Source organism: Bidens hawaiensis, unplaced genomic scaffold (assembly GCF_021521415.1).
Source record: "Bidens hawaiensis isolate Kalapana, Puna unplaced genomic scaffold, B.hawaiensis_p1.1 tig00002772_1, whole genome shotgun sequence".
Taxonomy (NCBI): domain Eukaryota; kingdom Viridiplantae; phylum Streptophyta; class Magnoliopsida; order Asterales; family Asteraceae; genus Bidens; species Bidens hawaiensis.
In genome coordinates, this window is record NW_027491150.1 from 1,849,458 (window position 1) to 1,921,546 (window position 72,089).

The 72,089-nt window shown below is 35.6% G+C and overlaps 5 protein-coding genes and 1 pseudogene across 6 annotated transcripts in view; 3 read left to right on the forward strand and 3 right to left on the reverse strand.

Moving 5' to 3' along the window:
* LOC143621230 (uncharacterized) overlaps nt 1-236 on the reverse strand; it is an 879-nt gene extending 643 nt beyond the window's left edge. The window contains exon 1 of the mRNA XM_077092728.1: nt 1-236. This exon is cut by the window's left edge and continues 643 nt beyond it. Within this exon, the coding sequence (XP_076948843.1) occupies nt 1-236 (236 nt within the window).
* A 10,508-nt stretch (nt 237-10,744) lies between these two features.
* On the forward strand, nt 10,745-13,446 carry LOC143621082 (uncharacterized). Its single transcript, XM_077092608.1, has 4 exons — nt 10,745-11,202; nt 12,183-12,341; nt 12,434-12,542; nt 13,082-13,446. The coding sequence occupies exons 1-4, from the start codon at nt 10,876-10,878 to the stop codon at nt 13,306-13,308; spliced, it is 822 nt and encodes a 273-aa protein (XP_076948723.1). The 5' UTR covers nt 10,745-10,875; the 3' UTR covers nt 13,309-13,446.
* A 15,143-nt stretch (nt 13,447-28,589) lies between these two features.
* On the forward strand, nt 28,590-31,274 carry LOC143621083 (benzoate carboxyl methyltransferase-like; annotated as a pseudogene). The gene is made up of 5 exons (XR_013151451.1): nt 28,590-28,622; nt 29,093-29,195; nt 29,893-30,299; nt 30,402-30,656; nt 30,897-31,274. The product of XR_013151451.1 is annotated as a benzoate carboxyl methyltransferase-like (transcript).
* A 6,803-nt stretch (nt 31,275-38,077) lies between these two features.
* LOC143621084 (replication factor C subunit 3-like) lies at nt 38,078-47,304 on the forward strand. Its single transcript, XM_077092609.1, has 11 exons — nt 38,078-39,224; nt 39,908-40,018; nt 40,136-40,168; nt 44,112-44,277; nt 44,373-44,551; nt 44,705-44,841; nt 45,308-45,403; nt 45,576-45,645; nt 45,735-45,812; nt 45,894-45,963; nt 47,147-47,304. Exons 1-11 carry the CDS (start codon nt 38,361-38,363, stop codon nt 47,230-47,232), a joined length of 1,890 nt encoding a protein of 629 aa, XP_076948724.1. The 5' UTR covers nt 38,078-38,360; the 3' UTR covers nt 47,233-47,304.
* A 1,962-nt stretch (nt 47,305-49,266) lies between these two features.
* LOC143621085 (putative jasmonic acid carboxyl methyltransferase 1) lies at nt 49,267-52,161 on the reverse strand. The gene is made up of 4 exons (XM_077092610.1): nt 52,087-52,161; nt 51,525-51,941; nt 51,156-51,410; nt 49,267-49,633 (listed from the first exon to the last, which is right to left on the reverse strand). The coding sequence occupies exons 1-4, from the start codon at nt 52,159-52,161 to the stop codon at nt 49,268-49,270; spliced, it is 1,113 nt and encodes a 370-aa protein (XP_076948725.1). The 3' UTR covers nt 49,267.
* Nucleotides 52,162-61,836: 9,675 nt separating this feature from the next.
* LOC143621231 (ATP-dependent DNA helicase PIF1-like) lies at nt 61,837-62,478 on the reverse strand. The gene has a single exon (XM_077092729.1). The coding sequence runs from the start codon at nt 62,476-62,478 to the stop codon at nt 61,837-61,839; it is 642 nt and encodes a 213-aa protein (XP_076948844.1).
* Between the last annotated feature and the right edge of the window lie 9,611 nt (nt 62,479-72,089).

Here is a 72,089-nt window from a genome sequence, read left to right on the forward strand (position 1 = left end):
TGAGTTCTTTTCCAACTCTTTTTAGGTTTGCTTTCATTTTCACCACATGTTATGCTGGGTGTGGTTGATCTGGATGAGGCGGAGGTGGATGAGTTAACCGATGAACAAATGGTAGCGGTGGCGGTGGAAGTAGAGGAGGAAGAAGATGGACAATGATTGACTTGGGATTCACTCTCCATGTTGATCACTTGCTCCACTTCTATGAGCAAAGAGATATATTTATGGTATTTAGGCATTGATACCTACAAGAAAACAACATGACTCAATGATACATATAAATAGAAAAATATTAGGTTTAATTTGTTTTCTTGTAATTTTCATATTTATTATTTAATAATATTCTATATTAAAAGATGTTGTAGTCTTATTGGCTGAATAAAGAAAAAGAAAAGGCCAAAAAAAAAGAAAGGGAATATGGGGGCCATGATATAGAAGGAAGGGACTGCCAAACATTGCATCAAATTCGTTATTATGCATATGACATCTTTTTCTTTATACATATGCTTTTAATATTATAAATATATTTCTTGTATTAAAGTTTTAATTCCACTTTAGGCTTGATACTTTAATTTTTAATTTGTTTTTTATTTGTTGTTTAAAGTTATGTTTTTATTTAAAGAATATAATCTATTTTTCACAAATTGTATAATAGTTATTTATTTCGTTCTATTTTGATAATTGGAGGATCTTATACAACTCCAATTATATGAGTATTTTGCCTACACATTACAAGTCAACCAAGGAAAATAAATGATCTTATGATTTTAAAGACCTGATATTTTTGGATTAGCTACATATGATCCATATATAATGACCTCTCTTTTAATGTGATTAACTGTATGAAAAGTAAAGGGTACATGAATATTATTTATGTGGTTGTAAATATTAAATACCACTTTGTAACTTTAAAAGGGTAATTGATTTCACCATTATATTTGTATAATTTATGTTATGACCTATAAATAGTGGTCTCTTGTATGATAGAATACATCAATAAGAATGAACTCTTCCACTCTTTCCTTCTCTCCATAATTCATGTTCTTATATTCATATACTTTGCATAGAAGATGATGTTGTTAGGTCATTGTTTTACTAACAGGTATGAGTTAATAACAATTATTTTTTAACATTCATGCTTTAAAAAGAAAAAAACCAAATATCATGTTGTAGTTTCTTTCTTAAAACACAAAGAAAACAATAACGAGTATGCAATTCCATTGCGCATATTATTGAATTTGATCGGTCATTCGGTTGATGGTGACACGTTAGCCAGGGATATAGAACCGAAGTCGAATGCATGATAGTGCATTATCTCATAAATGTATTAGAAGTTTACAACATTAATTTGTTATTTGCTATTGTATTTGAACATTAATTTATATTAGAATTTAGAACAGATTATTACATCTATTATTTGCTATAGTATTACAAGTTTAGAACATTAGTTTGCTATTTGCTACTACATTATAACATTAATAATTACTTTATGTAAGAACCTTACAAATCACTGTTTTAGACCTTTAAAGGTCTATAAGAAGGCCTCAAATATTTTGTTGGCTTGAGGTCTCCGAAAACATTAGGCCGCCCCTGCATTGACGAGATATAGTTAGACACACTATTGCAGAACTAGATCCATGTCCTAAATCACTTCTAACCAGCTGATTATATGCATAGTTAATGTTCCTCTTAATGTCTACATATGTTTAATTAATGCTCTAGAAAAGAAATTGTTATCGTGATAACGCTAACATCTTTCGGTTTGAACCAAGTGTAAAACTAGCTAGTTTACTAAGTGTGTTAGTATTATTGTAGATATATACCTAAACAATGTATACAAATTTTAACTTTACTCATTTTAGTTAAACAACAAATTTATACATTTTATAACAAAACGTATTACTTTTCTTAGCTTGAAAAATACTAGGTATGACCTAGGTGTTTATTAATTCAAATTATCTATCATTGAAAACAAATCAAGAATTGTAGATTATTATCAGTCTATGATGATTACTAGTAGGTGAATATGCATTTCAAAATCAAAATATTTCTTGATAGGTGATAATTATGCTGAATCGTTGTGCATGAAAAAGTCTAGACACGTAGAAAAAGAAGAAAAAACTTCACAAATCCTAAAAATTATTTTAAAAGAAATAAGAATATATTGTCGTATATGACGGCATAAAATAACTCTAATCACCAAGTCATATCACCTATTGATCATGTGAAAAAAAATGTCACAAATTTGTAAAGGTTTCAAAGTGTCACTTGATATATACTCACAATTTCATTAAATGATACCGTAAATTCGATTCAGAGTTAGCCTTTTAAAGAAATTAGACTATATGAATCTATAACTTGAATAAAAATCTATAAAATATGACATGTAAGGCTGAGGGGTGTGGGGGGCTCTAATGGCGCGAGTGGGGGCTCCAGCCAATAATATTGTGACGTGTGGCAGAGAGAGAAACTGGATAAGGGGGGTGTTGGAGCCCCCGTTGGAGCCCCTGGCCCTGGTGTGGAGGGGCTCCAGCGGATTTTTTTTTTATTTTTTTATAAATATATTCAAAAAACGTATTATTAAAAAAACCTATAAATTATTAAAAAAAACACACATTTTTTTAAAAATTCAAATTACAAAAAAAAACATACTAAAAATTAAACAAACAATAATACTTAATAATAACACTAATCTAATACAAGATCATCGGGTCGCCTCGCCCACAAATGTTCAACCAACTCATGTCGAAGATCCCCGTGTATCTCACGGCTCTTGATATTTGCTATGTTATGAAGTCTTTGTTGATCACTGATTGTGGACGGTTGTGGCGGAATGTCACCTTGGTAGTTTTGGCAGATAGCTTTGCCCTCGTCTTCTAACGTCATGTTGTGTAGGATCAGACACGTGTAGACGACGTCCGTTATCCTCTCCCGAGTCCAATAACGTATCGGGTTCGCCAGAACATAATATTGTTTTTTTATAGCTCCAAAAGCTCTTTCAATATCTTTTCTAGCAGACTCTTGCTTCTTCGTAAAATACTTCCGTTTGTCGGCGATTGGATCTGTAAAAGCTTGAACTAACAAAGCCCATTCGTTGTAAATACCATCGACCAGATAGTACCCGTACTTGAAGAGTTCTCCATTTGCAACAAAAGATTGAGGTGGTTCAACCCCGTCGATAAGGTCGTTGATCAAATGTGACTGATCGATAACATTAAGGTCGTTATTTGACCCAGCAACACCAAAAAAAGCATGCCAAAACCAAAGATCCTGTGACACCGCCGCCTCAAGTATAAGGGTCGGCCCTTCATGATCACCACGGTGGAACTGACCTCGCCAGGCCGTTGGACACATAGCCCATCCAACATGCGTACAATCGATGCTACCTAGCATCCCAGAAAAACCATGTTTTTCTGCGTGCACCTCATATATGCGTTGGATGTCATACATTGTAGGTTTACGCAGATATCTCCGAGCGTAAGTCGATATGACTCCTACGTATAATATATATTACAAAATGTAATAAATATTTAATAAAAAGTAAAATAAATGTTTTTTACCTTGGCAGAAAAAATGAAGGGATTCACGTGCAACCCTTTTCGACATCTGTAAATACTCATCCAAAGAGTCCGACGAGATGCCGTACGCTAATTGACGGATAGCAGCCGTGCATTTTTGAAGAGGGGTAAAACCGGGGAGACCCCTAGCATCCTCCCTTTGTTGAAAAAAGGGATACCGTGCCTCTAAATCACTTGCTATACGCATGAACAATTGTCTGCTCATTCGGAAACGAGTTCGAAAATCCGACTCCTCATATACCGGTTGAGGGCTAAAATAATGCCTAAACAAAGTATCGTTAGCACCCGATCGATCACGATCACGAGGTGGTGCTCTAACCCTCGGGAGTCGAGGTTGATGGGCTTGATTTTGCAAGAGATCGACCACGGTTGCGGTCAAAACTCCCCCTACATGAAGAAGCAAATCATCCTCTTCGGAGGAGTCGGAATCAGACGAGTACGACGACATTATTTTAAAAAAAAAAATTAGAAGATGGGTTGATTTTGGGTTTTATTTTGAAGTTGTGGTGATTGATATGAGTGAAATGGGGTATTTTATAGATGAAATGGGGTATTATTTAGGTAAAAAATATATATTTTTTTTAATTTAAGATGTTCCCAACGGCTCTTTTCCTTCCAACGTTCACTTTTCTCTCTCTTCTCCCGCGACCACACTCACGCCTGCCTGGGGGCTCGCGCTCGCGCCCCGTTCGCGCCCCGGTTCGCGCCCCAGTGGTGTGGGGTTAGCGCCTAGGGGCGCGAGCGGAGGGGCTCTCGCGCCCAGGTTAGCGCCCCACACCCCTCAGCCTAATATGGTAAAGTCATGTTAGTATGGCACCGTGGATCATTGGATTATTTCATAGGATAAAGACAAATGATGCAACCTCTCACACTTGATTATTCATTTGTTGTCCCAATGCTTATTTTTTATCATGTCATTTTCTGAATATTTAAAAAGTTCCTCAAAATTTCTAAATTCATAATTATTTATTTGAAATACTCATTTATATCATTTAATTAAAATATTTGTTTCAGTGAACCATAATAGTAAGGGATATATAATATGCATAAAGCATTTTTTATTAATTAGTTGATATTAATAGAATCCATTATTTGTTCCATAAAAAAAAGTCTTGTTAAATATTCAAAAAGGAAGTATGAATGTAGTATTTTTTTAAGGTTTAACAAATACGTATCTCTTCCTGAAATCGGTCTTTATATACATTCGCAAATAATTTTTGTTACTCTATGGTTTTTCCACTTCTTACAAATCACCATTGGATTTTTCCAATCTCGGATATCTAGTGCCAAATAATCACTCATAATAAGTTCTTTCTATCAAGATTAATTTATCATAGTTAGATACTAACTACACTTTTCTAATTATTATTATTATTATTATTATTATTATTAGGCAAAACTAGCAATCAACATTAAACAAGCAAAGGTTTTCTTATTTTTAAATGATGTTCTAAAAGAAAATACTTGTTGTAAGAAATTAAAACCATAGAATTAAGCCTTAATATAAGGGATATTCTTGAGCTTCATAAATACTCAAAGTTCCCTAAAAGGAAAGCGAAGTCTTTTTACGCGGTTTGCCTAGTCCCTTTGTGGTGTTTATGGAAGGCGCGAAATGACATGGTATTTAATGGTATGGCGATTACGGTGGATAGTGTAGTAATTGAAATTAAAGGGCTTAGTTTTCTTTGGGTTAAAAATAGGTCGGGAGTGTCTCAATTGTCTTGGGAGGATTGATGTAAATTTAAAGTGTAGTGGTTTTTTTGTTTTTGGTGTTTGCTTCGATTGTGGTGTCGGGCTAGTTTCTTGCTAGTGCGTTTTATTTTAATAAAATTTGCTTTTATTGGCCTTTCAAAAAAAAGAATTAAGCCTTAATAAATATATAGGTATATAATTTGGGAATTATGTACACTGAATCTGTTAATTAAGAATTTAAGAGGTTTGCGAGGATGATTCAGGAAACATGGTCACATGTATGTGGGACCCAATAAACTACTAACACGTGGCTTCTATTGGCAATCTTGCTGGCCAACAAGTCCATTGGATCCATTTTTTAGTGTTTTTCATTTTTAATATTTTTCATAAATTGGCAGACAACGGAGACTTCAAGAAAAGGAACTTCGCTATGTTTCTATACATGTCATGATGAAGTCATTGTTCATAAAATAAGGTGATATAAATGTATTTATTTTTAACATATATAGAGTTAAGAAAAATACATATCGTAAGTTCGTAACTAGTTAAGAGCATCCACAACAACAAACATGCACAAACTGACACATCATCGTCACATCAGATTCTAAATTTTTCTTAAAAACTCAAACTTTCTTTCACAACAACAAACTTCCATCTAACTATCCACATCATCACATACTTTTACAATTATCTAACAAAGCATTTTTTTAATTAATGAATAATCAAAACATTTTTTTTATCTTCTCGTTGCTAATTTTTGTTCTTCTAAAATTGTGTAGTTTGTGTGTATACAAATTGTTTTTAATAAATAAATGAAAAAAATCATTATGAAAAATGTACGTTTTTTAAAAACAAACTAAATCTTTTTTATATATATTTATCATCATGGCCTAGTGGGCTCCAGCAACATTAAATTATAATTATTAATATATACAAATGGTTTTGTTTTGGTACATACCAAAGCAATAAGCAACTGCGGGTGTGTTCTTCGTCGAAAAAAAGCATTAAATTATTATTTGGGTTGCAGGTGTGTTCTTCTGAAATTACAAACATCGCAAATTTAAGAATCTGGTCAGATCTGATTATACAACACCCGATCTATCCGTTTTTTACCTTCGCCGGAAAGCTGTATTGCTTCCGGAATTTCCCATCGGTAAATCGACCTTGAAGGTAACTCGGATCTGACTGTAAATCGACCTTCCGGAATTTTTCTTCAGGGATGATAAAATATAAAAAGAATATTAATTGCCACGTGGAGTCCGTCTCTAGTTTGTGTCTGCAAACTTACTTTCCACACTGCAATCAAGAACCAACTCTACAGCGGTAAAGTCCGTCAACCTTCTGTCCACTCGTTTCCAGCTAGATTCGGACGGTGCCAATCTAAGAATACAAATTCGTTAATTTTCAATAGATTCATATATAAAAGATGAATACTGATAGTATTGTAATCATATAATAATATTCATTAAAAAAGATGATGTTTACATCGATACAAAAGGCAAACGGTCAAAATGTCGTGTCGCTAGCTCAAGTTGTCTAAAAATAACATTCATAGTTCGTGAAGTCATAACATTATTATTCATGTGGTTTAATAATAACATCATAAATCGTGGACTTATAACATATTACTATTTATGACCCGTTAGACATGACTAAATAACTCCACAACCTCAGACGCTAACAAACCAATGTATCAAATGCGAAAGGGTATAAAAAACGTTTTGATTGTCAATTACACTTTATATGCTGTATTTATTTATGAATAGTTGAAAGGTCTACAAAATATTCAAATGGCTTTTTAATTTCATGTTATTAGTTTATATATAAAGGGCCAAGTGGATAAAAAAATGCAAAAGTAGATTTAGAAAAGAAATAAATTGACTGATCAAAATTTGTCTTAATTTTTTTTTTGAAAGGCTCAAATCAAAAGGAAAAGGGAACCACCCTCAAGTCGTAAGAGGCCTAAAACATATAAGAAAATAAAAATGACAAAAACGTCAAACAAAAAACCTTTTGCAACCGCTTAAATAGGAAATAACAAAATTAAAGAAGCACGAATCTCCCACTCCAAGACCACATATTTACTCCTATGCTTGATTGAAAGAAACGAAGTTGTCTTGATGTCATACACCTCATCGAGAATTGTTAATTATTAACAATCTTATCATTTCGAGGGCTTCAAATCATCCAACATGTGACCAATAAAATTACTTGGGTCGCTTCATGTTCCGCCACATTATTTTTATGCTTATTAGTTATTAGGATACTCCAAAAGATCCCTCACGGTATCAAAACTAGTGGACTTTGGTAATTTTCAACCCAACCCAATTACAACATACTGATTTTTACATATTAATATATATATAAAAGAGGACTGAATCATCCTCACAAACTTACTATTCATTTTACTATTCAATTTTTAAAATTCTATTAGTTATTTTAACCACTAAATCACTAATCATAATTCCATAAATAATAATGTTTTTTATTTTCTTCATTTTACTTTTTTTTTCAACTAATTTAAATCTAGAGCAAACTATATTTTTAAACACTAAACTTGGACAATTGTCAGTTTTACATGTTTATTTCGGTTAAACGATTTTCTTAAACTTTGCTTTCATATTTTTTATAGCTCGTCTTTACAATGACCGAAACTTTTTTCATGATTTAAAAATATTCCATCATCGCATGGTTTTATATCGTGTTTCAACGTTTAATACCTCACCTTTAAAATATATTTTTTTGGCTTACTAATTCATGTTTACAAATTTGTGTTGGGACCGCTGTACTAACCGAATTTGTGTTGGTTTGCATATGTAACGTGACGGTTTTTTTTGTTCTACATATGATAATTTGTTGTATTTTGGCATCGACGGTTTAATTTATTTTTTTAGTTTTGATGTCATAACTTGATACAGATTGACTTTGCGTCGACTTGCAATGAGTTTATAGTTTAACGTTTTTACTTGTGTTTTTTTTGTCAATTTAACGGTCCCGCCGCGAAGCGCGGGATCCTAATCCTAGTTAGAATAGAAAAAGAAAGAATATTGATTATTGACAAGACTCGTATAATGAACAAAAATATATGAATCTGGAAACGTTTGTATTTATAAAATTGTTTAGTTGGTTATGTTTTGGGCTTTTCGTTAATAATAGTAAGTGTGTTGACTGTAGTCTGCAGAGAAAGGAAAGATAACTTGGTTATGTTTTGGGCCTTTACTTTGAGATTTTAGCATTTAAAAGACATGTTTTGGAACAAATCCAGATCAAATGAGAGTTATGAGGAATAGGGCCTCGGTGATTAATTATTAATGCCTCAACTTGCAAGTTGCAATGATCATTTTTAGCTTTAAAATTTAGAAGAACCAAGAAATCAGTGTGCCAATTAGCAGCAAACATAACACAAAATGGAAGAATTTTTATAGAAAAATTTATTAAATAAAAAAGTTAGAAAAATTTTATCAACCATTGATGATGCTTGATCAGATATTCAAAACAAAGACTATAGGCATGCGTTGTGGAACCACACCCATAGCATTTTGCAAGCCACATAAGTTTCATAACGTCGTTCCACACATCATGTTGGGGATTTAAAAGGGGCGTTATGGAGGAGCGGTGTCACCACGTTAATGCTACTTTGATAGAATTTAAGTGGGATCCACTCACTAACAATCAAACATTTTTTTCTTTATTTTCTTCACTTCATAACTAGATGCTCAATGCTAGTTAACCCACGCCATCCAAGTTAATGGATAGCCTAGTTAAAACCCTATTGTCCGCGTGGCAAACTGGCAATGACATTACATTTTAATTAGCATATGCTAGCTAACTTAAAACACATAGTCTAAGTATCATCCATGAGTTAATTGGTATTTACAACACAAATATTATTTTTTTTATATTTTATTTTGGCAAAAAAATTATTCAAATTAAAGATAAAAAAAATACACGATATTATGGTTTTACTTCTATTAAACAGTAACGTATGGAAACGTTAGGAAGGTTTTTAAAAAAATGAGGGAAAATTGATAAAGTAAATAAAATAATAAGGTTAGTAAGACATTACGTGATTGGTCCAATGAGTTTTTAAGTTTATGCATTTAGGTGGAGTTTTTATGCATATTTGTTTTTGTGAAAAAATTCTTCAAAAACATATAACTATTGAACACGTTTAATTAGAAAACTTTTTCAACGTCATAATCATAAGCAAAACTAATTAAAATTCAATTTTCTTTTCTAATCTTATTTTCCAAAGGAAAATTACACTTATTATTAAAATAATTATAAATATTCAAAGTTTTAATTCCAAAACCCTATTCCAATGCATATTTTCAAAAGAATCATATCATCAGGAGGTGTTTGGTAGCGGCAGTTGTTTAGCAACACATTAGTCTTTGGTGTAAAATCTCATTATTTTCTGGTTTTCTGAGATTGGAGCTTTATAAGACCATCGAGTTTGGAGAGACTGAGAAAAAGACGTTACATGGGATAGTTATCATAGCTTGCTGGATAATCTAGAAAGAGAGAAATGAAAATGTGTTCAATATCAAGAAGGTTAATATGAAGGAGATCATACGAAAAATTAAATCTCTTGGATTTATTTGGTTTAAAAACAGGTCAAAGAATCAATGTTTTCAGACCCGGACCGGACATCGACCCGGATGTCTTACTGGGTCACAGGTCAGACCGGACATTGATCCGGATGACGTCATAAATAAAATAAAAAATATTATATATACATATATGATTTATGTCAAATAATATACATATATATAAATTATGCAGGTATCAATTAATTTAGACGATTTTAAAGTTATAAAAAACCCCACCCGTTGCGTTTTTGAAATAACGCGAATTCAGTCGGAATCGACGTTGTCGAGACTAAATCGTACATAGAAAACCCATGTGTTGTGGTGGTGAACCGACACGGATTCGGTTGGTATCAGGTTAGAACTTCGAAATTAAAGCAATCAGTTAATTCGTCCACATTCAAAGTACAACAAATCAACATATTTACATAAAAAAGACCATGGCAAAAACCAAATATTTAGGCGCGTTGTGGCGTTGACCTGACGCGGATTCGTCCAGAATCGATGGACTAAAAATAACTCACGGGGAAAAAAATATTGGGTTGAGACCGCGAGCTGACGCGAATTTGACCGGAATCATTTGACGGTATCAACGATAAAAAACCACGCATTTTCCGGTAACGAACCGACACGAATTTGAAAAATATAAAACAGAATAAAAACAAATAAAAAGTTTGTCGACGTAAAAAAACTTCTTAATTATTATATATAATAATTTAACTTAAATAAGTTGACTTAAAAAGTAGAGTGTTGAACACTCCATAGACCCACCCTAGGTTAGGTCATGGAAAAAGATCACTAGATTTCAAAATCCATCAACTGAAGTACACAACACGCACAAACACTTAACAACATAAGTACAAACCAAGCATACAACCCCACTTGTCATTACCAATTAAGTTCTTTCACGTTACCTCAGTAGAAACTACAACGAAGCTACGTGAACAATGCCATATATTCACTTATAAAATCCAACATTATAATATATTCTTGTATATACCATCAACCAATTACCAACCATGGGTTCCATTCAACATAATTATCAAAACGTGGTGGTGATGCGCCACGGTGACCGGCTTGATAACTTTGATCCGCAATGGACCGAAAAGGTGGCTAGACCGTGGGACCCACCATTGGTGTTTGAGGGAAAGGTTAGGGCGTTTGGTACGGGTAAGAAGTTTAATAAGAGTCTAGGTTTTCCGATACATCGTGTGTTTGTGTCACCGTTTCTTAGGTGTCTTCAGACTGCGTCGGAAGTTATTCATGCGTTGTGCGCGGTTGATGATGGTGTGACGGATTGTATGAGTTCTGAAGATTGTGTCTCCATTGATACTTCTAAAATTAAGGTTACTGTTTATTTTACTTAAAGTTTCATAATTCATATCATTGCTTAATAGATTATGTTAGCCTAGCAAAGTTTATTCTAGTAGTTGAAATTTTATAAATTTACATATGTAAATTCAACTATCTCAATATAAACTTTTTATTTTTCAACTTCCAAAAAGTAAGAATATACTTTTAGTGTGAAGATATATATTTGTGAGGTTTCGCCGCCCACGTGGACACACCAGGGAGATGCCATGTGTTATTTTGGAGTTTTAGAAATTTAAAATGTAAAAACTTTGTACAAAACCAGGCTGTTCGGTTTTAAATCAGACCAAATTTAAACATACACATAATGCTTGTTTCTTTAAATTTAAACCGTTCGGTTTAGCTCTGTTTCAAACCAAACTAAGCTATATGAGTAAGCCCACATTTGATTCGACTCTGTTCACAAACAACCCTAACTTTTAGTGTGAGAATGACGGCCACGTGAAGATATTTGTGTGGTTTCGCTACCTACGTGACACATTAGGAAAATAGGAAGATGTCACATGTCAATTTTAAATTTTAATATGTGAGAACACAGTCCAACCTACTAAAGGCGTGACTGCCATTGGGCGATCAATGCTAGCGGTAGTCAAGAACGGTGGTAGAGATTACAAATGTTTTATAATTTCCCTATATATGAAATAATATTATAATTCAAAAGGGTGTAGCAGCGTAACTTGTTGCATCCTTGCCTTCTGTTTCGATGTAATTACTTTTCATATATTTATATTCATAAATTTGACCAAATAAAAATAAAATAAACCTGAATTTTAGATAAGTGTTATGATAATTCAAATTTAAATATGTCCTAGGTTACTATTTTATGTAATTTTGAATGTAAGGATAGTTATTAATGTTGTATCATTCGTTCAGTTTCCAATATGTAAATAAACAGAAAACATTATTCATCAATGCAATTTTTTTTAATTCTTTTAAGTTCATTGATGCGTGACAGGTATCTGTTGATTATGGACTATGTGAAATGTTGAACAAGCGAGCCATTCGGGCTGCAAACGCCCCTAAAGATGGAGACTTTGCTTTAAGTATATCAAAATGTGAAGCAGTTTTACCCGAAGGGATGGTTGATACAACCGTAGAACGAGTTTACGAAGAGGTTATAACATATAAGATCACAAACCTTTAATTACTTTCAATCATGAAGTAATGTAATTAGATAAATATTAATGTTATGATTAACTTTATCAGCTGCCCATATGGGAAGAGTCAACTGAGGATGCTAGAGAGAGGTACAAGAACATCATCAAGATCCTTGCTGATAAGTACCCTACCGAAAACTTGTTGCTTGTTACCCACGGTATAACCTTCGTTTTCCAATTTCGTAGGATCATCGAATGAATAAAACAAGAATATTCTCAAGTGAAAACAAAAACAAACATACCCAATAAAAATCCCACCGATAACAAAGTTATTAGCAGGATTTGGGGAGGGTGAAATGTAGGCAAATCGTACCTCTATCCTGAAAAATAAAAAAGTTACTTCCAGAGATACCCCGGCCCACAAAAACATATGTATAAAACCAAATAAAAGAGACACAAAGTTCAAACAATATGCCTCTAGCCGGTAGAGAATAAACAAATAAATACAATAAATAAATAAATAGGTAGTAGTAATAATAGTAACAATAGTCATGGTTATTAGTAGATACATAAAGATAGTGATAATAGCGTTGTATTATATGAAATAAAATAATAATTAAAAATGTTAAAATAATATATTGTTTAGCGCTAAAAAAGCGGTAAGAGTATAGTATAGTTCCTAAGACAATTCTCAAGTGAAAGATTGAGAATAAAACGAGTGTTAAATATGTTTTTTATTTTAACTTACTTGATGCAGGTGAAGGTGTAGATGTTTCGGTCACTGCATACGCACAACACTTGAATGCATACGAGGTAAAATATTGTGCGTATTCGATACTACAAAGAACAATTCAAGAAGATGAATTATTTACAGCCGGAGAATTCAAGGTGTGTTTAAATCAAGGAGATACTGGTATTGTTACCAGGCCTAGTATCCCAGAAGCTGATGAGATCGTCAAGGAACCCGAATTGCAAGCATCTTAAACCGATCATGTTTCAACAAAAAAGGTTTACCAGTTTTTGGTTTGGTGTAATTTAGTGAATATTGTTGTGTTGGTGATTCAGATTGATGACAAATGTATTTTGAGTCAAATCTAATAAAGAGTGAATCATGTAAGTTAACGAGTCAAACTGTGTTCGGGTCAAAACTGGTCATTTTAGAAAACATTCATTTAGATTCGTTTCAAAACTGGTACTAAATGTAACGGAATCTGATGATCAATACTTAGGGAAAAAGTATCAAAATGGTCTTAGCAACTATATTTTTGTAACTTAACACAACAAAATGAAATTTATCACTATCATATGAAGTTAAAATATACAGAAATTTGGGATGCTACACCTACACACCAATATGCTATTAACATTATTGATTTAGACCGCGGAAGCAGTTGCCAACTGGTCTCTCAAAAATAACACCGAAAACTTTACAATCACGTACTTGATGGCAAAAACAAACTTCTTATAAGGCCATGTTATTATGACCTTCATGTTGTTACGACCTTCTATTACGGTCACAATGATGCATATGATGATAAAAACGGACCAAGGAAACCATTCTGGTAAAAGCAAGTAAAAAGTTAAATACAGAGAAAGTATTCATGTAAATATAAATATGACTTTGATAACGACGGTTTTCCAATCTTTGTGTTGTATATCATTTGTTTGAGAGAACACCGATAATGCTGCTGTAAAATTCATGACCAATATTATTAAGCAAATTCCCATGAGTTTCTTGTTTTCTTCGGTTGATTTAGTCATCTGTCCAACCGTTCCAACCAATATTCCCATGATAGCCACAAAAATACCGTACAATGCCATGCCCGTTGACCTGAAACAACTATATAGCTAATTGATATTCAATCATCTTATACTTAAACTCGAGTTATAACATTTATATAAATGTTAATTTTACATTTTAAAATGCACAAAGTTTTAGAAATGTGCGATACTGATTTTGTAATGATTCATGTATAATGTATATGTTTGAATTTAATAATTATTCTAAACGAGTCCTAGCTTAAGCTTCACCTATGGAGCTGGAGCTGGCTTGCAAGTTTAAACGAGCCTATATTGGTTCAAGAAGATTAAAAATAATGCAGTCTACCTGTGATGGTGGACATAAGGATCCATGTCGATTATGCTAATATTCGTTTCCTCCGCTGCTTCTGAAATGTTTTAACTAATTTTGAACTTTAGAAAATTTTGAAATTTATCAAATTGTTAAAAATCAATATTGAGCTCAAATTGGAACTTAAGGCTCGTTTAACATATATAATAAAGTTGATCTTAAGTTTAATAATGTGTTTACTTAACTTGGCTCGATTACACCCATGGCTTTATTAAGAGTAACGATTCAACATGTACAAAAGGTACATTTTCTTTTTTTTACCGTTAAGACACATCTATTAGATGATTTTCATAATATGTAAACTCGTCATGGGTAATTTTAAAAATTTAGTAGTTTTCACCATATAACTTTGATCCAATGATGCAAACTTCCACACGGTCCATGCAATCATTGGTATGACAATACGCCTTCCATTCATTGATAGTGAGACACTTCAACTCCACCTCAACGCGATGGTGGCAGCTCTAGTGATCTTCATGAGTTACCTAGGGAGGGTATTGCGAAGGCAGAACACACAGGGTCTTCAGATGCTCCAACATGATAGAAGTATATATAACATAATAAATTTGTTAAAATTACAAGTCAATATTTTCGGTTTATTAATAAGTTTCAGTCCATCAAATATACCTTGTCTTTGAACAATACATGACCAAGTATGGTTTTGACACAATCATTCTAGTCGATCAAACAAGTTTAACTTGAGTTTAGTGGCACATTTCAAATCGCAGCCTACAAAAAACATTTGAAAGGTTTTTATCTGCATTTGAAATTCTATTTTTGCATATATTTATGTACAGGTTATTCTGTCCCCAGTTGACTCGGTGGCAGAGACGTATGGCGCACAACTCTTCAATACTTATAATCTTTTGGTTACAACTCAATGCGCTAAAACACTAGGTGCTTGTTTTCGCAATACACTTTTCTTAGGTAAGTAGCCAATGGACCAGTGGTGGTAGTTGATCATGTAAGGTAATTGCTAGACATCAAAATCAGTAGCGTACTACTTTTGTTGAACAATTTACATAGAGCGTCAAAACATTTAAATTTATGAATGACTTCAATAAAATCAGTAACTTAAAACAATTTTAAGGATTTTAATAATTAAAGTCCCAAACTCGGGTGGTTTAGGCGAGTGTAAATCGGCCCGATCTCGGTATAAAACCAAGTTTGGTTCCGACATACCATAATCTTAGAAATATAAATAATATAAAGTTCAAAATGAGTTAAAAATGTTTGGAAAGATTTTTGGTGGTTTGAACGGTGACTAGCTCGTTAAGACGAATAGTTCGACTTTCACTCGGTTTTTACCTGAAACTTGGTTTAAGCCAAGATTTGTTCCAACACTTTCAAAAGCTTAAGTAATATGATAAATATAATTAAAACATAACTAAAAAGATAGGTTGAACTTTTGGTGGTTTGAACATTGACTAACTTGTTAAAACAAGTGTTCGGTTTCACTTGGTTTTTATCCGAAACTTGGGTTCAAGCCAAGATTTATTCTAGACTTCAATATCAACCATATAATAGCTAAAATATAAAGAAAAACTCAGATCTAAAGTGTTTCATACAATATATTTGTTTAAAAGTTAAATAAAGTGCTCAAACGAGTGTTCGGTTTGGTTCGGTCCTTGACTTGGTATGAGACCGAGGATGGTTACCACATGTCCAACACCATAGAACTAAAATATAAATGAAAACTCGGATCTAGAATGTTTCCATGCAACATGGTTGTTCAAAAGTTAATAAAAGTGTATAAACGAGTGTTCGGTTTTGATTCGGTCCTTGACTCGGTATGAGACCGAGGATGGTTATCACATGTCCAAAACTATAGAACTAATAAGAAAGTAAGGTTTCCCGATCTAAACTCAAACAAGAAAGTTAAGCGAATAAACTTCTCGAAAACGACCCAAACGGGCCTAAAATGCAAAAATAAGTGTTTGAAGGTCCAAAAACCTTAAACAAAGATGAAAATGGTTTTCTTAACATAAATGAACTTATAACTGAAAGTAACAAAAACATATACTCGAAATGGATTAAAATGCAAGATTCGAGCCCGTCGACTTTTAAAGTCGAACTTAAGCAAAACTAGCTAGAACAACTTGCAAGTTCAAACAATTTGGGAGAGAATGGTGAAAATGGGCAGGGAAAAATGGCTGAGATGAGGGGGTATTTAAGGGGAAGGATTAGGTAACCGGTACACTTTTATTCTTTATTTTAAAATAAGTTAGAATGTGTTTTAAGTTAAATAAAATACACCCGGAGATAATATCAAGTTTGGAGGGTTCTAGAATAGTTATGGATTGAGTCTTGGTCGGTTTGGATGGTTAAAACACGAGTTCCGGCCTTAAGCGAGCTTAAACGAACCGAAAACATTAAAAAAACTGTTTTGTTTATTGTTGAGCTGCACCGTTGGCTGCTGCACAGCGGGCCGAGGCCAGCCCTACGCGCCACGTGAGGTGGGGTTTTCGGCCAAACTTTGTTTTATGGCAATTTTTGTCCACGTAGTTCGTTTGAGGTCGTTTTGAGCACAAAATAAGCATTTTAAACACCGTTAAAGACTTTGGAACGAAACGACAAGTATGAAACATTTTATAACATCAAATTCTTTGTTTTATTAATATCTAACGATCCGAAAACCAAAACGGGTCGGGTTTACATTACAGAAACAAATACAAATGGAACCGAAAATGACGAATGTCACAACCTAACTCTTTATCCTGACAGCATAAAAATTTCAGAAATTTGTAAACAAAAATTTAATAGAAATAAGAAATGAGGCGCTTTACATCATCCTGGTTTCCTGATGTGCAGCAAGCTTTTTCTCGTACTTCTTACGGATGTATAGTACAGTTGGACTATTATTTTCGGTTCTATTTGTTTCCTCAAAGCCACCCGTCACAGTTCTGCTACTACCACTGCCACCAAATCTATCTGCTAACTCCTCTTCGAATTCTATTGTCTGTTGTAACGCAACGCCTGGCACATAATTTCAATACACGAAAAAGTCTATCAGGCGTCATGAAATAATAATAATAATAATAACAATAATAATAATAAAGACACTAGTATTTAAAATCTGGCTACCATCAGTAGTGTTCCAAAATCTGGCTTCTCTTTCAAATTTTCCAAAATATCCTCAAGTTGTGTCCTAAAATAATATAAAATCAGCAAATATAAGTTAAAAGATAATGTGAACAATAGTATTTAACGAAAACAGCATAAAAAAATATCAATCACTAAATTACGGTAACGATGTTTGTTTATGTATTATGTTGAATAAACCACAACATGTTTCACGAAAACAATATAAAAGAGAAACCAAATTTACACACCTGGGGAAATCAGAAAAGACATGAGACTCGAATTCTATTGTCTTTTGTTCCGCATCTTGATGTTGTTCAATGGCATATACTGTCATAGTTAAATTGGAGCATTAAGAACATGATAACATAATAAAAATCATATATCATAATAGCACAAACAAAGAATAGCCAATGGACCTGGTTCTTGAGCAATCTCCGCATAGGGACGTACACCACCAGCATCTTGCATGTAAGGTACACCAATAGCGTGAAAGACCCTAGGAGTGACCCACGCATATCCACCCATACCCCAGTCGTATCCGTGTGAATTTTTCAATAGTACACTTATTTTTAATGGGTCTGTGGATATAACATATATGCCTATTATTAAAAGGGCATGGGAACTGGTTCTTTGTTTTTTAGGTATGATTTCTCTGTCAAAGGGTGTTGTTTTTGTTGTTAATCTTGCAATAGCCCTAGTTAAACCTCTCATACTACAACTACCATAAACCGGGTATATGACTTCACGATTTCGAGTGAAGTTTTCTATAAGAACTCGTGCATAGTGTTCAGGGTTTTCATATCGTCTAGTGCCACCAATATAAAAACGTTCTCCTGATATTTCTCTTGGGGTCATATCTGGCATCCTTATGAATGGTTGATCTGTTAAAGCATATATGCCTCTTTCCCTAAGATGAACTCCTAGTAGGCGCATTGAGTCAATCCTGTTGTCTACTAGATCTTGAGGAGACATTTCTATCTTTTCGTAGCCGATTTGACGATATAAAATCGTCATTATATGTGCTCCCACATATGCACAACAGTGTGGAGTATCCTCCTGGTCCCAAACGGTGGAATAGAAGTGGGCCAACGATGTTTCAAATCCCGCGCTATCGGAAAACCATTCATAAGTTAGTTTAGTTAGTTAAGTGATTTCTAGACAATTAAGATGTTTAACCAAAGTAGGGTTATAGATACATAGAGGGACGGTGGTTATGTATGAGTGATTTAAAAATATATTAATAGAGTTCCTTCATAATATTATGTTGTAATTTTGTTTTAAGTTATAAATAGTTATTATTACACCTCATACATTTGATTCAAATATATGAAACCACGTAGACCATCTCTAACAGTTTTTGATTCAAACCAGCCACATCAATGACACATCAACTTTCTTAAAAACCACATTTTTTACTTCAACAATAAACATTCTCAGGCCATCTTTACATTTTCACATCATAAATTACTTTTACATTTATTTTAAATAAAAATCTCACAATACTATAAAATATTTTATTTTTATAATTTTTATTTAAATAAATAGCAATATAATTAAAATATAGTAAAAAATAGATTAACTAAAATATCACAAATAGATAAAAAATATATATATACGTAATTTAAAAATGACAATTACTCTAACAAAATAAAGGAGAGATATATTAAAACTTTTGCCTAATAATAAAATCCTATGAATTATCATTGTTATTCCTAACCGTCTACAAATGTTCCATTAAATCATTCCGAAATGCATAGTGAGCTACATTGCTACGTAAATCTTTGAACTGTTCCATGTACGTTTTTTTGCTAGGACTTCTTATAACATTTTTTTTCTAGGACATTTTGAAATGTCTAGGATTTCTTGTAACCTTTTTCTAGGATTTATTGTAACGTTTTTTTCTAAGACTTCTTGTAACGTTTTTTTTTCTAGGAATTCTTGTAAGGTTTTTATTTTTATTCGAACTAAGCCGTTGTAAATTAGATAATAAAATCGTTAAAAAACTAGGCGTTAAAAATATTACCGTTAAACTAGCCGTTACGTAAAAAATAGACAAACAAAAAATACATAATTTTTGAAATAAATATAAGAAAATATGTATATTTGTATACTTAAAATATATTTTTTAAATATAAATATGGGTATATGTATGTGGGGTGAAAGATGTGATGCTTGGGCCCACAATGGTTGGTTTTTGGTGGTTTGAAAAACCAAACTTGAAACCTTGGTTTTTGGTTTGAACCCAACACTCCAATGGTTTACTTGGTTTTGAGTTGGTTTGAACCAAACAAAAACCATCTTTGGAGATGGTCTTAGTTCATAATAATAAAAAACGAAGATATATTTCTCAAATTGTTTAATTAAGAGAAACACAAATCAGAAAAATTGTGGCCGGAATTTTGATGGATGTCTTAAACGGTAGGGTTACGGAGGTGGTGGTTCAGGTGGCCGGAATTTCGGAGGTGGTGGTTCAGGTGGCCGAAATTTCGGAGGTGATGGTTCAGGTGGCCAAAAAGGAGGTGGTGGTTCAGGTGGCCGGAATTTCGGAGGTGATGGTTCAGGTGGCCGGAAACCGGAGGTATGGGAGTGGTGATAAACTTTTTGCAGGTGTAGACGAAAAGAACAATATGCCCTCACATGCGCCTCACGTGATGGTATTTAACTGAGTTTTTCTAACCCAGTTAGCGTAAAGGACATAACGTGCAGGAAAAAAATGTTTAAAGTACACCGCCTGCAAAGAAACTAAAAAAAGGACACGAACCGTAATATGGTTTTTTTAAAGGACAAAACTTGTAATTCTGTCATTTTTTTTTAAACGACAACTTTCATTAAACAAAGGCAAGCTAGCAAAACACTAGCGGCCAACAAAAAAAAACCATTAGAAAGAAAATACACCAATCCTTCCAATTTAGCCCTTTAAACGAAGATCTATTTTTTATCCAAAGAAACGCTAAAGATTTGATGTCGTCAATCACTTTAGACGTCGTGGAGACTTTCTGATGAAAATTTTCTTCGTTTCTCGATTTTCATATGCACCAACACGCCGTCATGATAATGCCTTGTAACACCTTCTTTTTATTGCAAAGCGGGACTGATTTATGAATTGTGAGCAAGTCTTGAACCGAAAAGGCGAAAACGGGAGGAATTTTACACCAATTAGTAACAAGATGCCAGCTTTCATTAGGGGGACGGGGCACCGCGTGGTGGGGAAGCCATCACGCGTGGTGGCCCTTAGCACGCCGCCGCCGCCCCCTTGTCACGCGGAAAATGCCATAGTTGCGTGATGGTTGTCACGCGGGATGAGGGTTCCATTTCCAAGAAAAGAGCCGTTAGGGGGGGGGGGGATGTAGCCGTTGGGGATGCTTGGAAAATAAAAAAAAAAACATTATTTAACCTATATAAATATGTCTTCAAAACATACACAAATCCAACTCAAAATCTTTTATTACACTCACCATTTTTAACATATCAAATGGAGGGTTCTAAGAAACGTGGGTCGGGTTCAAAGAAAACCCAAACCCGACCAAAGGTTCGACAAAATCTAGGCGAACCGACTAGATTTTGCTTACAAGACGAACCCGACACAAACCAACCTTCCGAACAACAACCTTATTATCCCAAACCTTTTCATCCGTCCCAAAACCAACAACAACCTTCCCAACAACAACATTATTATCAACCGTCCCAAAACCAATCGTATCAAAACCGACCTTTTAATCCCCCTTTTTCTACCCAAAATTACCCAAATAATGCTTTTCAAACTTTTGGATCTCAACCGTCTCAAATGTATGGATCTCAACCGTCTCAAATGTCCGTCGATCTTCTTGACGATAACGAGGTTATACATCAATTTGCAAGTGCTTTTTGTTACGAAGTGCAAACTTTGGATGAAGATAATTCCGCGGATGAGGAGCCTCATCAAAGAGGTAATCGGCGTTGGTTGGCCGATGAGGAGGTCGCCTTGACCAAGGCTTATTTACATTGCTCCAAATAAAAAAAACACTCAAACCAACAAAGAAAAGAAGCGTTTTGGAAACGTGTTAAAGAACATTTCTCGAAACTTCCCGGCGCAACCGAACGAAACAAGGATCAAATGATTGGCAAGTGGGGAGATTTGAATAAAAAAAATGTCAAAATTTAATGCTTGTTACGTCCAAGAGGTAACTATTTTAGTTTATTTATTTTATAATCTATTACTTTATTTTTATAATTTGATATATATATTTTTCCTAAATGTTTTGTAGTCCCAAACTCCACAAAGCGGAGTGAGCGAGGCGACTATCATAAAGAACGCTTTGGCCGAATATGTCCAAGCTTACAAATGTAGGGATTTTCCCCACTTGGAAGCGTGGGAGATTGCGAGACATCACGCGAAGTGGGAACCGATTTTGTTGGTCGATTTGAACGGACCAACGGCTCCAAGGAAGAAAGGATCTTCTTCAAAAAAGATCAAAAACTTCTGAGTCCGGGGACTACACAACGTCTACCGGCGGCTTATCATGCAACATGCCAAACATGAACTTGAACGAGGAACCCGAAGACAATCCCGACGAAGACATACCCACACCCACAAGGCCGAATTGCAGGAAAAGTGGAGAACCGTCAAGACTTGGAAAGGAAGCGGTGGCCAAAAACTTCGCCGAATACAAGTCGGCTAAGATGGCAGAAATGGCCGAGACGAAGGAGCGAAGGAAAGAGACTCATATTTTAAAAATGAAACGTGAGAAGACGTATATCAACCATTTGAATGAAAAACAAAAAAACGCCGATCTAACTTTCCTCCTACAACCGCACCAACATCTTGAGGAACCCTTTAAATCACTCCTACTTCAACGCAAACGCGAGATACGCGACAAGTGGGGTTGGGAAGGACCGTAAGTTTTTTTTTTGTCTTTTTTTATAATTTAGTTGTCTTTATTTAATGTAATCTTGTTTTTTTTAGTTAATGTAATATTGTTTTCTTTTTATTTAATTTAGTATTTATTAAAAAAAACCATCTCACACCATCACACCACACCACTACCCCTAGTAAAAAACCATCACATGTGATGGATTTTGGGTTGGTGATGTGGCACCATATAATTGGGTGAGGTGTGTGATGAGTGATGCCACCAAATCCACCACCCTTCCCCCCTTAGCAAACTGACAAGAGGTGAGTAAATGATTTGCATTTTCAGTCCCATCATTGCATAGCTGGCAATCTACTGAGTCAAGTTTGACATTTCTAAATGCGAGACCCTTCCGAGTTGATATTCGATCCATCTCTGCTCTCCAAACAAAAATGTTTATTTTTTTTGGAACCCAATTGTTCCACCCCATTGCAAACTGTGCGTTTGAGTTCATAGGTCATAACATGAAACTAGGAATGGTAATTAACTGTTAACTAAAATGAGTTTAAGACTTGAACATGTCACTTGGATTTGGAAAAATCAATTGATGTTAGAATGAATTCTTAAGCATGAATAAATATGTGGGTTGGTAATTAATGTAGGCCAAAAATGCCTTCTTGCATGTTCATGCCTTAGGTTCATAACTTGGACGAACTAAAAGAATTATCTATTTCAAATTAACTTTAGATGATTAATATGTTTTTCAAATCTTCCTTAAGTTGTCAAGTTAGGAATTTTGAGAAACCACCAAGTCGTGTTTAAAGATTAATACGACCTTGAAACAGGACTTAGTATTTTCAGAGTTTGGCCTTGTCGTCACTTCTTGCTATCGGATCATTACATATCATTAGTGGATTCCTGATTTAGACAACTTCTTGATTGATAATACTCTTGAAACCTCGATCACTTGTTATTTGTTTTAGTTTCATATGTTAATTTAGAAAACCAAACTCTTTCTTGAATCGGCTTCAAAGTAATAAAGTTTATTATCAAGATACCGCCCGTGTCTAGTCCACGGATTGATATCCGGTTCTTGCATTAATTATATTGTTATTCAATAGATACACTTGCTTTTCGTGTGTAATTTAGCTCTTGGGTGAAATCTACTTTAAAAATTCAAAACTAAATTTGCGTGAAAAATATCTTAAAGTCAATGGCGAAGTTTCGTTAGGGTCAGGGGTGGCCCTGGCCCCCTGTTTTTTTTGCGCAGTAGTGTAAATGTGTCCGTTTTTCGCCCGAAAATTTAATATGTAGTCTAAACTTACTCGTTTTCGCCCGACCTCCCTATTTTTTTCGCAGTAGTGTAAATGTATCCGTTTTTCGCCCGAAAATTTAATACGTAGTGTAAACTTACTCATTTTCGCCCGAAAATTTGAGCCCGACCTCCCTATTTTTTTCGTTGTAGTGTAAATTTATCCGTTTTTCGCTCGAAAATTTAATACGTAGTGTAAACTTACTCGATTTCGCCTGAAAACTTCCTATTTTTTTCGCAGTAGTGTGAATGTATCCGTTTTTTCGCCCGAAAGTTTTATACGTAGTTTAAGTTTACCCGTTTTCGGCCAAAAATTTGAGCCGTCCCCCTCGTTTATGATTTTTTTAATACATTTTGAGTTCGCCCCCCCGACGCTCGTGTCCAAGCTTCGCCACTGCTTAAAGTAAAACATGTATCAAATTCATGTTTGACAGACTATAGTGTGATAGTAGATCGATTAATTTTGTTTGTAATAAAATGAGTAACGTTTTGATTTTCAACAATCGAATAAATCAAGCCCAAACTGATGAAAAGTAGTTTAATTTTAGATAAAAGCAGGTTTTCCATGAAATTATGTTTTGGACTTGGACTTTTTACAGAGGTGAAATACAGTTTGTGTCATATTATAGTCAAATTAGGTAAAGCTGAGCATGGGTGTCATTTTTTTTTTGCAGAGCTTAAAGGTAAACACATTTTGGTACAACATTATGCAAACCTGCTGCACAACTGCAAGCATCTTCCTGCACAAGGATTTGATTCCAAACAATCTTCTCTTTAACGTCTTTCTACATTCAAAGCCATGAGCCATCACATCACATGGTTGATCAATTTAATTAAGGCATGCAATCTTCATACACCAACTTGAATATTCAAACACCAGTTTTCACCTATTCGGCTCGTAATCTCGTATAGACCTATGCGAGTCTTATAGGCTCTGGGTCATGGGTTTGTGTTGAACGATGTCAGTTTTTATTTTTGGTTAATTAAAAGTTGTAAATAAAAAAACACAAAATTTAGTAGATAACATCCGAAATGGTTATAAGTTAAAAACACATAACTTAAAATTATAGGAGCGTTTCTCGGTAGCGGCCTAAAAGTCGTCATGCGATCCGTTCCGGTAACCGATGTGAATTTTTCTCGGGTTAATATAGCTTTTGAAATATAGGCATTGTATAGATATAGTCGTTTGACGATGTAGAGGTTAGTTAAAAAAACAAGTTGTTGGGTGACGAAATACTTAATGTCGTCTGACGGCTCGTATAGGCTCGCATGGCCCTCATCATGCTACGCGTAACAATCGATGAAAGTGCATTCAGACGTGTTCTGCAAAAAGATTTTATACGGTCGTATAGACTCTATAGGAGTCGTATAGGTTTTTTGTTATGCTAGGCTCTATACGAGCTATTGAAGCCCAAACCTGCTAGTACAGGGCTACACAGATCGTACATGCTGCAAAAGTTGTTTCCCTTCGTACACTTGTCCACCAACGTCAAGACTTTTTGACCAATGATAAAATAAACTGTTGGACTAAAATTGATAATTTTAAGAAACCACATGGACCCATACTGAAGTTCTCCCAAAATCATATTTTTGTATTCTCATTTAATTGTATATTGTTGTTTACAGTTTATGTATTTCAAAGATAGAGTTCTACTTTAAATAAGTCACAAAATACTTATTTAAGAACACCGCTTAAATTGTTGTTAATTTGCATGACGATTTCTTAGTATTCTTTTATCAAATCCCGAGTCAGTTAAGGTTTAATAGTCACGTATGTGGGCGTTTAAAATTAAGAATGTGTTAACTTGACTTAACTAAGGTTTAATAGTCACGTACGTGGGCGTTAACTTCTAAAATGATGTTTATGGAAAAAGTATTTATCAAAATGCGTAGACTTGACGAAACAGGCAGGTGGGGTCGAGTGGTAGGAGAGGTCAAAACAGGCGTGGGTCAGAACGCGCGGATCTAAATAAAGAACTTCTATTCTAGAACACCTTAATTCAGCCCGGGTCAGGGTGGGTGGGTACTTTTTTCTTAAAACGACCCTTTCCCTAAGATGGGGTGAGGTGGGTACTTTTTTTTAAACCACTCATTTTAACATGGGTCAGGGTGGGTAGAGTGGGTGGTTACTATTTTTTTTCTTGAAAAGACTCATTTTAACCCGGGAGTGGGGTGGCCGGGGTGGTAACTTCTTTTCTAAAATGACCCTTTCTACAAGGGTAGAGGTAGGATGAGATGAGCTGAGTACTTTTACTTTTACTTTTCTTTCTAAAAGACATACTTCAACCCTTTAGCATGTGTACTTTTTCTTTATTTCCCTCTTAAAACGACTCATTTAAACTGAGGTGGGATAGGCTTTTTGTTTCCCCTAAAGTGACTCATTTCAACCCGATGGTTGGGTGGGGTGGGATGAGCTAGTGAGGTGGCCACTTTATTACTCCGTATTATTAATATGTTTTAAAATAACTTATTTTAAACGAGGTGTAGTTTAGTGGGTACCTTTTTTCTTGTAACTTTTTTTTCTAAATTGAATCATTTTAATCCGTTCCCTAGTTTCAATTCGCCTAGTGTGACCCGCTTTGCTTTTTTCTGAATTGAATGGTTGCCCAGTTTAACCCGTGGAAATTTATATTAAACCCAATACAGCCCATGAGACTGCATTTACAGCCCAAACTATTAACAGTTGGGTTAACATTGCCAATGCCACGGGGCCCATGTATACTATTTGAAAACCATCTATTAACATGTAGAAAAATTGTCTCTCTATGCTAAATTGCTAATCATCAATGTAGACTATACATAGTAAAGCTATATGTATAATTTGGTAGGAGTGTGCAAGAAATTGAAAAATCAAATCAATACCGAAAAACGAACCGAAACAAAAACAGACGGTTTGGTTTTATGTTTTTGTAAAATCCAAACCGAACCAAATTTCTATAATTTTTTTTAATTTGTTTTAAGTAATTTAAGAATTTAGTTAATAAGTAACTCAAATATTTTTGGCCAACGTATAATATTCAGTTAGTAAATAATTAACAAAATTATTTACACTTAAATTCACTATTTTTGGCCAATTTTTTTCGGCTAAAATTTTAAACCTCAAATAATGGTAAAAACCGAAACCAAACCGAAAACGAGAACTAAGATACCAAAACCGAACTGTTTCAAAAATTCAAAATCCATTATTTCGATTTTTGATTTGGTTTTAGCTCAAAATTGACCCAAACCAAAGCTTGCAAACCCCTATAATTTATTCAATGAAATAAGTAAATAAATAAAAATGGCTAGTACACCTTATTATTGTCATTTTTGTGTTTAGATTTTGTAGCTCTTTTTCTGATTTTTTTAAGCTAAAGTCAACAATTATATAATGCATTTTAACAATCTGCCATAGAACCAAAGTGATGTTTACTTATTTTAGGTTATTTAAAAGAATTGGTTATTTAAACACATGAAGCATTAAAATTTAGTTACTGAACAAGACAGGTGAACTGTGAAATTGGTTTAAGTAATAAACATTAAATTTAGTATAAGTTTAAAGATGAAAAAGTTAATAGTTAAAAATACCAGATCATTAAATATAAACGAGAACAACAAACGGTAATACTAACTAGCTAAATTTAGCCTGCGCAATTGCTGCGTGTTATTTTTTTTAAATCCATTATTAACTTTACTTTTTTCCTTGTAAAAGGTAATCGATTCAAAAACAAAATTATGTTTCCTTTGTGGTAAACTATATAACACTATCACAAACTTATAGCGCGTGTATTCTATCTAAATTTTTAAAAAATTGTCGCAAAGTGGTCGCTGATTAGTTTTCCGACATTTTCCATACAAACATTTTGTTACAAAATTGTTGCTACTGCTCTTTCCGACAACGTTGAGAGATTACGCATGAGATCAAATAAATAAAGAAATAGAATACATAATTCATATAAAAGAAAAGTCAAAATTAAACATTACCTATTAGTTTTGATATAGTCAATAAATGCAAAACGATTACAGTAAAGTGGTAGCCAAACGGGCAACAAGCTGTGCCGGAACTCCCTTTTGAATAGCAAAGCTAATCTTACTAATGACGAAACTTTGGGACCTAGAAGCCGAAGAGGTCCCTGTACGACACGCTGAACTCTACTAAAAAAGTCTCTGTGACCAGAACCCAAATGTATCAAAAGCAAATGGGAGAAAGACATGTTGATTATATAAACAGGCTTTCTCGTGTTTAACAACTTTGCCCAATTCAGCCTTCAACACAACCTGACCTACAACAAACCCACGGTCCCTGAGCCCAACAAGAGGAGACACTCCTGTAAGATCCACACAGACGTGTTTTCCCCTGCCCACCCGACACAAGAATACCAGTTAGTCATAAATTATATTTTCAATTCGAATCCCAAGCTCACCCGGGTTTTCGTCCCATCATGTGTTATGCTAGAAAGTTGTTTTTGTGGTGACACAACGACGGTCAAGTGGCAGCCGACAATATGGTTTTCTAGGGAAACGTCCAAGCCAAACTCTTAAGCTAGCATGAACCCGGTTAAGACAACATTGTTTTGCCAGACTGAGACAACGATGCTCTCCAAATTTGTGGAATGGAATAATCTAAAAAGTCGCCATTCCATTAAAACAAAAAAGTAATAACTGTAATAAAGAAAATGGTTTTGAGTGTCTTGAAAATTGAAGAACAACGTGGAGGAGTTAATACTTCAACATGGAAGATTGATAATGGTACTAACGTGGAGGCATCCGAATTAATTCTATCCGTCAACTAACTTATGTTCATTCGATATTTATCTGTCAACCACCTTATCTTCGTTGTGAAGATTAAATATTTAATTATAGAAGAAAGTGTGGAGACTTGCAAGACATTTAAGTTTCTGCAAAGCAAAACAAACTAAGGCAAGTCAGCTGACTAATATACGACAACTCAAACGATTTTCAGGTGATACTTCGTTTCTCTGATGAATATACTATTGACGAGCCTCGTTTCTGAACTCTAGCCAGACTATGTTGTCATAACGAGCTCACACTGGATTCAAAGTTTGGTTTGGGCCTCCTCAAGGAAACCATACTGCCTAGAACTCTCTAGCGTAACACACAGTGGGGCTAAAACCCTGCAGGTGGGCTCGTGATTTAAACTGACAACATAGCAAGGCCTAACTCAAATCCCATCCAAAGTGCCACAAGTGGAAATCAAACTTGAGTATCCAAGCCTCTTACCAGTTACCACTATGTTTTTTAAGTTTAAATTATTAAGATATTTTGTAACACTTTATGGTATTATAGAATTATGTGTCTATTATATGTGTCATGTCTATATTTATACCCACTAAATATTAGATGTGGGAATCGAATAATGACATTTGATATATAGGCATAAATGATTTATTCATTTGTGATTTTTGGAAGCAGGGATTGTGAACTAATAATGGGAAACGCGATGGAAGTTGCAGATATCCTACACATAAACACGGGCGATGGAGAATTGAGCTATGCCCGTAACTCGTTACTTCAGGTCAGCCCTCTTCAGACGCCAAAGCGTCATTCGGGAAAATGACCGCAATGTCCATTTGACTGGTCATTGTCTCCCATATTTGTCATCGAAATCATGTCCATAAGAAAACCGAGAGCCACCTATATAAAAATCATTATCTGACCAGACTTTTAAACCAACTAGGAAAAGTCACATGTCCATATCAAGTCGGGTCGCCTCGAATTTAGAAAAAACCCATCGGACGACTTGATAGATTTATGAAATACTCAAACGAAAAAAATCCAACCGCCCGCATAATTTTTATCTACGTGTCGCTTTTAACTTTTAACTTAAATAGCTTTATGATACTCCGAATACATGTTGTGACGTGTTTATTTTTATCTACGTGTCGACATAAATTTTACTCAAAACAGAGTCTGGTCAAATTTATATCAAGGTTTTGATACAATTTTGACATGACTCGATTTTAAATAAATTTTATGTCAACACATAGATAAAATAAACACCTCACAAAGGTGTATTCGAAATACTATATAACTATTTACATCAGTGTCGAAGCTTGAACTAAGACACCGGGGGGCCTTGATGGGCACTATGGAAAAATGAAGAGTCTAATAACAATCACATGTTATTACGAGCACAAGATTATTCACTGTCAACTGTTAATCACATGTTTAATGAGGATGTCTCAAGTGACGTGTTCATACTCTTTCTCCAGGAAACGGTGGTAAGAAAAGCGCTACCCATCTTAAAGCATACGATCAAAGGTATTACCGATCAAAATCTATTCTCCGGTCAGTGTTTCAAGATAGCAGACCTCGGATGCTCCTCTAGTACAAATACACTATTGGTTGCATCTAACATAATGGATATAGTCATCGATGTATGCAAAGAAAACAATCTTAAACCACCGCAATTTGAAGTGTGCTTAAATGATCTATTTGGAAATGATTTCAATACTCTTTTCAAATTGTTACCCGAGTTTTACACAAAGCGTAAGGAGAAGGGAGAAAATTTTGGCTCTTGTTTCGTTTCAGCTATTCCGGGTTCTTTCTATTGTAGATTGTTTTCGGACCAAAGTTGCACTTTGTTCACTCTTCTTATAGTGTTCATTGCCTTTCTCAGGTTTTTTGCTTTATATGCTAATTGCCATTTATTTAGTTACACATATATTAACTAAAGGTTGTTTTTTAAGTAATATACTATAGCACATGCAATGTTTTATAGGTACCTGATGGCCTTGAAAGTAACACACTAAATATATACATGGCAAAAACAAATCCTCCAAATGTGTTACAAGCACATGGGAAGCAATTTAAGGCCGACTTCACAAAGTTTTTACAATTACGATCCAAGGAAATTTTATGTGGCGGGCGCATGGTTTTAACACTCGTTGGTCGGAGTGATGCTGATCCAACTAGTGCTGATGGTTGTTACCTGTGGGCGCTACTTGCACAATCACTTCTTGACATGGTAAAAGAGGTACAAGAAATTAAAACTCAAAACTGTAAAATAATATTTCTCTATGATCTTTTAACTTATTATGTCGCTATAGTTGTCATTAGTAACCAGTCGCAAATAACTATCACTGATGAAATCGTTGGGAACCACTTTTACCAATAGGTTTTCGATGGAATCGTTCGTGGGTGATAGTTTATCTGTTTTGTAATGTTCCACTTTGCTTTATCAACTAATTCCCATATGCTTTAACAAATACCACAGGGACTCGTTCGAGAATCAGATATAAAATCGTTCAGTGTTCCTGTTTATTATCCATGTGAAGATGAAGTTAGGAATGTCATTGAAAATGAGGAATCATTTTCTCTTGAGAGCTTGAGTACCTTTCATGTAAACTGGGATCCACAAGACAAGGATTACCAGAATTTGAATGATTTTGATGAGGCTAGCCAGTTAATTCACGGTGAAAGCACAACAAGAGCGGTGAGAGCTTTTACAGAACCCTTGTTGATTTCGCATTTTGGAGAATCCATTATTGACGAACTATATAAGAAGTATACAAGACGTGTGACCGAACATCTAAGTAATAACAAAGCAAGAGCAAGATTCTTTAGTATTGTTATGTCATTAGCCAAAAAGTGAACTATTTGCTTGTTCAAATACTTGTATTTCCTAATGTAGTTCTCTAAAATGTTCTAAAAGTATAGAGTAGAAGTGAGTCACTTTTTATTAGAAAATATTAAGAGTAAACTGCGGTTTTCGTCCCTGTGGTTTGTCCAAATTTGCGATTTTAGTCCAATAGTTTCTAATTGTCTTTTTTCGTCCCTGTGGTTTCATTTTGCTTTCAATTATATCCTAACCAACTAACCCCATTAAATTCACCTGGTTATGTCCGTCATCTTTAGGGGCAGTTTTGTAATTGTACTCCCAAAGAAACCCCAACCAACCCTAAATCCCTAATTCCCAGACCTCTTTTGGGCTGTACAATTAGGGCTAGTTGGGGTTTCTTTTAAGAGTACAATTACCAAACTGCCCCTCAAGATGATGGACATAACCAGGTGGATTTAACGGGGCTAGTTGGTTAGGATATAACTGAAAGCAAAATGAAACCAAAGGGACGAAAAAAGACAATTAGAAACTATTGGACTAAAATCGCAAATTTGAACAAACCACAGGGACGAAAACCACAGTTTACTCAAAATAATAATATAATACAATAAACACTATCTGTTCATAAGAAAAGTTTTGAAAAAATATGGTGTATTGAAAACAAAGTACTAGAAGTACATAAAAATAACTTGAATGTAAGATGATTTAAACCAATGTTTTCAACAAGCATTGTTTTCAACTTTATTCTTAACTGTAACACTAACAAATTAATCTATTAGAAAACCAATGACTGGATGGATGTTGTGGTTTATAGACTTGATTATATGCTATCCGCCTGGTGTTCTGCTCTGTAAAATACACTAAAACCCGTTAGCGTTAATCGATCCTATACTAAATCATTTTGGGTTTTATCTATTGTTGCTTGTCATATAATTAATGAATATATGATGTTCAATTTTATATGTTTTTAGGAAAGGTGTTTGTAAAGGATTGTGAATATTTTGCATATGATGTTCAATTTTATATGTTTATGTCAACTGTGTGTATGTTCATGTGTTTAAATGTAAGTAATTAAGTTGTTTTTTTTTAAAATTTAAAGTTTAGAGTTAATTTGTTAATTAATGTGACTTGACTCGAGTTGACCGGTCAACCTGAGAAGTTTGGATCCGGGTAGTTATAAATCCAAACATAAGAAAATATTTACACCATAGAAAAAATTTCCATGGGGTTGAATGAGATGGAAGGCACTGATTGGTTTAAAATGAAAACCTTAAGCCTAAATCACACTATAAAGCCATATTTAAAGCTTATTTGTAACCATATATAGAAGATTAGCATGAGTTATTGTAACACCTTAAACAAATCTTCTATTGATGTGACATGAAAATTCTTTGTTTATAAGAATTATCTCACATCAACCGGTTCATCCGCGTTGTGTTTTATCAACCTAGAATGATTTGATTGTTTGCAACTAAGATAAAGGATGTAAAAGTAAAATAATTAATCTTTCGGCTCATGATGTTGGGGTTTACGCTTTTGTAGCGTCGAGGGCTCAGTCTTGGAAGCTACAGAATCACATCTTAAGGAATAGCGGAGCTGTCGACCTGGACCCAGACTACGTGCAGGCCCTGGAACGCCTAAATGGCGCTCTCCCAGACTTTGACATTGGCGGTTTCTCTAATATGGACACCGCCCCACCAAAGCCTCAAAAAACTTTGGCGAATGCCCTTTTTGGAAAAATCGCTCAGAGCCTGGGAGAAGTTTTTGGATTGTCCCCTCGACAGAAGGCGGTTTTTGAATGCTTACAAGGTCCTCATGCCCAAGATTTTCTGACCGTTATCCCGATTGATGGCTTGGGCCAAAGCATGTCTGCGGTCGAGTATAGGGCCATTCTTAAGTACCGTTTGATGGTCCCAATGTACCCAGAAGACGAAACATGTCCGATCTGCCGTAAGGCCTGCCTGGATAAATTCGGAGAGCATGCGGTTCATTGCAAGGAGATGCCTGGGTTCAAATACCGACATGATTGGGTGCGGGACGTTCTTTGGGACATCTTAAGGCGAGCTGGGATATCAACTAAAAAGGAAGCCCCCGTAAACTTCCTTACAGACCCCACGGAAGGGAGATCCACTCTACGACCGGCAGATTTGCTCGTCTTTGGTTGGGCCGGGGGAAAACACGCTTGTGTTGACCTCACAGGGGTATCTCCCTTAGCTGGTTTGAGGGATAATGGGTTTGTAGCTGGGCAAGCAATGAAAAGGGCTGAAACGAAGAAGGTGGAGAAACATGCTAAAGCCTGCAAAGAGAACCAACATGTTTTTGTCCCTCTGGCTTTTGATACATTTGGCTCCTTGGCACCGGAAGCTATCCGTTTTCTAATCAGGGTCCAACAGGTTGTGCATAGCAATGTGTCGACTCCAAAGGGGCAGGGGTATGTCTTTAGCAGGTTAGGGTTTGCAATTCAGAAAGGGGTGGCGGCGCAACTTGTTGCCCGCCTACCTGCTATATTGATGTAATATCTATGTTTCTACATATTGGAACCCAATTTTTAATACAGTAGTTTCATTGAATTTGTAAGCTGCTTTTATCGTTAAATTGAAAAAGAAAATGAAAACTAAAATCAAATATTTAGTAGAATAGACTTTGCTATTCAAAACGGAATAGCGGCGCAACTTGTTCCTCGGTTACTCATTATCCAGATGTCGTTTGGTTTAAATTAATATTATTAAAAGTTTGATTGGGTTGAAAAAAAAGTCAAATGATTGGCTATTAGAGTCTTTCAACTTGATTTTTTTTTGACACATTGTCATTGTCACTGTGTGTATATTCCTGTGGAATCCAATAAAAGTTATTCTCTCTGCCCATATATAATAAACCATCCTAACAAATAACTCTACAATTCCTTCAAATATTATAATGAAATTCAAAATACATTGTTTCCATATAAAATCTCGTACATATTAATTAATCCAAACAACAAATTCCCATCATGTTTCCTACGAGACAATGTGACCACATTGATCATACCGAAAGACTCTTAAAACCTCGTGATATGCAATCTCAGCCAAAGACATTAACGTCACGAGTCATGAGTCATGACTCATTCCTAGGGGCTAATTACAAGTTACAAATATCCCCACCATTCCTTCTCTTCCAGACTATTGACACTTATCAAAACTTTTGCAATGAACTTGACAAAAATGACATCATCTGATTCCACCGGCAACCCGAATATTGGCAGGGTCGAAGACATAGGTGATCGTTTTATGTACAAAGAAAATATCATTCCTAATTACGAAGGGGGGATGTTCCATACTCGTGAAAAAGTTTGGGGTGGAAGATCTGAGGCGGATCAGAGTAAAAGTTGTACGCGACATGACTTAGTTGGATCACTGATTCCTCGCTACCGCCATCGCTTCCTGCCGATTCTTGAATTCGAAACTGATGCTCACCAAGTTAAACATCGCAGTACCAAATTTAAAACTGGAAAGAAGGTTCTAAGTAAGGGTAAGCAAACAAATATCATCATGACTTTAGTTCATTTGTATATGTAATTGTTTTTTGAATGGCTAAGTGCAATTGGTTGCCAAGGATTGTGAAAGGCTTACCAACCGCTTACAACTAAGTCACTTTTATCTGAGTTCGAATTCTCTTACAGAGGTGCTATCCATGTTTCAGAGTGTGCACATAAGCCAGAAATCGAACTTGAGACCTCCTGGGCAGGAACCCAAGATATGTGGGTCAACCTAGCTTCCCATCTCCGACCAGTTGTTGGACTGAACATAATTGCCTTGTATATATAATTATATGCATATTTTAGTTGAGTCATTTTATTAATACGTTCATTACTTAGTTATTAGAGTAAATATATTTTCATGCCCTTTGATTAAGGTTTTGGCCCTTGACTAACTCTAAAATAATTGATGGAGTTAACCTAACAGGCCAAAAAAAAACAATAAAAAAACAATTTACTCTGATATTATGTTGTTTTCTTTCTTGTGTTTTCTTTACATTTTTTTATTACTTTTAAAATTTGTCCATTCTGTGTTTTAAATTTTTAATTATTCTCGACTTAACTACATACTTAACTAACCAATTAACCGAATGTTATATATTTTGAGTTTATTCATTGTATATCGTCAGTGTGCGAGTTTGATAGTGTGAGTTTGACGTTACATAATAAGAAAAATAAATGGAACGGAATGATACCACGCACAATTATAACTAATAATCACAAGATTAACACAAGACTATAAGTTATTGCTTTATCTCTAATAGATACAGTATGAACTTGGCGTGTTCATAACCATGATTACCATGTTTTTATGCAGATAATATCATGGATGATCCATACACACCTCTTACCCCATGGAACAATGATTTACTAAAACTTCGAAGCGCATTGTCAAAAGAAACCCAAGTGAAGTTTCCCCTCGCACTGGTGGATAGCGATAATATAAAGAGAGGGAAAGCGATTGTCGAAGAGAGTAATGGCACTGGGAAAAAGAGGTTTCGTTGCGAAGACTCTGAACTCTACCCAAATACTATTATTAGAGATCGTAATCACAACATATGTCGTACACCTTTGAAAGACACGCTTTTTGAATTGAAGATTCAAGACAAGATGTTGGAAAATGAATATGCTAATAAGCAGAAGGAATGGCAATCGGAGATAGAGACCCTTTTATACGCTGTTGAGAACCTTCGTAACCACAATCTGGAATTGAATAACATACTTAAGGAGGTCTCTATGGAGCGTAAATGGTTAATTGAAGAGGGTTTTCGTCACGTTGTTAATAATCTCCTTCATAGTGAGGAATTCCTTGGAGAATTTGGCGAGTTACATTCCAAGTTGTTGAAATCTGAGATTCAAGAAGGATTTCAAGCTGGTTATAGTTTTTGCGAGAGAGGTGTGCCGATAGATAGGGCCATACTTTATCGACCACAAGCGGAAGAAGACTTTAAAGTTGCTATCCTTGAGCAGCTAGACTCTATCAACTTTCAGTATCTTGAAGCCATATCCGCCTGTGTGAACAAACCGTTATCTGTGTTGCAATCGCTTGAGCCTCGTGGTTTGAAGAGGGAAAAAGTCGGGCTTGAAGTTGCTGCAACTGCGGGCTCTGGAACTGTTTCCACCCCTACCTTTTAGTCTTCAACTTTGGAGCAAGGGGCTTCTTCTTCTTTTTTCTTTGATTTGTTATTTAGTCATGTCGAAATAAAATGAATAAGCATGTAGAAGTAGAACAAGATAAGAACCCGGTGCCTGGAATGATAATAAAAAATGAAATAAAACAAATAAATTTAATAACATAAATAGTGACATATATTTTGAATTCATACTATATAAATAATTATTACAATTTTAACATAAATATACAAAATAACAATTCTCTAATGTTTGTAGTTGTATTTGTGACATTTACTGTTCTTATCCAAGATTAACAGTTTAAATCATTCTCTACTTTTTTACTTAGAGCGCTACATATTGAGACGGTCATGCGTGTATGTTGGTTCTTTTAAAAACAGCCCTACTCTTGATAGATTCGGTCATCAACTCTTGTTTACAGACTACAACATTGCAAAACATACTGCCGGTGGGTAATTTTTTAGTAATCATTAAATGATCGATCTACTGAATTCATGAATCTAATAATACGTGCCTAGTAATTATAGCTTTCATACTGAATATACGTGTAACAACATCATGTGTCGATTTTGACTCCTAATTAAGCTAGCTTTTTAACTAGCATTTTCGCCTTTTGTTTAGTAGCTTCAACTTTTTTCCTTTGATTTTCTTCTCTTTAACGCAATCCTTCTCAGTTTATTGCAACACACCCGAAACCTTCGACATTAATTGTGTGATCCGCAGGCAAAGTGGCAAAGTGGCAAACCATGCTTGTAACACCATAACTCCCAAACTTTGCAGACTAATTAAAGGGCCTCGTGAGCATACTTGAAACCAAAACTAATGACCGGGTGTATGTTGTTGCTGCTTATTATAAAACCTAGACACGATTACATGTCATATCCGCTACTAGCTAGTATTCGGCCCTGTAAAATAAACTAAAAGCCGTTTGCATTGATCGAATAAACTAAATCACTTTGGTTTTTATCTATTGTCGCTTATTATTTATATTTTTTTTTAAGATGAACTAATAAAAAAATGTGTGTACTATTGTATATTGACCTTAAAATAAGAAAAGAGAGTTACATTGTCAAGCTTTGCCCCTGTCAACCGATTCACATATTTGTCTAATATGTGAGTGTGACATACATAACAATATTATCATGCATCAAAAGGATGTATTATATGCTAATTAAGTTTATTGGATTTTCATTATATCTTTGTGTGTTGATGTTGATGTTCTATTCCTTAGATGTATCTTAATGATATAACCTAGGATGACGTTGCATTATTTTATTATAAACTCTAAGATAACATTTTATTGTACAATTGTTTTTATTACTAATACGTATATATCAAATAAAAAAATAAACCTAACATACGATCTATTTTTTCTCACAAAAATAACTTAAACTTTTACACATTAAAATCTCTTTATACGTAAGGTTCTAACAAAATAATGAAAAAAAAAATAATAATAACTTGGAGCCGGTATTTCTGATTGTTTTCCTTACATATCCATTTTTTTCCCTTACCTGACGTAAATTTCCTATGGGTAATAATATTGAGGGTTATCCTATTTACATTTTTGTGTGATTATTGTTTGAGTATATTCGATCCTTGAAAATGTTGTAATTAAGGGTTTTATTTCAGAAGCTTGGTTAGAAAAAATTTAACATAGTCCAATTTCGCTACAATTCCATTGTTATCTATAATGAGTCGAAACACTCCCCATCACTTGGCACTTTTTCAAGGTTTTAAATTGAATCCAAATTATAGCATTGGAAACTTGCCGGCTTCGATTTTGGACACATTAAAATCTCTTGTACGTTTGTGAAAACAATCAAACCCAACCTGTTTCCTACTAGACATTAAGCACATTGATTCTATCGAAATACTTTTCAAAACCTCGTGATATCCAAAAACATTTGCTTACAAATATCCTCACACTTCCTTCTCTTCCAAAATTTTGAAACTTTTTCAAAATTTTCACAATGAAGAGCCCTCACGTGTCTCCCGAGCCACCACCGTTCCTCACGGACCGACAATCAAACGTGACCGAGAAGTCATCGTCTCGTTCCACTGCCACCGGCTCCTTGAAAACCAGTTGGACTGAAAAAGTTGCTAGTAATTTGGTGTACAAAAAAAAGTCCTCTACTTTAACTAAAGAAAACCTTGAGGACTTTGACAAGAGGTGGTACAACTCAAGTCCTTATTACAAAGGGTTATTATTTACTGAAAAACCTCTAGGTACAAGTGCTGAAGTAGAGAGTACAACTCCTATACCACATGAATTCACTTCCCCTAGTCCTTATTACAAAGGGCTACTCTTTACTGAAAAGGTTTTGGGTGCAAGTTCTGAAGCCGAGAGTACAACTCCTATAGCACATGACTTCACTTCTCCAAGTCCTTACTACAAAGGGCTCCTATATTATCCTGAAAGGGTTACACCCACGAGCCCTGATCGCGAGAGTTCGACATCTAGAACAAGCTTTACTGTTAAGATGCCCGAACTAGGTTTCGGGTCATGTTTCTTGTTTAGATCAAGAGACGAGAAAACACCGACAATGGTTAAGGTTTACTCGACCGAAAGTTCGAATCAGGAGTCCTTGAGGGAGAGAGGATCAGAGACAACATCACCACAGTTGTTACCACCTTCACATCCATCATTACCACCAACGTTGCCACCGTTATCACCACCACCACTGGTGCAACCATCACCACCTAAGGTAGTAGTAACCAAGGAAGATGTTGAACCAAAGGAGGAGAAGAAGTATACTTGGGCAGATAAGTATCGACCAAACACTCTTGGTTCTTTCATATGCAACAAAGAAAAAGCTAAGGAGCTGCAAAAAACGGTTAGTTTTGAGATTATTTTTTTACAAAACTAATTGTCTAATGTCTAAGAATAAGAATAATTAATCAAAAGGAAATTGATATAGAACCATACGCATAAACACTATATGAGGTATTGAGGTGTTGCCATCACCACTTTTGGTGAGGGTGATCAGCAGGTTTTCCTTAACATTTCCTTCTGGAGGGTCATGGTTCAATTCCCGGCACATGTATGCGCTTTGAAATATGAGCAGCATCATTGTAAGGGGAATCCGAACTCGGGTAATAGAAACACAAATGTTATGATCATTCTGAATAGACACCGTTGCCACTGCGATATACGTCTTTTAGAAAAGATTAAACACTATACGAGGTACCTAATAATGGAAATTACATATAGACTACAAATTTTTTAAGTTAAAAACATAAATAGACACGTAAACGATGAAAATCAATGATTTACGCGTTTTATGTTAGAAAAAAAAATATAGAAGGTTGGTCAAATTGAGGAAACTTAAAATCGGAGACTTTACTCCGTTTTTAACCAAAGTTTAACTATGCTCGTTTGAAGTTATGGCTTTTTTTGCCTTATTTCCCGCTGCTCCGGATAAGGGTCAGCCTACTAGTGTGGATTAACTTCTTGTCAAGAATATATAGTAATACAATATACGAAAAGTTTAACTGTTTAAGTGTTTTGATTTTGTAGATAAAAGATGAAGAATGTCGTCACTTCATATTCGAAGGACAAGCAGGTGTAGGAAAGCGGACAATGATTTGGGCTTTGCTTCGTGATGCATACGGACACGACAAGGTTCAGGTAATGAAATCTTATGTAAACAATGTAAAACGATAACAAGGTTTTGTACCCACGCAAATTAAACTTTACCGAGGGGAGGGAAAGCTTGTTTACTTACAGATGACATGGTTTGTGCAGGCAAGAGACCAGTGCAAGACATTCAACCTGAAGGTATACTTGTTACTCCTTATACATATAAACATATTGAATTAAGAAACTGTATGAAAATGATTAATGCTAAAGCAAAAGAGATGTCTATAGTTTATGACAGTTATATATATAGTGGAAGATGTATTAACTTTATCCTAAAATACACAACTTGTTGCCCTCGAATGTTGCTACATAAATTTGAGGAAATTTCGAATCTGAAAGAATATAGAATATTAATTAATAATATTAAAAATATTCCCTTCACCTAACTTCATTTGTTTTTAATTGACAACTTGTTTTAATGTAACCAAAACTGATTTATCATATAAACATAAAAAACAGTTAATTTGTTAGCAACCAAACATATCAAGTGCAAACAACTACACAAGTCACTATGTATAGGACTCTTTACATTAATTAATACAAATATTATAAAAACTTAGACATATCCCTCTTATTCTTGATTTGAACAAGGCGTGTGTTAGTATCTTGCTTTGACTACAGAACCTCAAGTCCCGTATTGATAATCAACACACAAACTAAACGACGTAAACGAATAACTCTCGATTATATTAATCAGAAAATATAACTTAAAAAACTGATTACAATCCTCAAACTCTAACTCGGTTTGACTTTTGATGAACCCTAACTCGGTTACACCAAACTCACCACATCTAATGTCTAACAATAACTCGGTTTATATAGGACTAACCTAACTTGTTAGCCAAGACATTACCAAACATATTAAAACCCTAATTCTTGGGTTGGGCCTTACACTTAGGCCAAACAATAATTGACCCAACAATCAACCCCGCAATTGTTGTACCCGAGTCACCCGACTCACCCCCTAATTTCCTACTCGAAATTGGCGGGTCTTCAACTTCACGCTTGTCATCATTCTCTTGATTCTCCCAAGGCTTTTCATGATCTCTTGCAATGTTCTTTCGGCTCCACTTGGCTAGAAGACACACTTGCTTCGTTTGATCATTACACGCCTTCCCTTGGGCTTGAATCACTTTCTTGACCATGCGTTTAGTTTCTTGAACTTTCTTCTTTGGACTTTGAATTTTGAAACTTGGATCTTTGATTGGAATCTGACTCATAACCGGCTTGTCTTCTTTCAGTCCAATACTTTGAATATCCCTACCTGCAAAATTCTTCATTCCAATGATAGCTCGTTTATTGGGACTTGTTATCTTGAGACTAATCTTGTACAATCGATTCTTGGTCCTTGTCACCTTCATCAAAAGCTTACATGCATCATCTTTAATGCTTAGCAAATCATGTTTCATGTGAATCTCGCATCCACCTTCCGTTGCTTGACCAAGACTTATGATATTGCATTGTAAGCTCGGAATGTAGTAGACATCGGTCAACAAATGTTGCTCCCCCGTTTTCCGTTCAATTAAGACCGACCCTTTTCCCTGAATATCAATACAAGATTCATCTCCGAACTTCACCGTTCCCGTGACTTGTTCATTCAATTCATAAAAATACGATTTATTACCCGTCATGTAATTCGATGCTCCGTTGTCGAGATACTAAACATCTTTCTCCATCGGTTCAGTTTCGAAACGCTTTGGAATCACACCATCTTCATTCAGAAAAACCGTTTTCTGATTACCTTTTATTATAAATAAACTTGGATCAAAATCATCAATTTTGTTCAAATTAGATTCTTCCTTTTTCTTCATACGTTCCGGACACGAAGACGCAAAGTGACCGAACTCATCACAACGGAAACACTGAACCTGTGACATATCCTTTCTTCTCCATTGACGATCCTTTCTTTGACCCGTATACCTTGACCCACGATGTTGACCATCTCAGTTTTCACAACCATCTTGATCCTCATCCTCTCGGTCTTGACCTCCGGTTTCACAGCCTTTTTCACGTCCCCGTGAACTCGACCAACCCTTACCTCGGCTACCAGACTGATCATACGACTTCCCTTTGTAATTACTTTCTGTCCGATTGAAAAGTAACTGACCTTGTGAATTTGAAGTGCGTTCTCTCCCTCGTAGACGTTCCTCAAACGCCTTAAGTCTTCCAACAACATCTTCAAACCTCATACTATCGAGATCAACCGTTTGCTCAATTGATGCTACCAAGTTGAAGTATTTGTCTGGAACCGCATCCAGTAACTTCTTCACCAAGACATCTTGCTCGAACACGTGACCAAGACCCGTTGCCTTTGAAACCATACCGGTTATTTTTTCCGCAAACTGATCAACAGTCTCGTCTTCTGCCATCTTGAGTTTCTCAAATTCACTTTTCAACGTTAGGAGTCGAGCCTTTTGGACTCGCTCGGCCCCAACAAACTTTGCCTACATAGCCGCCCATATTTCTCGAGCATTCTTGTATTGAGAAACCTGAAGAAGAATATTACCTTCTATAACTTGGAACAAAAACGACCTTGCCGTTTTATTCTTCTTCGCATCAATAACTGCACCCTCATTCGGTTGAACAACTTCCCATAACTCTTGATCATCTAAGATCGCTTCCACCACAATCGCCCATGTGATGTAATTAGTTCCATTCAGCTTTGGAACCTGCAACGATATCCCCCCACTCGCTTTGGGTTGAATTATCGGCTCTTCTTTGTCACCTGCCATTGACGTTGTTGAACACCCTTGTTCCACTTCGTTGGAACAAACACAAACAACTCAATCTGAACAACTTTTCAGAACCAAAGCCGCTTGCTTGTAAACCCAATTACCAATATCCCTTAGAATGAAAAACAAATATTAACTTAATTTGTAAATTATTCTTTTCTTTTACTTCGTACCACTATGCAAATTATAGACCACAAAAGTAATATTAATCCTTAAATAATTCACAAAATCCAAGGCACTTTTATGACCAGCAAATTATTTCTTTCAAACGCTCACGTCACCTGTGCAAAATATAAGTTAACAAAACCTTTTCTCGTACTGTCGCAAATACGAATCAGAAATTCAACATTCTCGCCGTAAAATCGGAGATCCCACACTGTAACGTAAATCCCGTCTCTTTCTAAAACCCGATTAGAGGAAGCCTCTTATTCTTCCGATCCTACCGCCAGACAGAGTGAACCGCCACCACAAGTCCCGTTGACCTGTTGCCGCTCGTAGATACCTGTTTCAGAACTTCCATTCGGAAACCCAACTTGGTTCCTATAATCGTTGATTGATAACTCCTCAAGCCAGCGATCGCCACCGATTGATTATCGATTTCTTGAACTTGGCTCTGATACCAATTCAAGTCCCGTATCGATAATCAACACACAAACTAAACGACGTAAACGAATAACTCTCGTTTATATTAATCAGAAAATATAACTCAAAAAACTGATTACAATCCTCAAACCCTAACACGGTTTGACTTTTGATGAACCCTAACTCGGTTACACCAAACTCACCACATCTAATGTCTAAACATAACTCGGTTTATATAGGACTAACCTAACTTGTTAGCCAAGATATTACCAAACATGATAAAACCCTAATTCTTGGGTTGGGCCTTACACTTAGACCAAACAACAATTGACCCAACAACCTACATTAGACCAGTCATAACAACTTATATTACAATTCAGATATTACATATAAAATAAATTACTATGTCAACTCTTACAATTAAACTATATTTCACTTCTACATCTTAAAAGTTAATTTCATTATATTTCCACATCCTACCAAAAAAATAAAAATAAATAAATAACATTTCGACAAGTGTATTAGGCTAGACGGGGCCGACACATACGAATAAACTAGTATCACAAGTGTGCCTATGGCGGAACACAAGATAGAAACCACCAAGCTTGTGTTCATACACAAGTACACACATAGTAGACTATCTTTCTGTGTGTATGTGCGTGCGTGCTTAATAAAGAGAGAAATGGATGTATGCATATGAGTTTGTGATTAATTACAACTTTTAGACTGTCTACAACACCCTAACTAGGCATGTGTGCATATTTCAGGGGGAAGAAGTTAGTAGTATCATAGTCAATGTGAAGGAATCGTCTCAACATGTCGAAGTTAACCTGTCTGATCTAAAAGGATTCGAGAAGCATGTCATTGTTGAACTTATTAAAGAGGCCAACATGTTAACCAACAAAGCACGATGTGGCACCGATAATTGTCGAGGTATAAATGTTATTAATCTCAACATTAAATAAATAACTAATCAAATAAGGCATGTACTAAGCAAGATATTATTTACCACAAATCAACAAGTGCAGCCATCATTCTCCATGAGGCAGACAAGCTATCAACTGATGCACTTCTTTATATAAGATGGGTTATAGAGCGGTATAGAGGATGCCATAAAGTCTTCTTTTGTTGCCAAGATGCTTCAAAGTTGCAACACCTTATGAACATCTGCAAATTGATTCGATTCCTTCCGCCTTCTAATAAAGAGGTGATCGTTTGATACTTTTAAACTGTGTATAGTTCATAAATGGACCTTATACGGTTATACCCTAAAAAACAAGTTTTCTAGTGGCTTTTGATTCAGTTAACTTAAAATTTGTTATAATAATACATCACCCAATCCATTGTTAGTTGTTTTCAGATTGTTGAAGTCCTGGAACTCATAGCAAAGAAAGAGAAAATAGATTTGCCAAGGCAATTAGCTGAAAGAATCGCTGTAAATTCCAAGAATAATCTGCGGCAAGCTATTCGCTCCTTCGAAGCTAGCTGGCATCATAAGTTCTGTCCCATTCTCTGGTTATACAAAGATATACACAGATGCATATGTATATGTACATGTACATGTATATCTGTATGTATATGTGTGTGTGTATATATATATATATATATAGGGTGGGGTTATAATAAGAAGTGGAGTGTGTCTAAAAAGTGTAAGAAGTAATCTGGTGCGTTAGATATGTTGATCTGACGGTGGATATGGAAATTGTGTTTATTGTGCGGTGTGTTTTATTTTAGTTGCGGTGTGTTTATTGTGCGGTGTGTTTTATTAGATCTAATGGTGAAAACACACTTCCTACACTTCTTAGGAAAAATCTACTTCTTATTATAACCTTGCTTATGTATATGCATAGACATATATGCATATAGCGTTGCACATACATATGCTTGTATCAGGAGCCATTTGGCATTCATGACAATCAAATTTCTTAACGTCTTTCCGTGTTTTTTGATGATCTATCTGCAGTCCAATTCTGGAAGGAGATCAGATCATCTTGAGTGGTTGGGAAGAAGATATTGCGGATATCGCCAAAAGTATAATTGAAAAGCAGAGCCCCAAACAGTAAGGAATCAATTTACAAACATTTAACTAAACTACATGTAGATGCAACACAAAGGAATAATTACACAAAATTAGACAACTTTGGTCTTATTGCCATTTCAGATAAGTAGTTTTGCTTTTAACCATATACACCAACTTTGCTCTATCAATTTTGAATCAATTATCTTGATAGGTTATATCATATACGCCAAAAGCTTCAGAATCTCATTGACCACAGTGTACCACCTGAGTTTATATTTGAAGTAAGAATGAATAAAAGTGTATCATATACATGATTCTTCTTATTCTTCTTCTTCTTCGTGTGTGCATTCTCTAATCTTTCTATTTGCAGACTCTAAAGGTTGATCTGAAGAAGAATGTTGAGGAGTCAATGCATAAGCAGATTGAAAAGACGTATAAGGAATATACGGTAAGAACTAGGTGTCGTTTTACTAAATGTGATTGTAATGGAACATGACATACATGACCGTTTTCGTGTTTTATAATTCAGGGCAAGGGTTCTGAAAGATTTTCCAATGATGAAAGGAAAAAGCTTATCCAACAATTCATGAATATTGAAGGTAAACCAACAAGATTATTTATCCATCTATGCACATTTTTTTGATAGATCTTGTATAATAGGATTAAAATTACGATGTATTGAAACTGTTAATGTCATCAAACATCACTTTTTAAATATTACTAAATACATGGTAGGTTTAATCCCACATTTATAAGTAATATTTAATTAATAGCTAGTTCTAAAAATCTACTTAAGTTAAATTTCTAAATAGTTTCTCAGTTTTATAAATATTAAGCATTTCTTTACTGGTTTATTTAATAGTTTAGTAGAATTCATCATCATCATCATCATCATCATCATCATCATCATCGTACTCAGTATATCCCACCAATAGCAATGCTATGGTAGGGTCTGAGGAGGGTAAGATGTAGACAGCCTTACCTCTATCCCATAGAGATAGAGAGGCTGCTTCCGGTGAGACCCCCGGCTCGATAGTAGTTTTGAATCAAGCCTTGGACATAAGACACATAACACTCAATCATCGGGACACCGGCTGATTGGTGCATGTGCCCTTGTCTTTCGGCTATCAACGCCACCACATGATGCCTGATTAACCTTCCGCTACTTTTAACGTTATTTTCACGTGATTAGTAAAATAACGTCAAAATTAGTGCAATTTTACTTTTGCCCACCCAAGGGTTCACACATATATACATTATATGTGCGCACTGCAAGCAGGGCGTTAATAGTTTAGTAGAATTATTTTAGTTAAATTTTTAAATGAAAATAAAAGGTCAAATAAGCAAACTAGGGGTGAGCAATAACCAAACTGTTAACCGGACCAAATATGACCGAAAGCCAAATTAACTGAAAAGTGGTTATCGGTGATTTTTGTACGCTCGGTTAACCAAAATTAAAAGGACCGAATCATTCATATTTTCATATATTTTTAGCTCTTATACCTCCATTTCATGTACCTCATGTTTAATACCACTTTTTCTTGTATTTATATCTTATTTTATATATTTGTACATTTGTTTCATGTATTTATGCATCCATTTCAAGTATTTCTATGTAAAAGTTTTAGCCCAAGCTAGTTTGATTTGGTTATTTATTCGAATTTAACTGAACCGAACCGTACCATATTGTGCCCACCACTAAAGCAAACTACAAGATTTAATAAAAATTTTAATATTTTGATCTTTTACATGTATAACATATGACTTTTTGTGTTTTTCCAGAATTCATAGCGAAATTTATGAGCTGCTACAAAAATCATCTGGCTAAGCAGGCACTGGATCTAGCCGAACCAACAATAATCAAGTAGCATACAACTTGCACGTTGTGCCACGATTGCAGCGAAGGTTGCAACTGAACCGCCGAATAAATGATAACTGAGAATGCCGCCACAGGTTACTTTTATCTTTGTGAGCAAAATCCTTGCATAGTTGCATGTTGCTGCTCGCCTCACAAGAAAAAACTTCCATGGTTTTCATTTTCTGTTTCATATATAAGTCAATCAAAGAAGTCTCTTCTTTTGATGTGAAACCTTTAATAAATCAAGTACTTGACGACTTTACAATAATGGTTGGACCAAAACCTTGTTGATATTTAAGTTAATAAAGTGAATGTTGGCAAAAACTTCTTTATAATCTAACAGTTTGCAACACATTGTTTCTTTCGACATTTGTTCGCTAAATGTGTTAACTCGTTGCACTTGTAACACCTTATGTAGCTGTTATCATGTTGGAACCGTTCACCATTTTGACCTTTCCTAGACCCTGACCTCGGCCTCGGCCATGTCCAAAGTCATCTCGATTTAAACTTCTATCGCAACAATGTTCACACGTGTGCCTTTTCTCTTAGCAAACATCAATCTACCATGTGTATCCTCTTCATTGTTGCATCCTTTGGGCTTTGGCACGTTCTTCATAGGCTTTCAACCTTCCAACAGCCTCATCAAACGACATCAAATCCAACTGAAAACATTCTTCTTTGGAGGCCATGATATGATGGAATGACCGGGACACTGAATCGAACAACATAGCTTCTCAGTTCTCACCAATACCTTTCTTCAATATTCAATCCAAAGCTACTTGCCTTTGAAGCTAGCCCAGTTTGTTTGCTTGAAAAATCATTAACCAAGCCACCCTCCGTCATATGTAACTACTAGAAAACTGGATATATAAGACCGCATTTTTGGTCACAAATCAGTCGCAAATGCTCTTTCGTGACTGATTTCCAACTGGTTTCAGCGATGGCTTACCTTGGTCGGTAATTATTTTGTGACAGAAAATGTAGTTGTGCCCGATTTTGCAACTAGAGCTTGATTTTTTCGACTGAGAAAAATAATGGTTGGGCCAAAATCTTGTTGATATTTAAGTTAATAAAGCGAATGCTGGCAAAAGCTTCTTGATCTAACAATTTGCAACACATATTTGTATTGATCCAAGATTATCTCTCTTAATTAATATTATACTGAAAACACTTTGCTACTTGAAAACAAAACATCAACCCAATATAAATACTAGAACTAGTTTATAACTTAAATGCATAAATTAAAAAGAAAAAGAAAAAAAAAAGGATATATGTAGTGGGTCTCATTTGAGTACTTTCGGCATTAGTTTGCAAAATGTTCAAACTAGTTGCACTTGTAACACTTTATGTAGCTCTTATATAAGACATTGGAACCATTCACCATTTGATCTTTCCCTGGCTCCGACCTCTACCTCGGCCACGTCTAAATTCATCTCGATTTAAACTTCCACCACCACAATACCCGTGCCGTTTCTTTTAGCTAGCAAACATTAATCTACCATGATTATCTCTTCTTTGTTTGGTCCTTTGACATGTTCAAGCCTTCAACCTTCCAACAGCCTCATGATCAAACGACATCGAGTCCAACTAAAACCTTTGCTTCAGTATCCAACCCAAGAATATCCTTGCCTTTGAAGGTACCATACTTATAACTACTAAAAAACTAGGTATTTATGATCGCTTTTGGTCGCATATTTTTAAGACTGATTTTGCAGTCTGTGACCAAATTTCCAACTGAATCTTTTTTGAAACAAAGAATGCAACAGCACTTAATTGCGACTGAACTGTTAACCGTTTAGCAACATAAGTTGCTGTGGAAACTATTCGCAACTGATTTTACGACATAATTCTTACTAACATATATGGAATGTAAAGGTTTATCAGTAATGGATTTTAATGAAATCTTCACTTGGATGACACAGAAAACAACATGCCTTCAACACGGATTCATTATTTATGAAGTGACGATATATTATACAATACACCATTTAAGAGAACTAGAAATCATACAATTATTTATTTATTTATTTGGTCTCACAAATAGTTCATTTCTTGGTTAATGAAATGACAAAATTAAAGAATCTTGTTTTGTTATTAATGAGATGTTTGGCCACATGTTTCTTGTACTTCTCAAATAGCTCGTTAATAATGGATTCCCCGAAATGCGAAGTCAACAACGGTTCTGTAAAAGCTCTCACCATTTTTGCTGTGTTTTCTCCATGTGTACTGTCTTCATGAGAGTCATTCAAGTTTATGTAATCTGTGTCTGGTGGATCCCAATTGACGTGAAAAGTAGTCAAGCTTTCAAGGAAAAATGATCCTTCATTTTGGATAACATTTCTAATTCCATCCTCGCATGGATAATATATAGGGACATTAAATGATTTTATATCTGACTCTTGAACATGTCCCTGTGATTATTGTTAAAAGCATGCACATAAGGAATTAGTTGGTGAAGCAACGTGGAGCGCTAAAAGATAAATACTATCACATATAAGACTGTTCTGTGTAGGGGTGTGCTGTTGGCTCAGGCCCCACTCAACTCACACACTACACACACAGTTTTGGATGAAATTATGTTGTGTATTGAACTTTCAACAAGATTACAACTAAAAGAAGAATTGTACGTGAGTTAATATGAATGAAAAGCTGCACATATTTCATTAAACAAATGAGCTATTAATAGCCATACAAATCACAACGTGGGAATAATAAAATCTAATAAAATACTAATATTTACTAAAGAATCGGTAAACTAACAAACGTGCACTTCCTTGAAACTTGGTCAATCTGGACCAAGTCATTACACGTGACAAATTAGCTACTGAACCATTTGACCCGTGATCGATACCGTGCCGCCCGTGACCCGTAAACGAACCTGATTAACCCAACATGTGCAAGAAACCGAAAAAATCGATCTGACACCGAAAAAACCAAAAAATCCAAACAGAAACAAAAACTGACGGTTTGGTTTTATGTTATTATAAAAGCCGAACTAATGGTTCGGTTTTGGTTTTGCATGTAATAAAAACTGAAAAAACCAAACCGAACCGAATTTCTAAAATTTAGGGCTTAGACTTGACTTATTTAGGTCACATACCATAATGGTATTTCCCTTACATATATTATTATTATTATTATTATTATTATTATTATTAGCTTTTATATAGCTGTTAAACTGTGACCTTATTATTAATATTATTATAATTAGTAGTAGTTTTTATATAACTGTTAAATTTTGATTTCCTTTATTTTGCTTCATACTTATACACATACACATGTACTTAAAGCCGATGGTCTCTCTGGAAGCCACCTCTTTATTCCTTTGGATAGAGGTACGGTGTGCCTACATCCCACCCTCCCCAGACCCTACCTATAGCTTTGCTGTCGGTGGGATTTTACTGGGTATGATTGATTGATATATATATTCTATTTTTATTTTTTATTTTAAGTAATTTATAAAAATTTAATAAATATGTGAGTTAAATATTTTTGGTCAAATGTATAATAGTCTGTTAGTTAATAATTAACAAAATTATGTATACCTAAATTCATTATTTTTTGCAACTTTTTTTCGGCTTAAGATTTTCAAGCTTAATGGCAAAAATCGAAAAAACCAAAACCGAAAAAACCGAAGCTGAACGGTTTCAAAAAATCCAAAACCCAAAGTTTTGGTTTTCGGCTTGGTTTTAATTAGCCCAAAACCGCACAGAACCGCACCCCCCCCCCAATTCCGTGATGGAAATCCATTAGTAAAAATGGTTATCCACGAGATTATGTTGGTGAATGTCTGTCGAAATTAAATATCATGATAGGTAATCTGATTTGCAATATAATACTGGCTGATATATTAGCGACAAAACTACTAAGGAATAACTAAAAGCTCATAAAGAAGTGTTAATTTTTATAGTTTTGAGTTGTTAGTTATTGTACCTCTTTTACCATATCAAGAAGTGATTGTGCAAGTAGCTCCCATAGACGACAACCATCGTCACTAGTTGGATCGGCAACACTCCGACCAACAAGTGTTAGAACCATGCGCCCTTCGCACACAAGTTCCTCAGAACGTATTTGTAAAAAGTAAGTGAAGTCGGTCTTAAATTGCTTCCCATATGCATGGAACACATTAGGAGGACTTGTTTTTGCCATGTATATATTTAGTGCATTACTTTCAAGGCCTTTTGGTACCTATAAGAAATATTTCAAGTCCTATAGTTTATCACTTATGCAAATTGGTAGGAAGTATTTGTAAGACTAATTAAAGAGATGTCTATGGAGTAACATATATATAAAGCAAAAAACCTGAGAAAGCCAATGAACACTATAAGAAGAGTGTACAAGGTGCAAACTTTGCTCCGGAAACAATCTACAATAGAAAGAACCAGGAACAGCTGAAACGAAACAAGGGCCGAAGTTTTCTCCCTTCTCCTTCTTACGCTTTGCATAAAAATCAGGTAACATTTTGAAAAGAGTATTGAAATCGTTTCCAAAGAGATCATTCAAGCATACTTGAAATTTTGGTGGTTTACGATTATTCTCTTTACACATATCAATGACTATATCCATTATGCTAGACGCAACCATTAATGTATTTTTACTAGAGGAGCATCCGAGATCTGCTATCTTGAAACACTGATCACCAGAGAAGAATAGATCATGATTGGTAATACCTTTAATCGTATGCATTAGGACGGGTAGCGCTTTTTGTATCACCGTTTCCTGGAGAAAGAATATGAACACATCAGACAACATCATATATTAAGCGTGCTATTAACTAGTTGACGTTGAATAAGCTTGCATGTTTTGTGAGAGGGGAAACATTTTTAATCATCAAGATTCAAGAGAGTACTAATTGAAGGCTGACCTGAAGTAACGAGTTACTCGCATAGCTCGATTCACCATCGCCTGTATTCATGTGTAGGATGTTTACAACTTCCATGGTGTCTTAATTACTTCTGATGCTTCCTGGACTTAACTAATTTATAATAGTTCGTAATTCAGGCTTTCACAAGTTGATTAATTATAAGTTGATCTCACACGTCATTATGGGATTCTCGATCTTCTTATCTAATATTTTAATGATAATATTCTAGTGCCAGCGAACTGAAAGCTCACTGAGATGCATACACATGATACATTAGCGTACACACAAACGTACATAGGATGGTTTTTTTAAATGAAACTAAATAGTTTTAGAAGATTTTATTCCAAATCATTCACGTGGACAAATTTGGAGGTTTCACAGTAAAAATACACGGTGGGTGATTGTATACCAGCTTGGCACGTTAAACCGATTTCATCCCTTTCATTTTTAGCTTTTACCTTTAATTTTACCCGTTTGGCCCATTAGAGATATACAAAAATGGATCACAATTTCCACCTCTCCTAGCAAGTTTCAGTTGGCAGCATTCTGCATGCATTAGCGTAAACACGAAGAAAATCAAGAATTAAAAATTTTAAAACTTATTAGTTGAGAAAAGTTGGAAGATATAATTTACTACGTGTATCTGTGAACCGATGAAAGATCTATGGCTCAGCCATTGGAAACGATGCCCAGTATAGACTTAACGAGTTTCCATTCTTGTAGAAAGTATCTCAGAAGAACCACTTCTTTTGAGTCGTGTTCGTCATCCTCTTCAACTTCTTCACACTTCTCTTGCTGCCATCAGAGAAGATCTACTTCCCGTGCTGCTATGCTTCGATTTGTTGACTTTTTGTCTTGAAGAACTTTGCCAAAACCTTAAGGGCTCGTTTGGTTCACAGAATTAACTGAAACTAGAAAACACTCCATCATATTCATCAACGGAAGGAATTCAAGATTCCATCATACTAATGAAAGATTATACGCATTCTAATTCCCCAAAATGTCCATGAAGATACAACATTTTAGACGATACAACTTTGCTCAATCTTATTGGGAACCTAAAGCGCGCAACTTCTAAAATTATTACTTTATTTGTGAACCTAATAAATTACGATCCTATGGTTAAATTTATGCACTTCTTAACAGTTCAATAACACCATTACTGAACAGTGCAAGTAGCAAAAGGCTGTATAATTTCCATAGTATACATCAAGTACCAATAGCACGAGTAATCAAACAAGAAATGTTGTGGGCTAACCCAACCTAAAAAGGAAATTAAAATGAAAAAATAAATAACTAACGCAGATCATACACAAACAACTTAACAAAGAACACATATTGAAATGAAAAAAGAGGTTATTATGGGCTGCATCTGATCAAAAAGAAAGCAGAAACAAGTCAATTCATATCCCTAAAAGAAAATTAATTAATTCTTCAATCTATGAATTGAACGGTATTGAAATGATAAAATGTAGTTTTCTAAAGGCCACAAATACTAGTGTTTCAAAATGGTTTTTTTAGGAAAAACCAATAAGTCAATAAGTTGTTTTTCAAACTTAATCCCAAACATACCCTAAGAAAGTGACATACAGAGAGGAGTGAAACTTGTTTAAAACATGCTTTTTTTTCTTTCATGTGACTAAAAATATTAATGCTATTAAAATGTTTTGATTGTTGACTACAAATTTACGGTTTATTTGTTGTCACTAATGGGCTTATAAAATAAAAGCATGTTGGACTACTTGTAGGTTCACTAAAAAACGGATCGGCAGTGTTTACCAAGTTATATTGCAGGAAATTTATTAACACAAAACACAAGTCTAAGGCCCAATTGTGATCATCTAGATAATACATCATGCCAATTAAAAGTTTTAAAAACGTTGAAAGCACATAGTTTTTTTTGTCTAGTGAACTCACAAAGAATTTAAAAAGAATTTAAATAGAACTCTTTATTTACCTTATGCAAGTAAGTAAAATAATGACTATGTACGTTTATCTCATGTGGAGACGTCAGGAAGGATATAGATATATATACACACACAAACATGATAATGTTGATGCTTCTTTATCTTCTTCTTTATTGGGGGGTGGTGGTAAGAGTTTGCAAAGAATGTTATGACTATCTAATTTAACTCTTGCCTATCAATTCCACTTAATTGTCTTTTTCTTGTGCTAATTTATTGTGTATTCAATGCATGAATATGATAAAAATATGCGACCGCATGCGTTATCATGTTTATCAAACTTAAAATCTAAACTTTGAAATCGAGGAAGTTAATTAAACGGAAAATTAGAATAACAAATGAAGTTGTGACTTACATTCTATGACCTTCATTTTACAAGTCATCACCAATCTTACATACTTTCCACATGGGTTGGTCCAATTTAAAATCCACAAACTTTTTCATGGTATAAGACACCAACGTACTTTCCATATGTGTAGGTCCCATTGTGTTTGAATATCTGCTAATGTAATTTAGTTTGACCGAAGGTTCGGTGGAATTTTGTACTCGGCATATAGATCATACCCAAGGAAATAACAATTAATCTAACATCAACTAACTTTATTTATTTATTTGACACTCTTAATATAAAAGACTCCATAATTAAAGATGAGTTCTAGTAATGCTAACAATAACCAAAAACAAAAACCACTTTGAGATAAGTTCTACTAATACTAACACGTTCTACTAACACTTTGTTATTTCAAACTATTTATTTTCTTCATTTAAAAATCCACTCTGACTTATTGTGTTTTTCAAATAACCAATAAGTTAAACAAAATTTTTGGCAATCACAAAAGTCGTTCTAATTTTAGCTTTTTGAAAATGTTAAAAAGTAGTTTTGTAAAGGCCACAAATCCTAGTATTTCAAAATGTTTTTTTTTAACCCAATAAGTCAATAAGTTGTTTTTCAAACTCAATCCCAAACATACCCTAAGAAAGTGATATATAAAGAGAAGTGAAACTTGTTTAAAACATGCTTTTTTTTCTTTCATGTGACTAAAAATATTAATGCTATTTCAATGTTTTGATTGTTGATTACAAATTTACAGTTGACGGTTTATTTGTTTTCACTAATGGGCTTATAAAATAAAAGCATGATGGACTACTTGTGGGTGAACTAAAAAACGTATCGGCAGTGTTTACCAAGTTTTCTATTGCAAGAAATTTATTAACACAAAACACAAGTCTAAGGCCCAATTGTGATCATCTAGATATGGCTTCATGCCAATTAAAAGTTTTAAAAACGTTAAAACCACATGGTTTTTTTAGTCTAGTGAACTCACAAAAAATTTAAAAAAGAAAGAAAATAGAACTCTTTATTTACCTTATGAAAGTACGTAAAATGATGATAATGTACGTTTATCTCATGTGGATACGTCAGGAAGGATATATATATACACACATACACAAACATAATAATGTTGATGCTTCTTTGTCTTCTTTATTGGTGGGTGATGGTAAGAGTTTGGAAAAGAATGTTATGACTATCTAATTTAACTCTTGCCTATCAATTCCACCTAAGTGTCTTTTTCTTGTGCTAATTTATTATGTATGAATATGATAAAATATACGACCACATGCGTTATCATGTTTATAAAACTTATAATCTAAAATTTGAAATTGGGGAAGTTAATTAAACGGAAAATTAGAATAACAAAGGAAATGTTGACTTAAAATCCATGACCTTCATGTTACAATACACCACCAATCTTATGTACTTTCCACATGGGTAGGTTCCATTTAGAATCCACGAACTTCATGGTGCAAGACACCAACGTACTTTCCACATGGGTAAGTCCCATTGTGTTTGAATATCTCATTCTAATGTAATTCTAGTTTGACCGAAGGTTCGGGGGAATTTTGTAAACAACATATAGATCCTGCTCATGGAAATAACAATCTAACCTCAACTAACTTAATTTATTTACTTGACACTGTTAATATAAAAGACTCCATAATTACAGATAAGTTCTAGTATTGATAACATTAACCCAAAATAAAAACCACTTTGAGATTAGTTCTACTATTACTAACAAGTTCTAATAACATTTTGTTGTTTAGATGAATTTGGTCCAACCGTTTCATTCTTCTATGTTGAGCCGTTTGGCCTTGAAATTTTGAGCCGAAAAGATTTGGTTAGACATAATGCAGTTGGTCCTAAAGATTTATGTTAATTAAATAATATACATTTGACCTAAAATATTATGGTAACGCCATGTATTTTGTTTAGTTTTTTCGATCACCCGTCGGCTTTTTGATTATGCTTTATCTCTAACTTATATGTTAAACAAAAAATATATTTTTAGTAGAAATATAGGCTTTGCGATCCAAAAGGGGGATAGCGGCGCAGCTTGTTGCTCGCTTATCAATTATCTAGATGTAGTTTGGTTTGTGTTAAACGAAAAAGGGATTTATATAACAAAAAAAAAGTAGAAATACCTTATCTTCAAGAAACTAAACGCAGGGGCATAGTGTGTTGGTACTTGTTATTAGGCTGAGGGGTGTGGGGGGCTCTAATAGGGGCGCGAGTGGGGGCTCCAGCCAATAATATTATGACGTGTGGCAGAGAGAGAAACTGGATAAGGGGGTGTTGGAGCCCCCGGTGGAGCCCCTGGCCCTGGTGTGGAGGGGCTCCAGCAGGGGCTCCAACGGATTTTTTTTTTATTTTTTTATAAATATATTCAAAAAACGTATTATTAAAAAAACTCATAAATTATTTAAAAAAACACACATTAATGAAAAAACACATTAATATCTAAAAATAAAATAAAAATAAAAGTACTAAAAAAAACATTATTCTTATTCTTCGGCTTGGTCTTCTTCGATCAACCTCTTTCGGATACGTTCCTTTTGCTTTTCCATTAGCATTTGATTGACCGGATTTAGGTTACTGAAGTCTCTAGTAAGGAAGTCCAAATCTGTCATTCGACTTTTTTCCTTTTTGTCATTAGAGACCACCTCCATGGTTTTGTTGAATTTATTGAGGGATTCAACAAGATTGGCGATGTTTACGGCTTCCCCCTCAGCCGGTTTTTTCCCCTTGGCGTCCCGTCCCAATGGCCGCCTCCTCGGCGGTGAAGACGTTTCCTCCCCCGCAATGTTTAGGTCGAATCCAACGCGGCAATCCGACCCGATTGAAGTGCTATACGCTCCGGACGAACTTGTTTTAGTCCGTTTCGGCCGTACTTCCGCATCAACGTCTGGCGCCACCAGCTCAACCCACTTGGAACACCTTTTCAACCTCTCCCACAACTTTACATCGTCCCACGTCTTCACCGTCCCATACCTCCGCAAACACTCCTGCTTCCACTCTTCGACAGTGAAATTGTAAACCGCCAAATCATCACTGCCACTTGGTCTCATACGACCGCTGTTTCTGTTGAAAAGATTAGTAAACAAGCCGACAAATTTTCTGATTTCGGACCACCGACCCGAAATCATATCGGGGTTCCGCTCTGTACTCCCAACGAGCGTATAGAACGTCTCCCTAACCTTTGTCCAAAAAATCTTGCTCTTTTGGTAGTCGGCTGCAAAATGAATAAATAAATTTGTAAGTCATTTAACTTTTTTATCTAACTTTTTAATTAAAAATCATTTTTAAAAACGTTAAAACAATTACCGCAACGCCGATCCTCAGAAATGACTATCCAAGCCCGACACAAGGCTTCCTTCTCATCCGATGACCACGGAGTGGTTTTCCGTTTCGTCCTCGGAGTCGAAGCCGGTCCCGACCCGTCCGTTGCAACTTGTTTTTTCCGGTGGGCGCGTCTTCTTTGTCCCGTAGCTTCACCGTGTGATTCTTGTGTCTCCGGAACAACAAAGTTAGGAGACGGTTGTATGTTGGATGGTTGAAAGCCGGATGATTGTTGCGGCTCCGAATAAAACATCGGTTGGTGCGGTGACGACCATAAATCGTCGTCAATATAATCTGAATCTAGGTTTGGGTACCAATTTTCAGCCATGTTTTTAAAAAAAAGTTTGGAAGATAGGGTTGATTTTGGGTTTTTTTTTGAAGTTGTGTTAATTGTTTTATGTGAAATGAGTTATATATAGGAACAAAAAAATTTTTTTTTTATTAAATAAGAGCCCAACGGCTCATTTTAAATGTCCAACGGCTCTTTCACACAATCCCATGCACCTTTACGCAATACTGGTCCCGCGAACCACCTTGCGCCTGCTTTGTTTTTCGTGCTCGCGCCCCTCTCGCGCCCCGGTGGTGTGGTGCTCGCGCCCCCAGGGCTCTCGCGCCCCCATTAAAGCCCCACACCCCACAGCCTTAAAGATTAATAAGTTACTTGGAACTCAATTCAAAGAAAGAACAACGATGAGTGATGGTCCCCATTCGATGGAATTGAATGATAAGTGGTGTGGGCCACATATGTAGTACCCTTTACCCATAGACCATAGTCCGCATCTAAAGTAAAGATTTAATAAGAAAGTTTGGTGGGGGTCTTTCACTTGTTATTTATCTGATATAATGACCAAAAGATATCAGCAAATGGCCCCATGGGAGTAAGATAAAGGGTGACCTAGTAACTTCACTCAAGTTACAGATTGACATGTGATCCTATATTCAATCATGGATTGACACATTATCATAAATTCAATGTTTAGTGGTTGGTGCCTCGTTTACTCAATGTCGAAGTCGAATTTGTTCAACTTAATTTTGAATCATCATAAAAATTTCATTTACAAAAGGATTTGAATCGTTCCAAATCTAAAAAAGATACAAAAGGTGAGATACATATCGTAACAAAGTCAATTTTAATCAAACCCAAACCGGATATCCAAACCCATATATAAAAATGGATTTGAATCATCGTAACAACCGGAAATCCAAATTACAAACACGAAACCCGAATGATACAACCGTAAAGCCTGATTAACCCAACCCCGAATAATATAACCGTAAAACCTGATTAAACCAATCAAAGTATGTAAACTTTAAAAATATAATATTTGCATTTTTTGGAAAACGAAATCGCTTGCTAATAACAAGTTAGCAACTCAAACATATTTCTTATTACCGGCACTTTCAAGATCCTTGTTGCTTGCACTACATAGAAGTAATAAAAATTATCACTCTTTTATATAAATCATTTATATAAAATATACAAAATAATTAATCCATATAATATATTAACAATTTCTTAATTTGTATTTATTAACCAATGTTGCATTTGTTAGATACTTTGAAATAACTTCAATTCTTTAAGAAAGAAATAACTTGCTTTGAAAAAGTTTAAATAGTAGCTGACATGTATGTACTATAGCACATGAGCTTTATATCGTTGGACTCACTTTATCTTACTTGATTTTAGTGATTAATATTTTTTAAATATATTTCTAAATGAATATGTGGTTTCTTAATTTACAAAGTCTACAAAAATATTTATACACGTGTCTTAAATTTATTGGTTAATATATTGTTAAACTTCACCTAATCATGGTCATTGGTATTGTAATGTGCTTCCATGTGAAGATGGTTTATACATACATTAAGCTTACTAGTACTATTGAACGCTTTTCTTTATCGTATTAAAGTTGTTAAGTGAAATGAGTGTGGTAAAGTGATTTCCTAGTTGCAACTTTATACCTTATGAATTCGAATTTAATAGAACAAATATAACTTACAACATGTCAAGCACATATTCTCAAATCTCAACTTAGAGATTGTAATATAAGCACGTCATATATTAATAGACTAGATTTAATAAGCAAAAGCACCTCAAACAAATAAATTTTATATTAAGTAGAGTTTGGTATATTATACGTTTGTTTTCACCGATGGCCATACGTTTGTTTTTACCAACAGCCGGAAAATAACATTAAATGAACGTACACTTCCTTAACATGCAACGATTATTTCATTTGTCTTTCACTTTTCTACATATTAATGAGGGTCTCAACTTTAAATAAAAAACATCCACAGTCAAATACTCATATCAAAGCTAGGTCTTCTCATTAATACTCATATAATATTACACATGCATGTAAAAAGTAAAAACAAACAGACAAACATAGAACTTATTAATTTGACCTAACATCGATCCTATTCCGTCCCACTAATCATCTTGAAACCCGTAAGAAGTAGACTCCTATCCATGTTAGGATTAAAGCAGCAACGATACCTGAGTAAGCCGCAGACCTCCTCCATCTGTTGGAGTGGCGTGTAACGAGGGAATCCCAAACAAAAAATATAAAAGAAAGGAATGCAATCGGCAAGGTGAACATAAAAATGATGTTCACTAGTACATTATGGAAGCTCAATGACAGTGAGAGCCCTACTAAGTACGTGGCTGCAAATCGAGTATAGTAGAATCGGAGTGTATTCCTGTACAATTAATGAAAAAATAATTATGGAAAAATTGTAAATAAATAAATAAATTAACATTGCAATGCATTTAACAAGTAATTAATTCATAAAAATTAAATTGTAGGTGCATATATACCTGTGTTTCTTTGTCCTCTTGATCCGACCCTCCTCCGGGCTATCGGGATCTGGAATGCGGATGAAGGGGTCTTCTTCGGTGAAGCGTGTCATCACATGGCGACACAATGCTACTAACACTTGTAGTAGTCTTGACATTTTGCTGGAAGGTAGTGGCAGTGATTGATTCTTGTGAGGTGAGGCTTGTTTCATATATTATTGTTTCATATATGAATCATCACATGGTGGTTTATATAGGCAACATGTATGAAGAAAGTAGAGAATCCAATAAGTTAACTTTGAAGAAGGTGAATATGAAGTACTTTGGATTTTGGGACAAGGAAATTACATATGAAGTAATTGGTAGCTGTCAAAAAAGTGAAAGGTCACTTTTCATCTTTCTTTTGATTATTTTATTTAGTAACTAGTCCTTTAATTATCAAAGTAATTTTAGCTTATATTTTTCATTTCTTAAATCATAAAATTATGTTGTGGTGATTACATATTATTGGTTTACTAGTAAGAGTGCTCGCGCGTTGCGGCGGAGACATATTTTTGATTCAGTTATTACCGGCTCGTTGTGTTACCGACATCTTCGATTGTAAAATTTGGTTTCCGTATAGTTTACGATAGTAAAATTTTGTTTTCGTATACTTTTTGATACCCAAAATTTTAGACAACAATTTTATCGAAAGATAAAATAATATACAAAGCAGAGTACACGTATTGTAATTATTAAATTTTTGATTGCGTTTCATTAAGTTATCAAATGTTGTCTTTTTAATTAAACACTTGTTAACGAACATGTTAGCGGCTGTAGTTGAACTAAAAAAATGTATAAGTAATGATAGTCTTAACCATAACAACGAATATGAATACTAAAAAAGTAACTTTTAAATCCTAAAATAGTAAGTTGTGTTTCCACATAGTAGGTGGTTGTTTGGGTGTATACACCTGCAAGTCATCGGTCTTGAAGGACCTCTTGATAGACAACGTTTTTAGTGAAAACACCTGGTGTGTTGATGATTTTGGATGGGTGCACCAACATCTTTGTGTTTTCGCTTGATGCTCCTCTTGATAATGCCACATATAATTGACCATGACAGAAAACGGGTTCTGGAAGGTAAATGCTGACGTGTGAAATGGTTTGACCTTGGGCTTTGTTTATAGTCATGGAGAAGCTGAGCCTAATATTAATTTGAAGGGGAACATGTCTTCTTCTGAGAGGGATAGTGGGATTCTTGGTAATAGAATTCTTTTACCCACATGTTCGCCTACGGCTATTTCCGCGTCAATTGCATTTGGCTGAAATCTTTAACAAACAAGTCTTGTCCCATTGCATAGTCCATCTGAAGGGTCGATGTTTCGTAACAATATAATGGGACATCCTATTTTTATGCGCAATTTATGTGGCGGTAATCCGCTGACGTTTATTGAGTTTAAGAATTCTGTTGGGTAAAGATTGCGGTGGTCATCCTCTGTGGTGTCAAAACTATAGTAAACGCGCTCCTCACCGTTGAAGATGTCGATCATGTAATCGTTTACCTCGTCAACACTATCATTCCTAGTTGTTAAGATTGCTCTAGAGCTAACGTATTCTTGGGATTGTACGTTGTTGTCTAGCGCAGGGAAGATGGTGTTGATTAGGTCTCTGATAGAGTTATCGGGTGTGGTGAAAGGTACGATCATGTCATTTGGGATTTTGATGAACTTGTCGCCTATGGTTTCCTCTGTTCCGTCTCCGACGCGTAGAAGGAATTCTGAAAACCATTGATCATTAAGTGCTCTCATATTGATGGATAATTGAAGTTTCTCTATTATATCCCAAAGAGGTGACATTCGAAAACTGGCGTCAACGATCTGTGCCCTAGTGCCACGCCTAACAACGGGTAAAACCTGTCTGAAGTCGTCCCCCATTAGCATTAATTTCCCACCAAAAGGTAGGTTGTTGCCCATGATGTCTTGCATAGTGCGGTGTAGACGACACATTGATACGATAAAAAAAAACTTGTATTTCTAACAGAGCACAATATAACCACATAATATATTAAAACAAGTTACCTTTTTATCGCATGAAAACCTTATGTGAAAAGGCCTAATATGGAATTTATAAACGTTGAATACATCTCATACAGTACATAACTACTACCATGCTCAACCGTCATTGAATAACACATAATTTATACATGCCGTATCCGTTGATACCGTAAACAGACACCAAACCCACCCTGATGGAACATAAAACAACATTCCCTTATATCCATAACACACTTCTACGGTTATCTTCATCGCATAATTGCACTTTTGTAGGTATCCCAAGCTTCTTGATCACACCACACGTAACAACTCAAAATGCGAACCCCCAGATATCAAAGGGAGAGCCCCGATCCCAAAAAGGCACTCGAGTTACGTCGGGAGCGTAACAAAAGATATCGGGACTCACGTAAGGCGGCAAATGAATTGTGTCCCACAGCCCTATCCAGGGCACATGGGCCGTCTATGGCAACTCCACGTCAAATGTATTGCCCCAGAGCAGAACAACAAGGTTAATAACACACTAAGTCACTAACTACTATCACTTTATGTCATTCACGTTCATGCTAACGACGTGACATGGCTTAGGTACGGAACAACCCGAACAATCAACTACCGCCAGCAGCAATCCAGCCAACTTCCCGCACACCCATGCCTGGGATGTACCATCAACATCATCAGGAACTAATTACACTGCAACTCAAACACAATCAACAGGTATTGGAGAATGTACTTTTCGACATATCTGCAGTATTATACACAAAACTTTACGCAAATTAACTTTGACTTCACTTTACAGGCATTGACAACACGGCCTACGAGATCCGGACAGACACATATAGCGACCCATACCAATGGGTGTACGAGGGTATACCCACAACCCACCGTATACCAAAGGACCGAACTCCTTGTCCTCACTGTGGCGCAAAGCGTCTACCTTTTAAATGCATCAGTAGAACTAGATCAACGTGTTTACAACCGTCCCACAACATCAGAGGTCGCTGGTATTTGGATAGAGGGCAATGATAACATAACGGCATTTAAAAGAAGCATTGTCGTCTATGGAAGGTATGACCATAAGCAAACAATTCAACCATACTTTGGTTGCTATGACCCCCTATTTTTCCCAAATGGGGAGTCTGGGTGGCATCCTAACATACCACGCCATGGGGTGTCACAAACTGAACAACAAACCAACAAGGACCACCTGTTCGACGACACAGAAGGTACACAAATATGCATCTCCACACAACGATACTTGTATTACATATAAAATATTGCTTACTTCTTACAATCACTTTACACTGAAACACCAGCCAGCGGAAGTAGGAACACGGTTACAATGCGAGAATACTACAGCTACAAATTTCAAATTCGTGCAGCTGAAACGCCATCCTACTCGGTGGCAGATTGACTCAACAGTTTGCAGTGGACGTCTACATCAAGCTTGAGACATCACGCTTAAAATTCTGTCAAAACAACCAAAGTAAAATAAGGGGGATTTGTACCAGGGAATTGTGGACTGCGTCAACGCTGGGGACGTACGCCCAACTGAAGTCGGCACCAGAATTGTGCTACCTGTGTCGTTCATTGGCGGACCGAGGGATATGCCTCGTAGGTTCTTAGACGCAATGACATTAGTACAAGACGACGAAAACCGGATCTTTTCCTCACCATCACATGTAACCCACACTGGCCAGAGATACGTGACAACTTAAAGTGATGGGGTCTAAATTATATATAAATAATATTAATATTTCATACACTTTTAATTGGTTTCGAGCTAGTTTTTATTGAATAACATTTCTATGTGGCTCATATTCAAATTTTAATGGTTTCAAGAGTCAACGAGTTAAATTGGAACAGTTTTACTAAACCAACGAGCAAATTTTTGACAAATTTTATTTGTCATTGTTTTTATTTTCCTTAGTTATATTAATATTTAACAAAAAGAAAAAAATATGAAAGAGTTGGTCACATAATCTGGTTGAATATTATCATTATTATTATTCAATATATATGGTACATCTCAACTTCAGAGTCCACGTGAATTACTATTATTGTTGTAGGCCTACGTGATGAAGGGCACATAAAGAAAAGAAATATGGATGCATGGATGGTTTAAGGCTCGTTTAATAATCTTAAAGTTTGGGCTGATTAATTAGTGGGCTAGACAACAATTAGTGGGTCCTTCAAGCCAATAAGTTGGAGGGTTTTTGGCGTGTAGAAAAAGTCAGAGCAGCGCACGGTTAATATATATATTATTGATAGAGGGGAGTTCTTACATCAATAATGATATTCTTTGGCGGCTGAGTTTCGAGGTGTGACGGAAGCAAGCAGAAAGTCAAACAACGAGAGATTATTATTATTTGTGCTCTTTGGCGGCGGAAAGAAGAGGAATAATATATATATTCTTGATTGGAAGGGTCAACGAGAAGCGGATTCACATTACTTGTAGCAGCAGCACAGAATCAAGAAACAAAGTAAGAAGCTGCTCGTATTATAGTTATTGTTTCATGTTTATGGTTTTGTTATTTTCAAAGATTAAAAACATGATTTGCATAATATTATTTTCTTGTTTGTCATTGAATATGAGTAGCTAAACTTATTAGAACTACCTAGGTTTGGTTGAATGACGATGTGTTGATGATTGTTTCGGGTTAAGTAACGAACATATAATTGATTTTCTAGTGTCAAGTTCTTATTATATTGATTTTATTCTATGATTGTTATTGAGTTGTTCAATATTATATTAATTAAACCTCGTGTGATTTTATCTTTACATGAATTAGTTTCGTGTTTTGTTTAGGATTGCATGTTAGACTAATTACTTGGTGTTTTTAGTTGTTTGTGGTAGACGTCACCATAGGGTTTGATTGGTTAAAATTGTTTATATCAATGGTTCATCTCCTTTTTGTTGGACCAAGACATTAGGAGTTGGTTTATCTTTTTGGTCTATTCAATTTAGTTTGCCGTTGCGAGACCACGTGCGGTTTTCTAGCTGTTGATTAGGTTAATTTGTAAGCCAAATTATTTAATCTTTATTATTGAATTACCCCTTATTCCCTAAGTTTGTTACGATTACGAGCTTTAGAGGAATTTGTGATTTTGATACGGACCAAGTAATAAATTAATTGGGTACTTAGAAAATCAACCATGCTTTATTATTCTTTCTAGACGTTTTTATGGGTCTTTAATAAAACTGATCGTGGGGACCTATTTTCCCTTATTATTGTCTAGTTAGCTTATCTTTTGAACCCGGTTTTATGTGTTCGTTGTCATCCGAGCGTCGTTGATAGTCGTCAAGATACCATACCTAGGTTGTTCACCTTCATCATATTTGAGAGCTCCGCTAGTGCCGTTACGTCTTGTTAAATTTTCTCGTTAATTTCGTTAATTAAGTAAGTTAGTTAAATTAATTAAAATAAAATAAAAAAAATAATAATAAAATCAATTAAATATTTCTAAGGTAGGACTTGGATTGGGGTTTATAATTCGAGTTCGATATCCGGACTTTCCTGATCTTTGCTATACGCGACCGGTACACTTGCCGTTTGTGTGAACTAGGATAGATTGTTTGGTTTTTAAAGCTTAGTTGCGATTCGTGTTTTAATTATATATATATTTTCGCACATCATAAAGCCAGGACAAACGGCCCAAGACCGTCCGAACCTTGTTTCTCGAGTTTTTCGTGCTAAACTTGAGGATCTAAAAGAACAACTATTCAAAAGACACATACTTGGAGAAATCAAAGACCACGTCCACGTTATCGAATTCCAAAAGCGTGGCTTACCCCATGCGCATTTCCTCCTTGTAATGTATCCACAACACAAAATCAATACCCCAGACCAATACGACACGTTTGTGTCTGCGAAGATCCCTAACCAACAAGCACATCCAACATTACACGCCCTTGTCGTAACACAAATGATTCATGGTCCGTGCGGACATCTACTAACATGCAGCCCCTGCATGCAAGGTGAAAAAAAATCGTGTCGTTTTCGTTACCCTAAACAATTCAACGAAAACACAACCAAGGGGGAAGACGCATACCCTTTGTATAGACGAAGAAATAATGGGACACGAGTAATCGTTAGAGGCGCCATGCTAGATAATAGATGGGTTGTCCCGTACAACCCAACCCTCCTCATGATGTTTAATAGTCATATAAATGTTGAAATCTGCTCAAGCATCAAATCCGTCAAATACCTATACAAATACGTATACAAGGGTCATGACAAACAAGTAATACAAGTAGACCCAGATGCTCAAGGTGTTGTTATAAACGAAATCAAACGGTTCTAGGACGCTCGGTATCGCCGCCAGAGGCACTGTGGCGTACATTCTCCTTACCCCTTTCACATATCCACCCACCTGTTTTAGCGTTGCAACTGCACCTACCAAAATAATCACATGGTCAGGTTCTCCACGAACGACACACTGTCGGATGTTGTAGAAAGAGAGAGAGATAAAAAGCCAATGCTCACTGCCTTTTTTGACAAGAACCAATCAGACCCAACAGCAAGCTAATATTAGTACAAAGAGTTCCTAAGGTTCTTCACCTGGAATGGCACATTAAGGCGTTGGAACCGTGGGACAAAAAACACAGAGAGGTCGGATTGTGTCCGCAAACCCGGCTGAAGGTGAGCGCTACTACTTAAGACTGCTTCTAATACATGTTAGGGCCCTACCTCATTTGAGCACTTTAGCACGGTTAATGGCGTCGAACACACAACATTTCGGAAAGCCGCTCTGGAAATGGGATTGATCGATGATGACAGAACACTGTCACAATGTCTACAGGAAGCCGCTTTTTCCAAGTTTCCAAGGTCCCTCCGACGGTTATTTGCAACCATTTTGAAATTCTGCAAGCCGGGCGATGTTCGTCAACTCTGGACAACCCACTATGACAATCTGTCTGAAGACCATCGCCACAACTCACACAACAGTTCTCACGTTCAAAATATGGTTCTACAAGAAATTGGTGGTTTTTTGCAGTCAATGGGAAATATCATTCCAACTACAATATATAGAAACATAGTTATTACATTAATATAGCAGGTAGGCGGGCAACAAGCTGCGCCGCCACCCCTTTCTGAATTGCAAACCCTAACCTGCTAAAGACATACCCCTGCCCCTTTGGAGTCGACACATTACTATGCACAACCTGTTGGACCCTGGTTAGGAAACGGATAGCTTCAGGTGCCAAGGAGCCAAATGTATCAAAAGCCAGAGGGACAAAAACATGTTGGTTCTCTTCGCAGGCTTTAGCATGTTTCTCCACCTTCTTCGTTTAAGCCCTTTTCATTGCTTGCCCAGCTACAAACCCATTATCCCTCAAACCAGCTAAGGGAGATACCCCTGTGAGGTCAACACAAGCGTGTTTTCTCCCGGCCCAACCAAAGACGAGCAAATCTGCCGGTCGTAGAGTGGATCTCCCTTCCGAGGGGTCTGTAAGGAAGTTTACGGGGGCTTCCTTTTTAGCTGATATCTCAGCTCGCCTTAAGATGTCCCAAAGAACGTCCCGCACCCAATCATGTCGGTATTTGAACCCAGGCATCTCCTTGCAGTCAATGGGTAAAAGACTAGAAAAGTACGACCTCTCGCGCATAACGCAACCGATGAACTTTCAAACTGGAGTTCATCGTGAGGTACAAGATGAATACAATATAGTTGTCGGTCCGTCACACCTCCAAGCCCAACACTCACTTAACTCCGACCAAAAAATCGTGTTCGACCAAATAATGACCCACGTGAACACTGATATACCAGGGGTATTCTTTGTCGACGGCCCGGAGGAACTGGGAAAACTTTCTTGTATAAGGCATTACTTGCAGAAGTACGGTCACGGTACAGTTTGGTGGCACTTGCAACAGCCTCTTCAGGCGCAGCAGCCAATAACATGCCTGGCACTCAAGATTCAACATCCCCTACACTTGGAAACCAATTCCCTGTGTGACATAAAACAACAAAGTGGGACCGCTGCGGTAATCAGGTTGGCTAGACTAATCATTTGGGACGAGGCGTCCATGGCTAAACAACGACAAGCAATAGAGAATTTATAATAACTTTGTTCCTACCTTTTGGTGTCCATGTGCAAAAAACCCATGATGTCCTGTTATGTCGGAGGCAACACATCTTTAAATTTATAATAACTTTGTTGCCGTCAACACACAAAAGATCCAAGTAAATTGAGAAATGGAAAAAACATGTAGAATAGTAACAGATGAAAAAAGGTAGCAAAGCAGGTACGGTAAACATGATATGCGAAGCAAATTAATCAAACAGTCGGTGACACAATTTTATGAATGAAGACAGCGCCCATATGGCCGCGGAACCAAGTAACCGGGTAGTAACGGGTTAATGGGTTGTTGCCATCCAGTTTGTCATAAAGCTTCCGTGTGCCACTCATAACAAACCACCTTCCATTAATTTGTGATGTAGTGTGTAATGGTTACCCACACCGACAAGGGTATGGGAGGGATTGACGGAGTGTTGAATGTTTTGGCCCAGTTTTCCCCTTGGAGTGACCAAAGTTCAAGCGACATATGTTGCGTGCCGGTTGTAAGAATCATGTGAAGGGAGTTGCGCACACTTGATAGAATGCCTTGGAAAATACCGTAGGTTGGAACAGGAGGGAAGGTTATCTCGGTGACCCTTTCCGTACGTTGTCGTATCAAATCCAATAACAACGACGACCCAACACTCACAAACTGTGAAGTACATAGTGTTGTCACATAGAGTTCCAAGGGACCAATAGTATACGTCTTTTGCGTACTCACTTTGTGCCTGGAAAGGTGTTTTTCTCCAAGTTCCGGTACGTCTAGAGTAGATCTGGGCTGAAGGACATCAGATGTACGTGTTATAAGAAGAACTCTATAGTCATTGGAGGGTCCATGGTACAAGCCCACTGTATCCGTAATGTCTTCATATAAGTGTTCGCCATTGGTGGTGGTTAAATGTTTATAACAAGAAGACGTTGTTGGGTTCTAAAGGACCAACTGTCTGGCTTGACGCAAGCAAACTATAAAAGCAAACCATCCAAATGCCCTAGTACTGCTACATTTGTTACCCCGTGCTCAAATGGGTAGGGTATGATAGTATGCGGTCCGTACTCACCGGTTTCACAGTCCATTTGGTAAACGGCGCAATTAAAGTCACCAACTAATAGGGTTCTTTGATTGCCTAAATTTGATGAGTGAGAGCAGTGAGCCTTTTCAAAGTCTGCCGTTGATAGGAGTGCATTCCATTGCTTGCACACACTCTTACAGGTGAGAACGTCTCTTGCTGAGAGCCGGGCTAGTATGCAAAAGATGACCAGTTCAGCATTTAAGTCTTGCATGATTGGATTATGGCTGTAACTGCACACGTAAATGCAATTTGTGAGGAAGACGGCGGGTATCAGATAGGGGTGGCAAGGAGGTCGTAGAAAGAGGACTAAATAATCATATTGTGGTGGTGATAATAATTGTATTGAAGTGGTGGTAATATTGTTAATGATACATGGGGATCCTTGTATGTAGCCACTGAGGTTAAACAACAGTCGTATAATTTGATTACTTTATTAATGATTATATATCTAATATGTATTTGTGATGTGCCCGGGTGCTTTAAATAATTATATATGCCGGATGAAGCGGTGTACGTAGCCACTCTGGTTGAGCCACAGTCGTGTTAAGATGTATATTTGTTGTATGTTGTCACAAATGAAGTCGATCTACAGATTAATGAGGTTCACCACATATTAAAAAAGTGACAGAGTGCATAAACCATAAAAACACAGTGGTTGAGCATAGACTTACTTGTAGTTAGGTGGACAGGTGAGGTGATAACACACGAGGATAGGCTGTTACATAATACAGAAATGAGTAATTAAGTAATTGTTCAAATGTAGGACAAAGCAACAAATTTTATAAATATAAAACTAGCAAAAGCATGACAACATTTGGAATCAATACAAGAATACATAGTCACAAAACATGCTAGGGGAGGTATCAATATTTTGAACCTCTAAACCGTTTGACCTATAGTTTAGACAAACAGGTATTTGGGAAACATGGGCCGTCTCGCGGTCGATTTAGTCATAACTGCCCCTAGGAATAGCAATTGAATAGTTGGATTGCATCCATGAGATCCACAGCACAGTTTTACCTGTTGGACGTTTGGGTTGGTAGATGGTGTTGTGCAATTGTGGAGGTGGGATGTAGAAGAAGTATATAGAATTGATTCTAAACAGCGATCATCGACTCCATGTGTAATTTCAATTGAATGTGTATGTTTCATCTGAAAGGGAGGATTGAATGTGGGTTTGAATTGTATATGATTGAATTGAAGGTGGGTTGAGGTGTAATTGGGGAATTAGGGTTACATATAGTAGAAGGAGTGGAAGTCGCCGGAATATGGACGGGAATTAAATATAGCGGCGTCTCCTATCAAACTTTAACGTCTTAAATTGAGCAAAAGACAATCTTGTCCATCTTAAATCATATCTTTTATATGTAATATAGATAGATATACATAAAAGCTACTTTACAACTCCTTTCTAAGATTAATTGTATTTTACGAGATTTTTATTGTTATTACTTATAGATGATTAAATTAAGCTATTATACTTGTTTTTTCTATATCTTTTACAAGATCGTCCGGTTTTGGAACTGGTCCATTGGACAGTAAGATGTCCGTTCACACACAAACATGATAATGTTGATGCTTCTTTGTCTTCTTCTTTATTGGTGGGTGATGGTAAGAGTTTGGCAAAGAATGCTATGACTATCTAATTTAACTCTTGCCTATATTCCACTTGAGTGTCTTTTTCTTGTGCTAATTTATTGTGTATTTAATGCATGAATATGATGAAATATGCGACCACATACGCTATCATGTTTATCAAACTTATAATCTAAACTTTGAAATTGAGGAAGTTAATTAAACGGCAAATTAGAATAACAAAGAAAGTAATGACTTAAAATCCATGACCTTCATGTTACAATACACCACCAATCTTACGTACTTTCCACATGGGTAGGTCTCGTTTAGAATCCACGAACTTAATGGTACAAGACACCAACGTACTTTCCACATGGGTAGGTCCCATTGTGTTTGAATATCTCATTCTAATGTAATTCTAGTTTGACCGAGGTTGGGGGGTGGGGGGGGGGGGGGGGGTTTGTACAAAACATATAGATCCTACTCATGAAAATAACAATCAAACCTCAAGTAACTTAATTTATTTACTTGTCACTATTAATATGTAAGACTCCCTAATTACATATGAGTTCAAGTAATGATAACAATAACCCAAAATAAAAACCACTTTGAGATTAGTTCTACTATTACTAACAAGTTCTAATAACACTTTGTTGTTTAGATGAATTTGGTCCAACTATTTCATTCTTCTATTTTGAGCTGTTTGGCCTTGAAATTTTGAGCCGAAAAGAATTGGTTAGACATAATGCAGTTGGTCCTAAAGATTTATGTTAATTAAAAAATATACATTTGACCTAAAATATTATGGTAACGCCATGTATTTGGTT

Bases quoted from the DNA above. Each gene is read 5' to 3' on its own strand.
- LOC143621082 (XM_077092608.1), top strand. From the start codon at position 10,876: ATGGGTTCCATTCAACATAATTATCAAAACGTGGTGGTGATGCGCCAC. The intron at 11,203-12,182 runs GTTACTGTTTAT...GATGCGTGACAG, and splicing joins TTGATACTTCTAAAATTAAG to GTATCTGTTGATTATGGACT. The intron at 12,342-12,433 runs GTTATAACATAT...TAACTTTATCAG, and splicing joins TAGAACGAGTTTACGAAGAG to CTGCCCATATGGGAAGAGTC.
- LOC143621084 (XM_077092609.1), top strand. From the start codon at position 38,361: ATGAAGAGCCCTCACGTGTCTCCCGAGCCACCACCGTTCCTCACGGAC. The intron at 40,169-44,111 runs GTATACTTGTTA...TGCATATTTCAG, and splicing joins GCAAGACATTCAACCTGAAG to GGGGAAGAAGTTAGTAGTAT. The intron at 45,646-45,734 runs GTAAGAATGAAT...TTCTATTTGCAG, and splicing joins CACCTGAGTTTATATTTGAA to ACTCTAAAGGTTGATCTGAA.
- LOC143621085 (XM_077092610.1), bottom strand. From the start codon at position 52,161: ATGGAAGTTGTAAACATCCTACACATGAATACAGGCGATGGTGAATCG. The intron at 51,942-52,086 runs GTCAGCCTTCAA...TTCTTTCTCCAG, and splicing joins CGAGTAACTCGTTACTTCAG to GAAACGGTGATACAAAAAGC. The intron at 49,634-51,155 runs GTACAATAACTA...CAATAATCACAG, and splicing joins TTCTTGATATGGTAAAAGAG to GGACATGTTCAAGAGTCAGA.
- LOC143621231 (XM_077092729.1), bottom strand. From the start codon at position 62,478: ATGGGCAACAACCTACCTTTTGGTGGGAAATTAATGCTAATGGGGGAC.